Genomic DNA, 72,089 nt, shown 5'->3' with positions numbered 1-72,089 from the left:
TTGAGTCAATCTATCCCTTTTCAAGGGCCCCAAATACTTTGAGATTCCTGAACCTGTTAGGAGATTGCTTTCCTAATTTACTTGATTTTCAAAGTTTCTGGAAACCTAGGAGTTTCCAGTCTCTGGAGGGATCATTGAGAGAGAAAAGATAAACGTTTCAATTCTGCTTAAAAGGTATAATTCACCAAGTTGCTGTAACTCATAATTTACTTGATTTTCAAAGTTTCTGGACACCTAAGAGTTTCCAGTCTCTGGAGGGATCATTGAGAGAGAAAAGATAAATGTTTCAATTCTGCTTAAAAGGTATAATTCACCAAGTTGCTGTAACTCATAATTAGTTTGAGGGGGAGAGTCTTTTCCAGATAAAAGTCTTTTATCTGGAAAAGAAAGATTGAAAGTTAGTAATACTTTAGATAGAAACCATAAATTTATAACCATATTCACTATTTCACACAGTGCTATATAAATAACCCTTTTTGTTACCAGTTTTAAGAAGGCATGGTTAAAGACCTGCTCACTACACAATTGACAAAGAAATTTGGTTACAGCTGTGACATGCAACATTTTAAGATAATGACTTAAATTATGACTGATAACATTTTACCAGAAGATACCATATTCTTAGAAATTACATATAATTTCTAGATTAATAACATTTATTCACACAGTGTAACCTAAGAAGACTTTTTACTTATTTGACAATACTTCCCATGTAATTTAACATACCAAATAAACCTAATTAGTTTATATCTCTCTTTGGGATGTTTCAATGGTCCTTTGAAGTAACCAAAATTTGGCTAGAGGTCAAAGAACTACGTTCGAATTTGATCTGGGAAATTTTTCATCAAAAATATCAAAACGTTTCAAGCTACTTGGTCAAATAGGATCATAGTTCACTGTGAATCAGTGTTTATTCACTTGACCAAAATGACAACCAAAGATTTCAAAGGCAAAATAAGGAAGTTATAACAGATTCCTGGTTAAAGGTAGGAGATCAGTATTTTAAGAAAACTGTCCTCAGCAGAGAAAAAAACAAATCCTGCTTTTATACACATTTACTTTTAAAATTTACTCAAATTAATTCTAAGCCAATCATTCCGATGCACAAAACTCTGTTCTCAGGGTTGTTTTCTCTAATCTTCCATAAATTTCTGTATCCACATTAGTTTGTCTTTTTTTTTTTTTTCAATCAGGACAACCAGCTCTAAGACAAAATTACTTTCTTTTCTTTTTTTAACATAATGCAGTTCCACTCCTATCTTTTTTTTTACTGAAAACACACATCCTACTTTGCTACTATATACTGAAATGTTTCCCTTATTACTTCTACTACCACTACTATTAAGTCACTTCAGTCGTGTCCGACTCTGTGTGACCCCATAGACGGCAGCCCACCAGGCTCCCCTGTCCCTGGGATTCTCCAGGCAAGAACACGGGTGGGTTGCCATTTCCTTCTCCAATGCAGGAAAGTGAAAAGTGAAAGTGAAGTCGCTCAGTCATGTCTGACTCTTCACGACCCCATGGACTGCAGCCCACCAGGCTCCTCCATCCACGGGATTTTCCAGGAAAGAGTTCTGGAGTGGGGTGCCATTGCTTCTAGCAACTTTAATTTCATATTTAAATTCAAATCCTCAATTCTGTAAACCTTAATTATAAGTGAAAACTAAGAAGTGACCAATTATGAACTTTTTACATTAGCATTCTGTAGATTGGCAAGCATAAAACCAGTAATATTTTTTTAAATATGTGCTTTTTCATAGAAAACACCTCAGTGTGGCACCAAATATATTTTTTAAATCATCCTAAATACTTTTAATTTCTTTGCAAAAGGAAGCTCATATCAGATCAGATCAGATCAGATGAATCACTCAGTCATGTCCGACTCTTTGCAATCCCATGAATCACAGCACGCCAGGCCTCCCTATCCAACACCAACTCCCGGAGTTCACCGAGACTCACGTCCATCGAGTCAGTGATACCATCCAGCCATCTCATCCTCTGTCGTCCCCTTCTCCTCTTGCCCTCAATCCCCCCCAGCATCAGAGTCTTTTCCAATGAGTCAACTCTTCGCATGAGGTGGCCAAAGTACTGGAGCTTCAGCTTTAGCATCATTCCTTCCAAAGAAATCCCAGGGCTGATCTCCTTCAGAATGGACTGGTTGGATCTCCTTGCAGTCCAAGGGACTCTCAAGAGTCTTCTCCAACACCACAGTTCAAAAGCATCAATTCTTCGGTGCTTAGCCTTCTTCACAGTCCAAATCTCACATCCATACATGACCACAGGAAAAACCATAGCCTTGACTAGATGGACCTTTGTTGGCAAAGTAATGTCTCTGCTTTTGAATATGCTATCTAGGTTGGTCATAAGTTTCCTTCCAAGGAGTAAGTGTCTTTTAATTTCATGGCTGCAGTCACCATCTGCAGTGATTTTGGAGCCCCCCAAAATAAAGTCTGACACTGTTTCCACTGTTTCCCCATCTATTTCCCATGAAGTGGTGGGACCAGATGCCATGATCTTCGTTTTCTGAATGTTGAGCTTTAAGCCAACTTTTCACTCTCCACTTTCACTTTCATCAAGAGGCTTTTTAGTTCCTCTTCACATTCTGCCATAAGGGTGGTGTCATCTGCATATCTGAGGTTATTGAGATTTCTCCTGGCAATCTTGATTCCAGCTTGTGTTTCTTCCAGTCCAGTGTTTCTCATGATGTACTTTGCATAGAAGTTAAATAAGCACGGTGACAATATACAGCCTTGACATACTCCTTCTCCTATTTGGAACCAGTCTGTTGTTCCATGTCCAGTTCTAACTGTTGCTTCCTGACCTGCATACAGATTTCTCAAGAGGCAGGTCAGGTGGTCTGGTATTCCCATCTCTTTCAGAATTTCCCACAGTTTATTGTGATCCACACAGTCAAAGGCTTTGGCATAGTCAATAAAGCAGAAATAGATGCTTTTCTGGAACTCTCTTGCTTTTTCCATGATCCAGCAGATGTGGGCAATTTGATCTCTGGTTCCTCTGCCTTTTCTAAAACCAGCTTGAACATCAGGAAGTTCATGGTTCACGTATTGCTGAAGCCTGGCTTGGAGAATTTTGAGCATTACTTTACAAGCATGTGAGATGAGTACAACTGTGTGGTAGCCTGAGCATTCTTTGGCATTGCCTTTCTTTGGGATTGGAATGAAAACTGACCTATTCCAGTCCTGTGGCCACTGCTGAGTTTTCCAAATTTGCTGGCATATTGAGTGCAGCACTTTCACAGCAACATCTTTCAGGATTTGGAATAGCTCAACTGGAACTCTATCACCTCCACTAGCTTTGTTCGTAGTGATGCTTTCTAAGGCCCACTTGACTTCACATTCCAGGATGTCTGGCTCCAAGTCAGTGATCACACCATCGTGATTATCTGGGTCGTGAAGATCTTTTTTGTACAGTTCTTCTGTGTATTCTTGCCACCTCTTAATATCTTCTGCTTCTGTTAGGTCCATACCATTTCTGTCCTTTATCGATCCCATCTTTGCATGAAATGTTCCTTTGGTATCTCTGATTTTCTTGAAGAGATCTCTAGTCTTTCCCATTCTGTTGTTTTCGTCTATTTCTTTGCACTGATCGCTGAGGAAGGCTTTCTTATCTCTCCTTGCTATTCTTTGGAACTCTGCATTCAGATGTTTATATCTTTCCTTTTCTCCTTTGCTTTTTGCTTCTCTTCTTTTCATAGCTATTTGTAAGGCCTCCACAGACAGCCATTTTGCTTTTTCCATTTCTTTTCCATGGGGATGGTCTTGATCCCTGTCTCCTGTACAATGTCACAGACCTCATTCCATAGTTCATCAGGCACTCTGTCTATCAGATCTAGGCCCTTAAATCTATTTCTCACTTACACTGTATAATCAAAAGGGATATGATTTAGGTCATACCTGAATGGTCTAGTGGTTTTCCCTACTTTCTTCAATTTCAGTCTGAATTTGGCAATAAGGAGTTCATGGTCTGAGCCATAGTCAGCTCCTGGTCTTGTTTTTGCTCACTATATAGAGCTTCTCCATCTTTGGCTGCAAAGAATATAATCAATCTGATTTCAGTGTTGACCATCTGGTGATGTCCATGTATAGAGTCTTCTCTTGTGTTGTTGGAAGAGGCTGTTTGTTATGACCAGTGCATTTTCTTGGCAAAAGTCTATTAGTCTTTGCCCTGCTTCATTTTGTATTCCAAGGCCAAATTTGCCTGTTACTCCAGGTGTTTCTTGACTTCCCACTTTTGCATTCAGGTCCCCTATAATGAAAAGGACATCTTTTTTGGGTGTTAGTTCTAAAAGGTCTTGTACGTCTTCATAGAACCGTTCAACTTCAGCTTCTTCAGCATTACTGGTTGGGGCATAGACTTGGATTACTGTGATATTGAATGGTTTGCCTTGGAAACGAACAGAGATCATTCTGTCATTTTTGGGATTGCATCCAAGTACTGCATTTCGGACTCTTTTGTTGACCACGATGGCTACTCCATTTCTTCTGTGGGATTCCTGCCCACAGTAGTAGATATAATGGTCATCTGAGTTAAATTCACCCATTCCAGTCCATTTCAGTTCGCTGATTCCTAGAATGTCGACATTCACTCTTGCCATCTCTTGTTTGACCACTTCTAATTTGCCTTGATTCATAGACCTGACATTCCAGGTTCCTATTCAATATTGGTCTTTACAGCATCGGACCTTGCTTCTATCACCAGTCACATCCACAGCTGGGTATTGTTTTTGCTTTGGCTCCATCCCTTCATTCTTTCCTGAGTTATTTCTCCACTGATCTCCAGTAGCATATTGGGCACCTACCGACCTGGGGAGTTTCTCTTTCAGTATCCTATCATTTTGCCTTTTCATATTGTTCATGGGGTTCTCAAGGCAAGAATACTGAAGTGGTTTGCCATTTCCTTCTCCAGTGGACCACATTCTGTCAGATCTCTCCACCATGACCTGCCCATCTTGGGTTGCCCCACAGGCATGGCTTAGTTTCATTGAGTTAGACAAGGCTGTGGTTCTAGTGTGATTAGATCAACTAGTTTTCTGTGAGTATGGTTTCAATGTGTCTGCCCTCTGATGCCCTCTTGCAACACCTACCGTCTTACTTGGGTTTCTCTTACCTTGGGCATGGAGTATCTCTTCACGGCTGCTCCAGCAAAGCACAGCCATTGCTCCTTATCTTGGACGAAGGGTATCTCCTCACCGCCACCCTTCCTGACCTTCAACGTGGGATAGCTCCTCTAGGCCCTCCTGTGCCCGCACAGCCAGGGCTCCTTTGACGTGGGGTTGGTCCTCCCAGCCACCGCCCCTGGCCTGGGGCGTGGGTTGCTCCTCCCGGCCACCGCCTCTAGTGTTCAGTAATTAATGTTTTGGTATTTTTTTAATTTGGAAATGACCCATTTAATAAACTTTCATCATTTAACTTAATTGATCACAATTCCTAATTTCAAGTGCCTAAAATCTGGAGATATTTTTTATTAATTTTTCTGTATAAGTGTAGTTGATTTACAATGTTGTGCTAGTTCAGGTATACAGCTAATTGATTCATATTCTTCCATAGTAGCTTATTGAAAGATATGGAGTATATAGTTCCCTCTACCATATAGTAAGTCCTTGTTGGTTTGAGAGATTATTTTTAACTAGTTATTTCTAAAATGTAATTATTCCTAAGGAGTTTACCCAGAAGCTCTTATTTATATTCAGTTTACTTACAAAAATGTTGTCATATGGTAAGCAATTTTTATTTTCTTTATAAACAAATGTAATTATATTAAGGACTTTTTGTTATTATTTTCCAATAACAGTTAAGATCAAATATTGAGAAAGAGTTTGATATTTCACATGAAGCAACCACAGGCAATAATTTTTTAATTTATTTATTTTTAATTGAAGAATAATTGCTTTACAGTATTGTGTTGGTTTCTCCCAAACATCAACATGAATCAGCCATAGCTTTATGCATGTCCCCTCCCACTTGAACATCCCTCCAATGTTTATTGCAGCTATATTTACAATAGCTAGGACAGAGCCTAAGGTAAATACACAGTTCATTAATATAACTTAAGAAAAACATTTCCATAAGAAAAACACATTGGCTAGCTCAAGGTTTGAGAAAAGTTAAGTTCAGATCGAACTAGGTGTTGTCATGGCAACACAGAATTTTCAAAGAAACCTTCTTTAAGTTTTGTATAGAGAAGGAGAAGAAAACATCTGACACTTGCATTCTATTTCCTCCCACTTGCGGGCCCCTAGCCTTCTTGCCTGGAGAATCCCGTGGATGGAGAAGCCTGGTAGGCTGCAGTTCATGGGGTTGCACAGAGTCTGACATGACTGAAGCGACTTAGCAGCAGCAGCAGCAGCCTTCTTGCCTATTATACTCTCATGTGGAAGCAACCTAGATATCCATCGACAGATGAATGGATAAAGAAACTATGGTACATACTTACAATGAAATATCATCCAGTTATAAAAAGGAACACGTTTGAGTCAGTACTAATGAGGTGGATGAACCTATTACACAGAGTGAAGTAAATCAGAAAGAGAAAAAAAATAATGTATACTAAATCACCACAGATGGTGACTGCAGACATGAAATCAAAAGATGCTTACTCCTTGGAAGGAAAGTTATGACCAACCTAGATAGCATATTATAAAGCAAAGACATTACTTTGCCAACAATGGTCTGTCTAGTCAAGGCTATGGTTTTTTCAGTAGTCATGTATGGGTGTGAGAGTTAGACTGTGAAGAAAGCTGAGTGCTGAAGAATTGATGCTTTTGAACTGTGGTGTTGGAGAAGACTCTTGAGAGTCCCTTGGACTGCAAAGAGATCCAACCAGTCCATCCTAAAGGAGATCAGTCCTGGATGTTCATTGGAAAGACTGATGCTAAAGCTGAAACTCCAGTACTTTGGCCACCTCATGTGAAGAGTTGACTCATTGGAAAAGACCCTGATCCTGGGAGGGACTGGAGGTAGGAGAAAGGGACGACAGAGGATGAGATGGCTGGATGGCATCACTGACTCAATGGACATGAGTTTGAGTAAACTCTGGGAATTGGCGATAGACAGGGAGGCCTGGCATGCTGCGATACATGGGGTTGCAAAGAGTTGGACACAACTGACCGACTGAACGGAACCGAACTGAACACATATATATGGCATCTAGAATGATGGTACTGATGCGTCTATTTGCAGAGCAACAATAGAGACACATAGAGAAAAGATTTATGGACATAGCTGTGGGAGAGGAAGGAGAGTGTGGGATGTATGGAGAGAGTAACATGTAAACATACATTACCACATGTGAAATAGATAGTCAATAGGGCTTTGCTGTATGACTCAGGGAACTCAAACCAGGGCTCAGTAACAACCTAAAGGGGTGGGATGGGGAGGGAGGTGGGAGGGATGTTCAAGTGATAGACTTAAGATTTTTTTTAACTCCTTATTTCAAAAGTAGTCTTTTTTTTTTTTTCTTTCCTTCTGACAACAATCCCCTTGTTTCCTAAAGAAGATTATGTAGAATATTTACATCTCAAAGGCACAAAGAAAGAAGGGAAGTTGAACCAGTTGTTCCTTAAGTCCAGAACTTTTACAATATCTGCAAGACTTCTGAGATCAAAAAAGTACATTTGGGGATTGGTGGAAAGGATAAGAGGGCTTAGAATTATTTCTAGATCCTCATTTCTGTTCTTATAAAGGCTTGATTTATAAGACAAGTAGTGAAGTAGTGAAGTTGCTCAGTCGGGTCCACTTCTTTGCGATCCCACAGACTGTAGCCTACCAGGCTCCTCTGTCCATGAAATTTTCCAGGCAAGAGTACTGGAGTGGGTTGCCATTTAATCCTTGGAGGTAATCTGAATGATATGGAGGTTTCCTTACCCATCCAACTATGTTATCCTGAATTCCCTTTTTAACATCAACAAAAAGATCTTCAACTAAAGTGGAAGTCAATCAAAATTGACAGAGACACATGTTCCCCAATGTTCATTGCAGCACTATTTACAAAAGCTAGGAAATGGAAACAACCTAGATGTCCATCAACTAATGAATGGATACAGAAGTTGTGGTGCATATGTACAATGGAATATTACTCAGCCATAAAAAGGAACACATATGAGCCAATTCTAATGAGGTGGATGATCCTAGAGCCTATTACACTGAGTGAAGTAAGTCAGAAAGTGAAAATGAAAGTGAAAGGCACTTTAGTTCAGTTCAGTCACTCAGTCGTGTCCAACTCTTTGTGACCCCATGAATCGCAGCACACCAGGCCTCCCTGTCTATCACCAACTCCCAGAGTTCACCCAGACTCACGTCCATTGAGTCAGTGATGCCATCCAGCCATCTCATCCTCTGTCGTCCCCTTCTCCTCTTGCCCTCAATCCCTCCCAGCATCAGAGTCTTTTCCAATGAGTCAACTCTTCGCATGAGGTGGCCAAAGTACTGGAGTTTCAGCTTTAGCATCATTCCTTCCAAAGAAATCCCAGGGCTGATCTCCTTCAGAATGGACTGGTTGGATCTCCTTGCAGTCCAAGGGACTCTCAAGAGTCTTCTCCAACACCACAGTTCAAAAGCATCAATTCTTCTGCGCTCAGCCTTCTTCACAGTCCAATTCTCACATCCATACATGACCACAGGAAAAACCATAGCCTTGACTAGACAGACCTTTGTTGGCAAAGTAATGTCTCTGCTTTTGAATATGCTATCTATGTTGGTCATAACTTTCTTTCTTAGTTGTGTCCAACTCTTTGCAATCTCAGAGACTATACAGTCCATAGAATTTTCCAGGCCAGAATACTGGAGTGGGTAGTCTTTCCCTTTTCCAGGGGATCTTCTGAACCTAAATCTCCCTCATTTCATGTGGATTCTTTACCAGCCACAAGGGAAGCCTGTAAATCAGAAAGAGAAAAGCAAATATAGATTATTAATGGATATATATAGAATCCAGAAAGGTGGTACTAATGAAGCTATTTGAAGGGCAGGAATGGAGATGCAGACATAGAGAACAGACTTGTGGGCACAGAGGGGGAAGGAGAGGGAGGGACAAATTGAAAGCATAGCATTGAAATATAAACATTACCATATTTAAAATAGATAGCCAGTGGGAATTTGCTGTATGACACAGGGAGCTTAAACCTGGTACTCTGTGATTCATAGAGAGTTGGACAGGGTGACAACCTAGAGAGATGGAAGGGGTGGGTGGTGGGAGGGGTGTTCAAGAGGGAGGGAGAATATGTATGCCTGTGGCTGATTCATATTAATTTATGGCTAAAACCAACACACTATTGTAAAGCAATTATCCTCCAACTAAAAATAAATTTTAAAATGTGATAGTCAAGGATAAATGCAAAAATTTTTTTAAAAGGCTATTTATTAAGACCTACTTAAAGGATATAATTTGAAGGAATAGTAACAAATTTCTACTCAAGAATAAAGAATAATCAAAATATTGCTTTTTTAAAAAGCCCTATATTCTAGATTTAGAGCTGTGTGTCTGTGAAGTGTTTTAATAAGCTTTTCCACAAAGGCTTCAGAATTTTTCTTTGCCTCTGGCTCAATAGTTTCACTTTAGTTTAGAAGAAAAGGCCTTAAGAAAAGGTTTCCAAACAAGCTCTGAATGTCAACTTCCAATTTGGCCAATTTCCTAACATAGAATTTAAAAAATATATTTTCCTATGAATATCTTACCGTGTTCTGCTGGACAAACAGTACATACTCCTAGGTCATAAATACTGAACAAGCCCATAAGGCGCAAAAGACATTACCCCCACCCCCTCCCCAAGTTCCAGAACTATACCAAAGATAACAAAAAGAAAGAAAGAAAGGCTCAGATAGCTCCCTTGAAAGCTGACAACAGTGGTAGGTCATAGGCTGCACATGGAGTGCAGCCCACATTTCCCCCCAGCTAAAATTTTTGGATCTTTAAATTGGTTACCGCCAAGCCAAGTTATCAGGACAGAAGTTAGACAAACAGGAACACAATGGCTGTGCTTGAGAAAGAAGGAATCCACCACCCTCAGGTACTCAAAAGCCAATTTACAATTCAAAGATCTAATTCTTAAGAATGCTTACTGCCTACCAGTCTGAATTTAGAAAGGAAGGGAGAAAATGAAATTTTACCTCCTCTGTTAGCCATGCACTATTGATGGAGATAGCGATGAGAGAACTGACTTTGGTAAGAATTCTTACCTTTGCTGGCTTCTGGCAGTTTTCCTAGGATCCTTTCTGCAGGCTCTGGAGTGAGTAGGGTCCAGCAAACCACATTCTGGTCATCTAAACTTTTAGAGAAGAAAAAATCATATTCCCCCTACCTTTATAATGAGTTCTTGGCTGAGATCCCCATTTTTTTTTAATTTAAATTTATTTATTTTAATCAGAGGCTAATTACTTTACAATATTGTATTGGTTTTGCCATATATCAACATGAATCTGCCACGGGTGTACATGTGTTCCCAATCCTGAACCCCCTTCCTACCTCCCTCCCTATACCATCCCTCTGGGTCATCCCAGTGCACCAGCCCCAAGCTTCCTATATCTTGCATCGAATCTGGATTGGCGATTAGTTTCTTATATGATATTACACATTTTTCAATGCCATTCTCCCAAATCATCCCCCCCCGCCCCAACCCCTGGCCTGTCCCACAGCGTCCAAAAGACTGTTCTATACATCTGTGTCTCTTTTGCTGTCTCGCATACAGGGTTATCGTTACCATCTTTCTAAATTCCATATATATGCGTTAGTATACTGTATTGGTGTTTTTCTTTCTTGCTTACTTCACTCTGTATAGTAGGCTCCAGTTTCATCCACCTCATTAGACCTGATTCAAATGTATTATTTTTAATGGCTGAGTAATACTCCATTGTGTATATGTACCACAGCTTTCTTATCCATCCATCTGCTGATGGACATCTAGGTTGTTTCCAAGTCCTGGCTATTATAAGCAGTGCTGCAATGAACATTGGGGTACACGTGTCTCTTTCAATTCTGGTTTCCCATTTTATTCTAATGCTGTGCTGTGCTTAGTTGCTCAGTCCTGTTCTACTCTGCAACCCCATGGACTGCAGCCCACAGGCTCCTCTGTCCATGGGGATTCTCCAGGAAAGAATATTGGTTGCCATTCTCTTCTCCAGGGGATCTTCCCAACCCAGGGATCGAACATGCAATCCCATATTGCAGGAGGATTCTTTACCATCTGAGTCACCAGGGAAGCCCAAGAACACTGGAGTGGGTAGCCTATCCCTTCTCCAGGGGAACTTCCTGATCCAGCAGTTGAATCAGGGTCTCCTGCATTACAGGTGGATTCTTTACCAGCTGAGCTACCCAGGAAGCTCTTTTATTCTAGATCATATCATAAATGATAAGATTATCAAGGTTACAATTTCTCCACTGGGGCCACTGTGATTCAAGATTATCTTTGGTAAGGCTATCCTGTTGGTCCAGCCCTAAAACAAAATTTTATTCACCTGAAGTCTCACACCAGTCTCAGTCCAACTTAAGTATGATCCAGACTGACTCTACACTCATTTAAGTTTCTAATCTTGATCCAGTTCAATCCCAGACTCAGTCCAATTTCTAGTGAAGTGCAAGTAACTCAGTTGTGTCTGACTCTTTGAAACCCCATGGACTATACAGTCCATGGAATTCTCCAGGCCAGAATACTGGAGTGGGTAGCTGTTCCCTTCTCCAGCGGATCTTCTCAACCCAAGAATCAAACCAGGTCTCCTGCATTGCAGGCAAATTCCTTACCAAATGAGCTATCAGGGAAGCCCGTCCAATTTTTAAGACAGATCCAATCTGGTTTTAGCCAGTTTCTGGACACAGTCATGAAGAAGATGTGCTCAAGTAAAGTCTGATACCTCAAGGAAAAGCTGCAGAGCTAGAATCTAAGAGGAACTTACCACCTCCAGAAATTCCTGATAAGAAAGCAGAGTTCAGGGGCTCAGTAAGTACCCAAGTCTGGTTGCTTTTGCTCCTGGGGGCCTTCTGGGGGTCTTCTTTGATATCCTCTTTTTATCCCAGAATGTTTCAAAGATAAACTAAGACATATTAAAATTTTTAAGAGCTTCTTTAAGTAAAAATTGAGGGTAGGATGATTTGAGAGAATAGCATTGAAACATGTATATTACCATATGTAAAACAGACGACCTGTTGAAGTTCGATGCAAGAAGCAGGGCACTCAAAGCTGGTGCTCGGAATGGGGAGGGAGGTGGAAGGGGGGTTCAGGATGGGGGGACACATGTACACCCATGGCTGATGCATGTCAGTGTATAGCAAAAAGCATCACAATATTGTAAAGTAATTCGCCTCCAATTAAAATAAATTTAAAATAAAAAAAATAATACATTCAAGGGGGGTAAAAAAGAACCAATGAAATAAAGCATGCAATAAGTTTAGTTCCTAACACATAATAATTGCTCAATAAATGATAGCCATTATTGTTTTAAAAAAAGTCAATTCAATTGGACAGCATCTCTCCTAGGAGACAGTAAGGGGCTTCAAGGGATGAATAAATGAGAGACTTTTGTGAGCAGAAGAGAGCAGAAATAAAGAGGTTATATTAGGAAAAGAGCAGGTTGGTTATTACAAGGTTACTTTCATTTAGGGGAGGGCAGGGGTCTATCCATGTATAAAACCACCTCTTGTGTTGTTGGAAGAGAGGGTTTGCTCTGACCAGTGTGTTCTTTTGACAAAACTCTTTAGCCTTTGCCCTGCTTCATTCTGTACTCCAAGGCCAAACCTGCCTGTTACTCCAGGTGTCTCTTGACTTCCTACTTTTGTATTCTAATCCCCTATGATGCAAAGGACAGCTTTTTTTTTCTTTTTTTCTTTTGGTGTTAGTTCTAGAAGGTCTTGGAGGTGTTCGTAGCACTGTTCAAGTACAGCTACTTTGGCATTAGTGGTTGGGGCATAGACTTGAATTATTGTGATGTTAAATGGTTTGCCTTGGAAATGAACAAAGATCGTTCTGTCACTTTTGAGACTGCACCCAAGTGCTGCATTTCAGACTCTTTTGTTGACTATGAGGGCTACTCCTTTTCTTCTAAGGGGTTCTTGACCACATTAATTGATATAATGGTCATCTGAATTAAATTCACCCTTTTCTGTTCATTCTAGTTCACTGATTCCAAAAATGTCAATTTTCATTCAAGCCATCTCCAGCTTGACTACATACAATTTATCTTGATTCCTGGACTTAACATTCCAGGTTCCTATGCAGTATTGTTCTTTACAACACTGGACTTAACTTTCACCAACAGACACAACCACACCTGAGTGTCACTTCTGCTTTGGCCCAGCTCTCTTTCTGAAGCTATTTCTCCATTCTTCCACAATAGCACACTGGACACCTACCAACCTGGGGGGCTCTTCTTCTGGTGTCATATCTTTTTGCCTTTTCATACTGTTCATGAGATCCTCAAGGCAGTAATACTGGAGTGGTTTGCCATTCCCTTCTCCAGTGGACCATGTTAAAGGAGATCAATCCGAATATTTATTGGAAGAATTGATGCTGAGGCTCTGATACTTTGGCCATCTGATGCAAAGAGCCAACTGGGTGGAAAAGACCCTGATTCTGGGAAAGCTTGAGAGCAGGAGGAGAGGAGGGGCTACAGAAGATGAGATGGTTGGATGGCATCACTGACTCAATGGACATGAGTTTGACGAAACTCTGGGAGATACTGAAGGATAAGGAAGCCTGGCATGCTGCAGTTCTTGGGGTCACAAAGAGCCAGAAACAACTTAGTGACTGAACAACAGCAAGAGGTCTATCAGGCAGATTAACTTGTGCTGATCAAGAATTCTTTATGGACCACATTGTGATTCTATTCCTGGGAGAGCCAAATCTGAAATTAGTCCCCATTTGGAATGGGGGCTTTGCATAAGGCTCCATTTGGGGCCTGTTATCTTTTATTTTTTAATCAATTAACCACAGAATCCCAAAATATCATGTTTTCCTTCTGTATGGTGGTGATCACAGCTTCTCATTATTGTAGACTGTGTGCATGTTCCATATTCTCTGTAGTCTGTTAATTCTCTACCAGAAGAATTAATTAAACTATATGAACTCCACTGCCTAGCACTTAACCTGGCACATCAGGTAGAGAACTTTCAAACTCACTCCCATAACATGCTGCCTCATTGTTGCTCCATTATTTTATCTGAGGAAATGGAACATACATTATATGTATCCAAGCAGACACACAAAACCACATACAAATAGATTAGTGGTACAAATAGCTTTTCTGAAATCCTCCCATTTTGGCGGTTCTAAACTCTGAGAACCTAAACAGATAAAGTGTATTTATATTCTCAAGAAAAAAAAAAAAGTATTCTTCCTTGTAGTTGGAGAGTTGTGTACAAAATTGAACTTTGGTGAAGGTAGCCCTGCTTACATGTTGCATGACTTCCTTTTTTCACCACCACTTCTGGCTCCTGCACTGACTCTGCTCTCATGGGGTGCGTGGTGCACTCACACTGGAAGGCATGTTGACAGCAGCATGGGCCAGGAGCGTCAGGGCGATGGGCATGGATGTTCCCTTTCCCTCCAATTAAGTTTCAGAGCCTGATGCTCTACCTTAGAAATTAGGTTTGGATGTGGACTACTGAGAGTGCGGTCTCACAGTGGGAGGGATACAGAGTGGCAAGGCTTAGAGCATCTTGGAGAGCACCTCCATGACAGTGCTGGAGGGATGCTGGAGATGGTGGAGAACCATGCGGGGAAGTGAGCTGGTGTTAGGAATGACTGTGCTTTATTGGGTCACTGCTCAGCCTAAAATTCTTCAAACTTCACTCGCATTCTGGGTAGAAAGTCCAAATCCTTGCCATAGCTCTCAGGATCTCCTGTAGCCTCACTGCCTCCTTCTTCAGCCACATGTGAGCAATGTCTTCCTCCACTCTGATTGTTCAGATCCTTTGGAAGTTCCTGCAACATGACTGGCTCTTCTGCTTAAGGGATTTTATGGAAATGGTTCTTTAAATGTGGAAGAGTCTTCTTTTCCAACCTTCATCCAGCCAACTCCAACATGTTCTCTGCAACCCCTCAGATTTAGTTAGTGCCCCAAGTTTAGACTCTAACCCACTTTATTTGCCCTTTCTCACAATTTGTCATCCTTCAACAGCTTCTCCACTGTGTCTTCCTCACTAGATCATAAGCTCCTTGAGAGTAGACCCCAAGCACCTACTCATCCAAGGAGCTACCGTGCTGTCCCCTGGCCAGATGGATGCCAGACCATTGAGAAATACCTGTGAAGTGAATATAGATCTCAAAGCATTTAAAGATAATTCTCTGAACTGACTGGGTGGTGCCGGACTGAATGGGCTCTTCTTGCTTTCTCTCTTTCAAACCCAGTTGGGAAGAAGGAGTTTTGAAGGGCAGGCCCTTGAGGTGGGGATCTTTGGTGAGGAATCTCAGCCAGGAGCCAGGCCAGGACCCTCAATGTGACATAGCAACATTTTCATGAAGTGATCATCTACTGGAATTCCTCAGCTCCAAGGTCATCATTAACTTTAAACTGTTATGCAGTATGAATAATTAGACTGTGGAAAAAAATTAGCACTGAGAGTAGTTGCTACTTTAGTCATCAAAATCCTGAAATCCTGACTAATCTCAGCTGGACTGTCTAGACAGTAAGATTTTTGTAACATTGAAGTATAACCTATAGTCACATCAGCAAAGTCATCCTGTTATAAGCAAAGGACCTGAGCACTTTCAAGGAAAGACCCTAGAGATCCTGAGGAATCAAGAACCCCTAAAATGATGATGTGGGAAAAATTGCCTTGGATTAGATTATTAAGTATTAAAATGGTATTTCATGTAATCAAATCTAACCTCTACGTTTTGCCTTCTGGGTGGGTATGGTCAATCTTCTTCAGATCATTAAAGTCCCTCATTAGATACCATTTGAGTGCCTAGAATATACTCGCTTCAGTTCAGTTCAGTTCAGTCGCTCAGTCATGTCCGACTCTTTGTGACCCTATGAATCGTAGCACGCCAGGCCTCCCTGTCCATCACCAACTCCCGGAGTTCACTCAGACTCACGACCATCGAGTCAGTGATGCCATCCAGCCATCTCATCCTCTGTCATCTCCTTCTCCTCCTGCCCCCAATCCCTCCCAGAATCAGTCTTTTCCAGTGAGTCAACTCTTCACGTGAGGTGGCCAAAGTACTGGAGTTTCAGCTTTAACATCATTCCTTCCAAAGAAATCCCAGGGCAGATCTCCTTCAGAATGGACTGGTTGGATCTCCTTGCAGTCCAAGGGACTCTCAAGAGTCTTCTCCAACACCACAGTTCAAAAGTATCAATTCTTCGGCACTCAGCCTTCACAATCCAACTCTCACATCCATACATGACCACTGGAAAAACCATAGCCTTGACTAGATGGACCTTTGTTGGCAAAGTAATGTCTCTGCTTTTGAGTATGCTGTCTAGGTTGGACATAACTTTCCTTCCAAGGAGTAAGCATCTTTTAATTTCATGGCTGCAGTCACCATCTGCAGTCAGTAATCTAAGAGAAAGAAGAGTTTCTACCCACAAAGATCTTATTATCTACTCAGAGGGACAGATGAAATAGGTGAAACAAAGAGTTAGAGGAATGAGAATATAATTACATAATTAAATAATCATGTAATTATATAATTTAATTATAATATTTAATTATATTAAATTATATATATTATATATTATATATAAATATATGATTTATAAATATATTATATATTTATAAATTAATAAATATTAATTTAATAAATTAATATTTATTAATAATATATCATGTAATTATATATTAATTACATAATTAAATAATGATGTAATTATATAATTAAATTCCAAATGATACATTCAATCCCTGCAGCGAGTCACATTGTAAAAGTCTAGCTCAAACTCCAAAGTGCCAGTTCCATGTTTTTTGGTCCTCTGGCATTTACTGTTTGGTCAGGGGTACTATGCTTCCCACTATTTGGTACTATCTTCTCCAATTTAGTAAACTTGAATGCCAAAGGGTTTTAACTCTACTAATTATAGCAAATGGTGATTTTTAAAGCTGCCTTACCTAAAAAGTTGGTGAAGAATCTGCCTGCAATGCATGAAATCTTCCTGCATCGGGAAAATCCCCTGGAGTAGGGAATGGCTACCCACTCTCGTACTTTTGCCTTGAGAATTCCATGGACAGAGGAGACTGGCAGGCTACAGTCCATGGGGTGACAAAGAGTTGTCGACTAATGCTTTCAGATACACTTTCACTTTCACATGTAGAAACTCAGCATTCTTAGTATTCTGTGTTAGCAGATTATCAAACACTGTTAGTTTGCATGATACCATTTCATGTAGATTCTCTGCTGAAAGACTATAATCCTAGTGCTTGTATTTCAATGACTTTATATATAAACAGTCAACTTAACCTCTATTACATGAGATATTCAGATTTACTTTACCTAAAATTAAATTGCAGCTCCTCTGTCCATGGAATTCTCCTGGGAAGAATACTGGAGTGGATAGTCATTCCCTTCTCCAGGAGATCTACCCAACCCAGGGATTGAACCCGGGTCTCCTGCATTGTAGGCAAATTATTTACCATCTGAGCCACAAGATAAGCCCTACATTACTGATAGTGCTATTTTAATGATACATTTCTGAAGTATTCACTTATTTGCAGAATTCTATCCACATGACTAATCACTGGGACAGGGATTGGTACATGGTTTAAAGGGAATCATGGGATGATTCAGGATCTACTGAAGGAATTTTTTTTTTTTTTTTGACTCGGTGTGAACCCGGGAAGATGCAGGTCTTCCATTTTTTATTAGCAGCGATCCTGCCACCAAACATGGCCCCAAATCTAAGAAACCTCAAAGAAGGACAGAGCAGATTTCTGTCAAGCACCTGTATCAACCACTACCTAAAGCCACTCGACACCTGACCTTGTATGTAAGTGAGCCTAAAATTCTCTTTTATGTTCAAGTCCATGAGTTAGGTTGGATTTCACTTGCAAACCAAAGAGACCTAACAGTCTCATTCATAGGGAATAAGGCAGAAAAGAGACTGTACAAGACAAGTATAAATCACTGGGTATTTATTTGATAGTCAACACACTTCCTTTTCCAGAGAGAAAAGACACAGTCTGAGTTATCCCATTTTAATAAATCCCATGCTTCTGGAATTATATCCTGAATTTGTATGTCCAGTAATCAAGATTTGGTACCATCACACAAAGTGATTAAAATTTTTCCCTGAGATTATAAGGCTGTGCCTTTGTCCACAGAATAGCTTTCCTTCCAAAATTCAAAAGAAAAGTAGGAAAAGGGAAGTTTTCTGTTGGTGGGAGAGGCAGATAATTTAGAATTCCTGAGAAAAAAAGGTGTAGGGTCAACCACACCACTAATTCATATTTCCCTGGCTGTGAACACTTATTCTTGCAACATGTCCAAATGTTATAGAAGGAAATTACACATAAAGAAAATTAATCTCAATGCTGTGTGCAGAGCAAGTTGGCTAATTCTAACCACCAGAGTTATCTTAATGCCTCATTGTCCAGTAAAACATGGAACTAGAGAGGTACAGACAGCCTTCCCCAGTGGCATGTGGGAAAGAGAAAAATTCAGGCATGGATGATGAGACGAAAACTGTCTCACACTATATGCATAGTCAGGGCTGTGACATCTTTCAAAATGGTTTGAAATCAAAACAGCTCATGATCCCCCCCAGGTAGGAATGCGTAGAGGTTTAGGGGATTATCATCTCAAATCAGCAAAGCATAAGGCCAATGGACATAGGTCTTCTGGTCTTGGCACACTGAGAGTCAGTTCTGAAGGCAAAGCAACTGCAACAGGAGATCACTCTCCTGAGTTGCAATGACCCAGGTGTGGGAAGGAGCCGGCTCACTGGGTTCAGTCGCCCTGAGGTGGTGGTGTCAGTCCTTCACCCACAATAACCTAGAATGGCATAATGAAATGGCTGTGCTCCCTAGAGGACTCCACTTTTTAAAAATAAACAAACAAAGGTTTCCTTAACATCACCCACATTCAACAGTGGAAGAAGGCAGTGGGTCCCAGGTCGGGAGAGTGGCAAAGGAAGTGGATTTCAGGCAAACGCACTTGAGAACAAGCTGATGGAGAGCGTGTGGGCCTCCGAGGATGGAAAAGAGAGAGGCAGACTGAGTGTCAGTGCTCGTGGCACTTGCAGACATCATTCTATGGACATCACTCCACGGACACAAGGCTCACAAATCTCTCTCTTCGGCTCTGTGGTACTTCAGACAGGCATTCTCCAAGTCTCTCAGGAAGCCAGGAATTTCACTCTGCAAAGGAAAGGAAACTTGTCACTTCTCTGTCCTCACAGTGCTCTCTCTTGATTCTTCAGGAAGTGGCAAAGATAACGAAGATGGCCTTTGGAATAATAAATGTGACAATAGGGCCCCCGAGCAGGTTTCCACAGAATGTGGCCACAGATGATGACACAAGTTAAGACACAAGGCACTGGTAAGGCAAGGTGGCCACTGTTGTAAGACCTTGTGTATTTTGCTAATAAAAAGCTAAGATATTTCTGAGATATCATATTTTGAAAGAAAAAGGAAGATAGGAGATAGGGATGGGCTGTGGGACTCTTCCAAAAAAGTGAGAGAAAGGACTTGCTTTACAGAATTAGAAAATGGTAAGGATGGGGGTGGGCAGGGGAATGAAGCAGGATATGTGATCCTTCAGTTAGCATTGATCATTTCAATTTCCCCAAATGTTGTTTTATTTAATCCTTCTCTATAGAGTGGGGATATCCATCTCTATTTTTTGGAGGGGAGAAACTGATGGCTTGCCTAGATTACACAGTCAGAAACAAGGTCAGGATTCAAAATATCTTGTGCTTGATTCAAAGCCTATGTGCTTTTTCATTCCCCCAGAGAACTGGTGATCCCTCCAGTCAGTAGGTAGGACCTTACAAAGCAGACTGAATGGCAGGCATAATTCCAGGTCCTAAGCAGTCTCTAGTGATCCAGATCAACTGAGGCTCCCACTTCTCAACAGAAAAAGAAAATAAGAACAAAACTGGAAGTTTTCCCAGGCTTGGACATGACTCATTGCCTCCCAAGTCAGCTTGGCCTAACTCCTCCATAAGCAAATACAGGGCCCACAGGCACCATTGTTCCTACGAGAAGCAGGCTATTGTCTGGAGGTTCCAGAGAGTGATCCTAATGAGCTTTTTGTGGGCAAGCAAGGAGGGCTGGCATTCCAGGTAAAGACTCTATGTCTTTTGTCCCGGCTGCTGTCCTGGCTGCAACTCCAGTCCTAACCAGACTCAGTCAAACAAGCTGTGTGAGGCCCGAGACAGCGCATCTCTCCAGACCGACAGCACTACAGGCTAAGTTAACATCTGCCAAACACACCTCCCCTGCTGCCTTCTGGGATCTTACCTTGGTGAAATTGTTAAGGATCCAGAACGGAATTTGGCCACCTGGGTTATTGAAGTAATACATGAAAACTAGAGAGGGAAAGAAAGCACAATTTACAAGAAGGAAAAATAGAGCCAAACCCCTGGAAATGCCCAGGCTTATATTCATTCCAGAAATTAAGGAGGGAAGTAACACTGAATTCAAGTGAACTCTTGCCTCTGCCTTGTCTTGTGGGAGACTTACATATATGCATTTAGGAAAACAGCCCAGGCACATTCTGCTTCTTTTTATTAAAGGCATGATACTTATTATCTATATCTAAATGGGATATATCTCCCATTTAATTTTTTCTCTCATTAACTGTATCAATTATAAAAAGTTGATAAAATTGAATGCCAGTTTATAAATGATAAAATGAAGACTCAGAAGAGTAAATTGACATGTAAAGGTGGCAGATTTAACACATGTCAGAACTAAGTTCAGATTTTGCTGCTGCCTCAAGGTCACATCCATTCCATTCCAGCAGATGGCTGCATTGACTCCTCCCAGACTCTTTCCTAAGGCTGGAACTCAAGGCAGACAGGTTCTGAGTCCCTGGGTTTTTGCTGAGAAGGAGCTGCCTCCCCAGAGGTGGTCCCACCAGCCCTCCTGCCCACCCCTGTCCAGCTTGTGCATGTACAGGACTTTCCTGAAGTGAGTTTCTAAACCTTCTGGTTCACTTGGATGTTTTGATTTCATCTGGACAATGGAGTCAGTAAAGAATGGACTGATCAGATTTAAACATCCATCTCTCATTGTAGCTAAGCTTCTGGGGTGAACTGAGTCTCATTTGATTTATTTGCACCCATGCTCAGTCTCTGACCTCAGGGAAAAAGCATCCTGCATTTGATAGGCCTGCAACCCATGTGGCCTTCACATGGGTGGCCCAGGCAGGTGCACCAACATATGCCCAGTATTTACCTTCACTCCTCCAAGAGTCATAGCTCTGGATTGCCAGGCTCTGCTTGTACTGCTTCACCCGGATCATGCCCGACTTCTCTGAAAACCACGGCACAGAGATGCTCTGGGCCAGGATCACGTGGACCTTCCGCCCTTCAAAGTTCAGCTCTCGCCGCTGCCGCACATAGACACACTACACCACCAGTAAAGGCACAACATCAAGTCCAGCATCTCAGACGAGTCAGAAGCAAAGGGACATGATTCTCTTCCTCCACTTGGTGTTTGCTCCCTTTATTGTTACTTCACTTCCTGTCTTACATACCCTGCAACACCATGGCTCTTCCCACCTGCTGTTCCCATTTGAGAGCATGCATTGAGGGAAGCATCACTACGAACAAAGCTGGTGGAGGTAATGGAATTCCAGTTGAGCTATTTCAAATCCTGAAAGATGATGCTGTGAAAGTGTTGTACTCAATATGCCAGCAAACTTGGAAGACTCAGCAGTGGCCACAGGACTGGAATAGGTCAGTTTTCATTCCAATCCCAAAGAAAGGCAATGACAAAGAATGCTCAAACTACCGCACAATTGCACTCATCTCACATGCTAATAAAGTAAGGCTTAAAATTCTCCAAGCCAGGCTTCAGCAATACGTGAACTGTGAACTTCCAGATGTTCAAGCTGGTTTTAGAAAAGGCAGAGGAACCAGAGATCAAATTGCCAGCATCTGCTGGATCATCAAAAACACAAGAAAGTTCCAGAAAAACATCTATTTCTGCTTTATTGACTATGCCAAAGCCTTTGACTGTGTGGATCACAATAAACTTTGGAAAATTCTGAAAGAGATGGGAATACCAGAGCACCTGACCTGCCTCTTGAGAAACCTGTATGCAGGTCAGGAAGCAACAGTTAGAACTGGACATGGAACAACAGACTGGTTCCAAATAGGAAAAGGAGTACATCAAGGCTGTATATTGTCATCCTGCTTATTTAACTTATATGCAGAGTACATCATGAGAAATGCTGGGCTGGATGAAGCACAAGCTGGAATCAAGATTGCCGGGAGAAATACCAATAACCTCAGATATGCAGATGACACCACCCTTATGGCAGAAAGTGAAGAAGAACTAAAGAGCCTCTTGATGAAAGTGAAAGAGGAGAGTGAAAAGGTGACTTAAAGGTCAACATTCAGAAAACTAAGATCATGGCATCCAGTCCCATCACTTCATGGCAAATAGATAGGGTAACAGTGGAAACAGTGGCTGATTTTATTTTGGGGGGCTCTAAAATCACTGCAGATGGTGATTTCAGCCATGAAATTAAAAGACGCTTACACCTTGGAAGGAAAGTTGTGACCAACCTAGACAGTATATTAAAAAGCAGAGACATTACTTTGCCAACAAAGGTCCATCTAGTCAAGGCTATGGTTTTTCCAGTGGTCATGTATGGATGTGAGAGTTGGACTATAATGAAAGCTGAGCACAGAAGAATTGATGCTTTTGACTGTGGTATTGGAGAAGACTCTTGAGAGTCCCTTGGGCTGCAAGGAGGTCCAACCAGTCCATCCTAAAGGAGATCAGTCCTGGGTGTTCATTGGAAGGACTGATGTTGTAGCTGAAACTCCAGTAATTTGGCCACTTGATGCGAAGAGCTGACTCATTTGAAAAGACCCTGATGCTGAAAAAGATTGAGGGCATGAAGAAAAGGGGATGACAGAGGATGAGATGGTTGGATGGCATCACCACTCAATGGACATGGGTTTGGGTGGACTCCTGGAGTTGGTGATGGACCGGGAGGCCTGGTGCTGCAATCTATGCGGTCTCAAAGAGTCGGACTTGACTGAGCGACTGAACTGAGCTGAACTGATTGCAGTCCCAAGTCAGCTGCTAACCACCTGTCTGTGCACCTCTGTCACCTTAACTCTCTAGGTCCCCGCATCCTCCTCTGCAGACTGAGGGAGTGTATTGAATACTCTTTATGAAAAGTTTTTTCAGGTCCTCAATTCTGACACAAGAATATTTCCTAGAAAAGTTCTCAAGAAACTATTAGCTGCCTCCCACCGTTACTGATGCTACATGTAGTCAGGCTCAGAAGCCACACCCTGAGGTCTCTGAAAGCCACACAAGAAGCAACAGCTTTAGCAGATGCTTACACAAGAGTAAAAGACAGTGTTGTCTACAGCTCCTGGCCATGCCACCATTGGGTGATAGCCACGAGGCACGGAAACACTAAGAAAGCTGATCAATGTTACACCAGGATGGGCTTCCCTGGTAGCTCAGATGATAAAGAATCTGCATGCAATTGGAGTCCCATCCCTAGAACCAGAAGATCCCCTGGAAAAGAGAATTGCTACTTACTCCAGTATTCTTACTTGGAGAATCCCACAGATAGAAGAGAATGGCAGGCTACAGTTCATGGGGTTGCAAAGAGTTGGACACTTTTGAGGGACTAACACTTGACTTTTGGAAAGGATACATCTCTGTTGGACATGGGAAAAGGGTACTTCATTTGCCAATAGACCGCTTCTTCTCCATCGACTTTTATTTCACGGAGTTCTAAAAAAAAAAATCAAATGACGTTATTGCATCTGAAAGTCTCTTTGGCTTCAATTAACAAAAAGTGTTGATATGACAGTCTTGTAGAAGATGATAAACCACTAACTCAGAAGGCACTGACTTCCAGGAAAAGTCATTATCACTGAAAGTTGTTGCCCAGAAACAATGTTTAGTAGACTTAAAAACACATTAAAAATAAATGAATCCAACAAAATTTGTTCATTGGAAGCTACACACATTCTGAGGTAGAATGTGATAATAAAATTAGGCTTCCAAAAAATAAAATTTCAAGTTATTAAATCATGGTAACCATTGGACGGCACTGCAATACCAATAGTTCTACTGTTGTGACCTTACTCCTTACCTTAAATTTATTGACATATTACAACTATCCTGGGACTGAGCAATGCAGTTTAGTGTTTACAGTTGTTTAATGAAGGTTTTAGAGAGGTTAGTCTTCCTCCTAAGCAGGAAGGAGCTTAACTATGCTAACACTATGCTACTTGCCTCTCTCCCGTTTTGCTTTATACTACAGAGACAGGAAGTAAATCTGCATAATGTCCACCATCCTTTTGTATGCAAATAACATCAGTTCAAGGAGGATAGCAAAGGGATACGATGAAGTGCACAGCCTCTGCCCTCAAGCTGGGTGGGAAGCTTCTAACTAACCATGTAGAGGAGTCAAGCTAAGACTGCTGAAAGAGCCAAGAGAGCCCCTTGAGGAGGTGCTGACAGCAGAAATGTGTTATTTAATTCAGCTTCTGAAAGAAATAAAACCTATTAGAAGCAGACTATGCAGTAAAGAACTTATCAGTCCATTACTACAAGAGGCTGAAAATGCCCTTGAAAGGAAGGGAAGGAGGGACCATCCATTGCTTTTGGCTGCTCTGCTATGATTCTCCCCTTCTTGTACCAGAATCTCTTTCTCCTTCAGATCATCACCCTTCCCCTCCTTCTCCACAGTATGGTTTAAGCAGCTCTAACTCAGTGTTAATTTCGGGCATGGGAAAAATGAGTCAAACATGATCACAGCAATTGGTTTAGGGAAGGCATGTGTGGATAGTCTTGGCTTGCCACTCTAGCAAGTTTAGGCCCAAAAGTGGTTTTGTAAAGGCTCTCAGGAAGCTCAGAGAAGATCTAGGAGGAATAGAGTTAGGTTAGGAACCTCAGGATTGCTCCAGAGATGTCAAGCTACTGCAGCCTCTGGACCATACTCCATAGTGCAGACTCTTAATGCCAAGTACCACACATAAGAGGCTCTGCCAGCATCTACAGCACATGACTGAACCATGACTGCTAGGAAGATGAACAGAGAATGTGTGACTTCTCCCTTGAATTAGTGGGCATCACAATGAACCCTAAATAGTAAGAGTATTTGATAACATTAAATGACCCCAAACCATGACAAACATCCCCAGGAAATAAGCGCATGATCCATGCTGAAGCAATAGAAGCCAATCCTGGGAATCTGGATGCCATAAGTAGGAATGTTCCTGTCCTTCTGTGGTTGTGTACGTGGTTAGAATGTAAGCCTACATCTTCTGGTGGTATTTCTGCCAAGACACAAGAATCTGCCTGAGATTGTGGTCAACACAAAAGAAAACAGTCAAACTGGAGAACTGAAGTACCGAATACAGCTGTCCTGGAGGCCAGATACTCTTGGATTTTTAATGCCATGAAACAATAAACTCTTTCCTTTCCTTACAGTGCCATTTGTTAGCTTTTCTTACTTGCAAACAAAATTCTTGACCACAGCAAGGGTCTGTCAGGATTTCTATCCCCATCAGCTAGCTGTGTATCTATTTCACAGTGACTGAGATGGCAGAGGCCATTGCTCACTCTAAGTGGGAAAAAGATACCTTATCTATTCCCTCTATAATTCTCCATCACTTATAGGAAAAATCTAAGAAGTGTAGCCAGGTGGCCAGCCTAGGCCTTTGGGGCTAATTCCAATTCTGCTACCACAACTATGCAAGAACACAAAATTGCTCATAGTTGTCTTCCTTTTTTAACATTTCATGTTGTTTCAGGTCTTTTTCATTTTACTAATGCTGTTATTTGGGCCAAATATCCTTATTCCACTCACCCCCTCATCTCTCACTTCCCCATACACATGTATTCTTGCCATTTATAAAACTTTGATTCCACTTCTAAAGCAAAGTTCAAACATGATCTCTTCCAAAAAGCCTTTCATGAACATCCAGGTATATATATATATCCAGGTACATATACCTGGATATTCAGGTATATATATGTATGAGATGACAACAAACTTGCAGTAAGGGCAAAATACCACATTTAAGCCCAGCACTTCAGATATTTAAGCCAAAATTTTAAATGAAACATAATATAACTAAACTTATTGCATATATAACATAATATAACTAAACCTATTGCATTCTACTGGGTAGAGTAAATAGGAATATATTCTACTTTCTAATAGTGTTTTTAGATCAAGTGTGACTCACCTTGGACATACTGGTCCCACTGTTTTCTATATTCTAAGTCCATATAGACATCTGCAAGTAGATCTGGTGGAGATCTCACAATACCAGAGACCTTATACTCATGAAGTCCAGTCAGCTATAAAATGAGAGCAGACAGAAATAGCCTACTGATTCTCGAGTTGCTATTACACAGCACACGAAAAGTTGTTGTTTGTGCAACGTCATTCCTGAGCACCTCCTCTGTAGACTCGGTGATGCAATGCTGAAAAAGCAGGTGAGGATTCTGCTCTCATTGCCTTTGCCACTGGTGGTGACAGCTACCCAGGTAATGTAAATAGGATAAAAGAGAGTTATGTGATAAATGGTATCTAGTTTTGGTGGGCTGGTGGTCAAGTGTCCGGGAAATGTCTCTATGTTGGACTGATCAGAAGAATTTTTTCTAAATAGTAGAAGGAGCCAGCTATGGGAAGATTAGGAAAGCCCATTCCTGGTTGGGAAAGGGCCTTCAGGTTGATTGATTGTCTTACTCAAAGAACAGAAAGTCAAGGGGTCCAGAGAACCATGATGGGGGACAGTCAGAGAAGCAGCGGGGGCTGGGTCCAAAGGGATTTGTGAACCAAGGTAAAGGGGTAAGAGGTCTTATTCTAATTGCTATGGAAAACGAATTAATTAAAACAAGGAAATAATTTTTAAAAACATGGTTCTTGCTGCTTGAAAATAGATCATAAGGGGGCAAGAAGATGGGTTAGAAGACCAGGACAATGATCCAGAGAAGAGACGTTGGTGACTGGACAAAGGTAGCAGAAATCATGGGGAGAAGTTAGTGATTTAGGGACACATTTTCAAGTAATGTCAACAGGAATTGCTGACAGACTGGCTGTGGGGACAGAGAAAGCAAAGAATTTTTTTAAAGTCTTATAACATTTGCTTAAACAACCAGGTAGACAGGAGATCACTTTTCTGAGATAGCTACAACTTGCGGAGGTGGTGATCTTACGGCTTCAGGGTAACCAAGAGCTCTATGGTGAGAATGTTGAGCTAGAAATGGTTATTAAATATCCATGTGGAGGTATCATATTGGCAGCTAGCATCCAGGCTTCAGACTATTTTAGATAACCACAGAGAATAATGAAATTAAAAATATTGTTTTACCAATTTCAACACAGAATTTTTCACCAACTGCATCCTTTTTTCTGTAAGCAACTCGTGTATAGAAAAGAATGAAAGAGGGGAAGAAATACCAACTTCAAACCATACTAGTCCCTTTTAATCAGAAAAGGGCCATTTCTAGATTCCTAACTAGAAAACATATTCCTTGTTTCTATGTTAAGCCATATTATGTGAGGATGTGGGCTGGAGTGGATACACTCCACTCTCTATACAATGGCAGCTAAGAATTCCTGACCTTCACCTTGACTAGAGACTATATTGTTAAGGTTAAACTAATGACGTAATCTGGAGAAGGCAATGGCAACCCATTCCAGTACTCTTGCCTGGAAAATCCCATGGGCAGAGGAACCTGGTGGGCTGCAGTCCATGGGGTCGCGAAGAGTCGGACATGACTAAGCGACTTCACTTTGACTGTTCACTTTCATGCATTGGACAAGGAAATGGCAACCCACACCAGTGTTCTTGGCTGGAGAATCCCAGGGACAGGGGAGCCTGGTGGGCTGCTGTCTATGGGGTTGCACAGAGTGGGACACGACTGAAGTGACTTAGCAGCAGCAGCAGCAGCAGCAATGACTTAATTAATTTCAGTGCAAAAGCTAATAAACTAAACAAAGTGAACCTTTTAGATGGACTCGTACTTCCAGTTGTTAACGCAATGCTATTGCCTAATCAAACATGAATGAACCCATGTTCTTAAACACTGTCCCAGGAACTTATGTGAAGTCAAGGGGTAAACATGGAAATCTTTCTAGAGATTCTGAGGTTTCAAGGGTCTCCTGACTCAGGGGGCATAACCATAATTCCCAGTTGAGGAATCTCAGATGTATGTGAGGGTACCTGGCAGGAAATGGAAAATAAAATTGAAACTGAATTCAGAAGGAAGTGTCAGCTTTAAAAGTAAATGGCTTTATACCAAGTATTTCCAACCAGCAAATGACATGCTGGTAGGTCTGACCCCTTTACATGCTGTGCCATGGATGCCCCAAAGAAGGGCAGGTCAAGGTGAAAATATCTTCTTCTCCTCCTCCCTCTCCCCTCCTTCTCAAGGATGGGAAGACAGTGAGGGTTTATAGACAACACACATCTACAGTGATACACACTTTAATCAGCTTTGAGAGAGAGAGAATTAGCTGCTCTTCAGGAATAATGTGGCCCCATTTTCTACACAGAGTGAACAAAGGGGATAATTATGTATAGAGATTATGATCTTCCCAACTTCACATGAGTTAGCTTTGATTATTTGGATGAATTAAGGCAAACTGAATCCTCTAAGAGTGTTTCCCTTTCCTCCTAAATGTATTGATAATTTTAGCTCTTAGTGACTTCAGTCCTGTAATATTGCAGAAAAGGAAACAGAAAGCCCTCTAATAAGAGAGAAATATAATGCTGTGATTTGTGTCAATACCCAAGAATGAATTATTATGACAACTTCCTTTAAACATTCCCTTCATGATACGACTGAAAAATGCCAGAACACCGAAGAAACCAAATGCTTAATGACTCCTTTCCTAGTCTATCAGTAAAATGTTTTTTTCAGGCACTTAGCAGCCTCACTCAAATTTGGATCAATGCACTTTTTTAAACCATCATTTCTTTTAAAAGAGAAATTCAGCCAACACAATAATGTTTTGTCATTGAAAAAATAAAGTGAATTTTTATAATTATAAAAATAATTCATAATCTTTAATAAAAATTATAAAATGCCCAAAATAACAAAGTTAAAATGCCATGCAACTCTATAATTCACAAACACCTAATTGCAATATATGACATATTTCTCCTTTTTTCAAAATATTTTATTGAAACAGTTGATTTACAATATTGTGTTAATATCTGCTGTACAGCAAAGTGACTCAGTTGTAATATATACATATATTCTTTTCCATTGTGATTTATCACAGGACATTGAATATAGTTCCCTGAGCTTTACAATAGAACTTTGTTGTTTATCCATCATGTATACAATAGACTGCATCTGCTAATCCTAAACTCCCCAATCCTTCACTCCCTAATCCTTCCTCTCCCTCTTGGCAACCACAAGCCTGTTCTACATTTCTGTTAGTCTGTTTTTGTTCATAAGTACATTCATTTGTTTCATACTATGGATTTAACATAAAAGTGATATCATATGGCATTTGTCTTTCTCTTTCTGACTTTTTCACTTAGTAGGGTAATTTCTAGGTCCAATAATATTGCTGAAAATGGCATTATTTCATTGCCAGCAACAATGTAAGAGGTTCCTTCTCACACCCTCTCCATCAGTCATTATTTGTAGATTTTTAATGATAGCCTTTCTGACTAGTGTGACGTGGGACCTTGTTGTTTGGATTTGCATTTCTCTAATAATATCATTGGAAGGACTGATGCTGAGGCTGAAACTCCAGTACTTTGGCCACCTCATGAGAAGAATTGACTCATTGGAAAAGACCCTGATTCTAGGAGGGATTGGGGGCAGGAGGAGAAGGGGATGACAGAGGATGGGATGGCTGGATGGCATCACCGACTCGATGCACATGAGTTTGGGTGAACTCCAGGAGTTGGTGATGGACAGGGAGGCCTGGCGTGCTGCAATTCATGGGGTCACAAAGAGTTGGACACGACTGAGCAACTGAACTGAACTGAATAATTAGTGATGATGACCATCTTTTCAAATGCCTGTTGGCCATCTGTGTATCTTCTTTGAAGAAATGTCTATTTAGGTCTTCTGCTCATTTTTCTATTGGGTTGTATTTTTTTGTTATTGAATTGTAGGAGAGGTTAAATTAAGCCTTGTTAGTCATATCATTTACAAATATTTTCTCACAGTCCATAAGCTGTCTTTTTGTTTTGTTTATGGTTTCCTTTGCTGTGCAAAACTTATGTCTAATTAGGTCCCATTTGTTTATTTTTACTGATATTTCCATTGCCTTGGGAAACTGACCTAAGAACACATTGGTATGACATGTCAGAAATTTTTTGCCTCTTCTAGGAGTCATCTGGTGTCTTGTCTCATATTTAAATTTTTAAGCCATTTTGAGTTTATTTTTGTGTGGTGCGAGGGTATGTACCTACTTCATTGATTTATATTTGGCTGTCCAACTTTCCCAGCACCACCTGCTGAAGCAATTGTTCTTTACCAATTGTATGTCCTTGCTTCACTTATCAAAGATTAATTGTCCATAAATATGTTGGTGTATTGTTGGACTCTCTATTCTGTGCCATTGATTCATATGTCTGTTTTTGTGCCAATACCGTATGGATTTGACTACTGTGGCTTTGTAGTATTGTCTAAAGTCTGGGATGGTTATGCTTCCTGCTTTGCTCTTTGTCCTCAAGATTGTTTTGGCAATTCTGGGTCTTTTATGGTTCCATATGAATTTAAGGATTATTTTCTATAGTTCTGTGAAAAATGTAATGAATATGTTGATAGGTATTGTATTAAATCTTTATATTGCTTTGGATAGTATGGCCATTTTAACAATATTTATTCTTACAATCCAAGAGCATGGGATATCTTTCTATTCCTTGGAATTTCTTTAATTTTCTTTATTAATGTGTTACAGTTCACAGTGTATGTCTTTCACCTCCTTAGTCAGGTTTTACCTCCTGTTGGGGGCCAGAGTGAGGTACTCCGCCCGTGACAAAGGTCATGAGGAAGGAGGCTCGACATACGCAAAGGCGGGATCGAGCCTCAGGAGTCCCCCTGGAACTCCTCGAGCATCTACCCCCATAACCAGAGCCTGCCTACTTTACTACTTTGTGCTCTTACCTACACCTCTGACTTTACGGGGGGCTGTCCCCCACCACTTCTTTCGGAGAAGGAGTTAACCTAGAGCTCCAGTCAATAAAAACTCTTGGGTATGACAAGAGTGTTTTAACCTACAAACTCCTCTGAAGGTTCTCTAGCCTGCCTGACAGGCTCGTCCAGCCACATGTGATTGCTCACAGCCTCCCAACCGTGAGAGGCACAAGATGCTTTAAACCCTCTAAAAAAGGTTCTTTAGAGAAGTTAGAAAACTATAAGTATAAGTATAGTGGGCTAATTAGAAATTGTGTTGGTGAAGGGTTTTTCATTTGTTGAGCCAATGTTTGTTGCTAAGTCTCCACATCCCCTGCCCTTACACACATTAATGAATATATAGAAGAAATAAGTATTAACCTTTGATATTAATCACGTTAGACCTTAGGCTAAGTAAATTCTTTCCTTAGCTAAAACCCACTACACCCTCACCCTGTAGGAATGTAACTTTACTTGGGTGGCGTCTGTTTTGAGAATAATCAGCCCTGGAGAAATAAGTGTCCTGATTGACTGACTGCTGTCACAAGGAGAGGGTCGTAAATTGTCAGCAGGCCCCCCTGGCCAGAAGATGATGTAACACCCCTAAGACCTCTGTATACATTTGTGTGAAGCACCTGACTTTAATAAAAGTCAGGACTGCTGACCCTGCGTGACTTTTGCATAACATCTCAGTGTATAAAAGTAGACCATGGAAAATAAAGAATTGGGATCAGTTTCTCGAAATACTGGTCTCCCCATGTCGCGCTCTCTCTCACTCTGGTTGAGTCTCCATCTGGAGCGCGGAACCCACCATGCTTACTAATTATGCCTGGGCTTCTAAGATCCGACCGGGGAGGCCTCAGTGTCTCCTCTCCTTCAGGAGAACGGAAGGACGCCTGCGGCCTACGTAAGTGGTGCAAACTTCTTGTCTTGAAGTTTTATTGGTCTCCCACGTAAACCAAGCTACTCAGCCTCTTTTCTCCACTGAATTTTCCTACTGAGCTATCCTTATTCTATTACTCTTTATATCTTTAATTAATATTTAATTAAGCTATTGTATCCTGATCCTCGCCTATGCCGTCTCTCCTTCGAATACCCTGGATCAGCCGGGGCTGGTCCCCGGCAACCTCCTAGATACTTTACTTTTTTGCTGCGATTTTTGCATTCTCTTTCTGATAGTTCAAGTTAGCATAAAGAAATGTAACAGATGTATGTATGTTAATCTTGTATTCTGCTACTTTGCTGAATTCATTTATCAGTTCTAGCAGTTTGTGAAGTGAGTCTTTATGGTTTTCTACATGCAGTATCAAATCATATCATATCATTATATATGAACATCAGTTCAGTTCAGTTCAATCTCTCAGTTGTGTCCGACTCTTTGAGATCCCATGAATCGCAGCACACCAGGCCTCCCTGTCCATCACCAACTCCCGGAGTTCACTCAGACTCACGTCCATCGAGTCAGTGATGCCATCCAGCCATCCCATCCTCTGTCATCCCCTTCTCCTTCTGCCCCCAATCCCTCCCAGCATCAGAGTCTTTTCCAGTGAGTCAACTCTTCGCATGAGGTGGCCAAAGTACTGGAGCTTCAGCTTTAGCATCATTCCTTCCAAAGAAATCCCAGGGCTAATTTCCTTCAGAATGGACTGGTTGGATCTCCTTGCAGCCCAAGGGACTCTCAAGAGTCTTCTCCAACACCACAGTGCAAAAGCATCAATTCTTCAGGGCTCAGCTTTCTTCACAGTCCAACTCTCACATCCATACATGACCACTGGAGAAACCATAGCCTTGACTAGATGGACCTTAACAAAGGCAAAGTAATGTCTCTGCTTTTCAATATGCTATCTAGGTTGGTCATAACTTTTCTTCCAAGGAGCAAGCGTCTTTTAATTTCATGGCTGCAGTCACCATCTGCAGTGATTTTGGAGCCCAAAAAAAGAAAGTCTGACACTGTTTCTACTGTTTCCCCATATATTTCCCATGAAGTGATGGGACAAGATGCCATGATCTTCATTTTCTGAATGTTGAGCTTTAAGTCAACTATTATATATAATGACAATTTTACCTCCTCCTTATCATTTTGAATAGGTTTTATTTCTTTTTATTGTCTGGTTTATGTGTCTAAGACTTCCAATACTATGTTGAAGAGAAATCGTGAAAGTGGTTATCTTTGTGTTGTTCCAGATTTTAATGGAAAGACTTCCAACTTCTCACCCTTGGTTATTATATTGGCTGTGACTTTGTCATAAATAACTTATATTATGCTGAGATATTTTCCCTCTATACTGACTTTCATAAGAGTTTTATCATAAATGGATATGAAATTTTACCAAATTATTTTCTTGCATCTATTGAGATGATCCTGCGGGCTTTGTCACTTTTGCTGATATGATGTACATACTTATTGATTTGCATGTTGAAACGTTATGGTGGCCTGAGAGGATTTCAACTTGGTTGTGGTGTATGACTTTTTTATTGCTGTTGGAATTGATTTATTAATATTTTGTTGAGATTTTTTGTATCTATATTTACCAAAAATATTGGCCTGTAATTTTCTTTTTCTATAATATCTTTCTCTGGTTTTAGTATCAGAGTGATGGCTTAATAGAATGTTTTCGGGCATGTTCATTCCTCTTCAAACTTTTGGAACAGTTTGAGGAAGATTGGTACAAGTTCTTCTCTGTGTGTTTGGTAGAATTTAACTGTGAGGCCATCTTGTTCTGGACTTTTGTTTGTAGGGATTTTTTAAATTATAAATCCAATTTCACTTTTAGTGATTGATCTGATCATGCAATTTATTTCTTCTTGATTCAATTTTGATGGGGTGTGTGTTTCTAGAAAGTTGTCTCTTTTTTCTAGCTTGTCAAATTTGTTGGTATATAATGGCTTATAGTCTAATATGTGTGTGTGTGTGTGTGTATATATATATATATATATATATTTTTTTTTTTTTTTATGGTTGTTATTGTTGTTAAGTTGCTCAGTCATGTCTGCATGCTATCCTTCACCATCTCCCAGAACTTGCTTAAACTCATGCCCATTGATTTGGTGATACCATTCAACCATCTCATCCTTTATCATCTCCTTCTCCTCTTGTCTTCAACCTTTCCCAATATCAGGGTCTTTTCTAGTGAGTCAGCTTTTTGCCTCAGGTGGCCAAAGTATTGGAGCTTCAGTTTCAGCATCAGTCCTTCCAGTGAGTTTTCAGGGTTGACTACCTTTAGGATTGACTGGTTTGAACTTTTGTTGTCCAAGGGATTCTCAAGGGTCTTCTCCAGCATCACAGTTCGAAGGGATCAATTCTTTGGTGCTCAGCCATTTTTACTGTCCAGCTTTCCCATCTGTACATGACTACTGGAAAAACCATAGCTTTGACTAGACAGACCTTTGTTGACATAGTAATGTCTCTGATTTTCAATATGATGTCTAGGTTTGTCACTGCTTTTTCTTCCAAGGAGAAAGTGTCTTTTAATTTCATGGCTGCAGTCACTGTCCACAGTGATTTTGGAGCACAAGAAATCCAATTTTCTATGGTATTGATTGCTATTTCTAGCAATCTATGGTATTGATTGTTATCTCTCCTCTTTCAGTTCTTATTTTGTTTTTGGTCTTGTTTTCCATCTTATCTTCTTGGTGGGTATGGCCAGAGGTTTGTCTTTTTTTTTTTTTTTTACCCTTTCAAAGCACCAGGTCCTGGTTATATTGATTTTTCCTGTTTCATAATCTCTATTTTATTGTTTCCTTTCTGATCATTATTATCTCCTTCCTTCTGCTGCCTTTAAGTTTTGTTTGTTCTTTTGCTTTTCTAACTCTTCTAGGTTAATGTTAGATTGTTTAACTGAGATTTCTTATTTCTTAAAGAAGACCTGTATCACTATGAACTTCCTTCTAAGAACTGGTTTTCCTGCATCCCATAGATTTTATATCACTGGGTTTTCATTATCATTTGTCTCAAGGTATTTTTAGTTTATTCTCTGACTTCATCATAACATATTTAAGATGCTTGAAATAATTTCTATACTCTTAAATTTGTTGAGGCCTTTCTTGTGACCTAGTATGTCATCAATCCTAGAGAATTTCCCAAGTGCTCTTGAAAATAATGTGTATTTTGCTTTTTGGGAATGTAGACATATTTCTTTTAAGTAAATAGATAGTTGTAATTGTTACAAAATGGAAGTAATATAAACAAGTTATGCTATTTTAAAGAATATTACTTTGAAGCTTGGAGAGATAACACCTAATTTATTAATTACCATGAATTATTTCTGTTTCCATATACTTCTACAAATGTGAAATATTTTTGAAACAACTATTCTATATAAACATGGACAATAATGACAATTTTTCCTTCAGAAAGCAGGAAATTTTAGTAGAGATATATTTTTAGGGTAAATGATACTAACACTTTGTCTGTTTATAGTTTTTATAAATGTTTACAAATGTTTAAGGAAACTGTTTTCCATTTTTGTATTCTCACCAGTAGCACAGGAGCATCTTATCAGTATTGGGTACCACTGTTTCTACAAAAACATTTAATAGGAAAAGAGCATAAACCTTAGTTTTATTTGGTCAATGTTTTTAGTATTGATGTGTAAGTCTCTTGCAAAGTATTGATATGTAAGCTCTGCAACACCTGTTGAAGATACTTTTCCAAGCATACTAACATTTCAATGACTCCAAACAAGCTTATTCAAGGGGTTCTTGGCTTGTCCTAAGGCTCCTCCAAAAGACCAGTTCTAAGAATGACTCAATTTCTTTATCTAAAGTAAAACACATCGCATGATTTTCTAATACTCTATTTATAGGGTATTTAATTCCCTATACTTCAAATAGTTAATGAATTATTCAATAGTAGAGAATTAGTATGAAGTGTATAACACAATTAGCAGAAGAAACAGAATATTTGTTAGAGTATATACTATCTTTCTTGCTAGAGAATCCCTATGGCCATGTGCATAGTTAATAACTATCCTGTCTCCTATGCCGGTGAAGGCAAAAATGAAAGTCACTCAGTCGTGTTCAACTCTTTGCGGCCCCATGGACTATACAGTCCATGGAATTCTCCAGGCCAAAATACTGGAGTGGGTAGCTGTTCCCTTTTCCAGAGGATCTTTCCAACCCAGGGATCAAACCCAGGTCTCCTGCATTGCAGATGGATTCTTTACCAGCTGAGCCACCAGGGAAGCCCATATGACACCTCCTTCCTGTTTGGAATACATACAGGACATTAACAACTACAACAGCTATTCTGTGGCTAAGAGACAGCAAAGAGGATGTGGACTAAAAAGATTCAAAGAGTTTTACTAGCCATACTGGTCAGGTGATCCAATGCTAGCAACTGGTGACCTCTAACTACTTATTAGGTGAAAAAAATAAACCTCATTTTATAAAGTCATTGTTAATCCAGTTTTCCTTTACTTGTAACTAAAAAGCAATCCTAATTATTTTGAGTAGTCCTACTGACAATGAATTTTACTTCAGTTCTGTGATCCTGGAAAAGAGTAGAGGTATGAAACACTCACTATCTTTGTGTTCCAGAAAACAGCTTACCACAAAAAAGCCACCTTTCTCCCCATGATTTAGATGAGACTCATACACACACACATGTCTTATTCACCTATCACAAGGCCAGACACAGCACCTCTAAATTTCCTTTCATTGTCCCATAAATGATCACCGAAACAGTTTACTCCAATGATCAATCAGAACAAAATGCTTGATAACCAAACTGGTTAAACATATTTCCTTCCTTCAGATCCCTAAACTTGATCAAGCTCAGCCTGAGCAGCATCTAGATACTTCTAAAAATAAACTGGTTCCAGGCAACAAAAATCTCTTTTCTATTCTCCAGTCAGGCCACCTTCATATCACTTCCCCACACATGACTTCAGTTTTGTTGACTCCTGTCTGTAAAAAATACCTTTCTGCCTCACTCCTGAGACACCTACAGATTTTATGGTCAAAGTATTCTGCCTCAATGGACATGAGTTTGAGCAAGTTCCAGGAGATGGTGAAGGACAGGGAAGCCTGGCATGCTGCAGTCCAAGGGGTCACAAAGAGTCGGACATGACTGAGTGACTGAACAGCAACAACAATTCTACCTACTATAATAACCCCCCCCACCCCCGGCTTCTTGCCCGCCCCTCCCCCCCAGCGAACCGGCTCTCACGGGCCAGCCGGCCGGCCTGGCTCCCCTCCCCGGCCCCGACGGGCGGGCGGGCTGCCCTGAGGAGGCGGGGAGGGGAGGGCTGGGTCGGCCGGCTGGCAGACAACGATGCCGAACTTCTGCGCGGCCCCCAACTGCACGCGGAAGAGCACGCAGTCGGACCTGGCCTTCTTCAGGTTCCCGCGGGATCCGACCAGATGCCAGAAGTGGGTGGAGAACTGTAGGAGAGCAGACTTAGAAGATAAAACACCTGATCAACTAAATAAACATTATCGACTGTGTGCCAAATACTTTGAAACTTCTTTGATCTGCAGAACTAGTCCTTACAGGACAGTTCTCCGAGATAATGCCATACGAACAATATTCGATCTTACCAGCCATTTGAATAATCCACATAGTAGACACAGAAAACGAATAAAAGAATTGAGTGAAGATGAAATCAGGACACTGAAACAGAAAAAAATTGATGAAACTTCTGAACAGGAACCAAAACATAAGGAAATAAACAACAGCAATGCTCAGAATCCCAGTGCAGAAGAAGTGGGTGAAGAGCAGGATGAAGACATTTTACCTTTAACTCTTGAAGAGAAGGAAAACAAGGAATATTTAAAATCTTTATTTGAAATTTTGATTCTTATGGGAAAACAAAACATACCTCTGGATGGACATGAAACTGATGAAATCCCAGAAGGTCTTTTTACTCCTGATAACTTTCAAGCACTGCTAGAGTGCCGGATCAATTCTGGTGAAGAGGTTCTGAGAAAGCGCTTTGAGACAACAGCAGTTAACACATTGTTCTGTTCCAAAACACAGCAGAAACAGATGCTGGAGATCTGTGAGAGCTGCATTCGGGAAGAAACCCTCAGGGAAGTGAGATATTCTCACTTCTTTTCCATCATTACTGATGATGTGGTGGACATAGCAGGGGAAGAGCACCTGCTGGTGTTGGTGAGGTTTGTCGACGAAGCTCATAACCTGAGAGAGGAATTTGTAGGCTTCCTGCCTTAACAAGCTGATGCAGAAATTTTGGCTGTGAAATTTCACACTACAATAACTGAGAAATGGGGATTAAACATGGAGTACTGTCGTGGCCAGGCTTACATTGTATCTAGTGGATTTTCATCCAAAATGAAAGTTGTTGCTTCTAGACTTTTAGAGAAATATCCCCAAGCTATCTACACACTCTGCTCTTCCTGTGCCTTAAATATGTGGTTGGCAAAATCAGTGCCTGTTATGGGAGTATCTGTTGCATTAGGAACAATTGAGGAAGTTTGTTCTTTTTTTCATCGATCACCACAACTGCTTTTAGAGCTTGAAAATGTAATTTCTCTCCTCTTTCAGAACAATGAAGAAAGGGGCAAAGAACTGAAGGAAATTTGCCATTCTCAGTGGACAGGCAGGCATGATGCTTTTGAAATCTTAGTGGACCTCCTACAAGCACTTGTTTTATGTTTAGATGGTATAAATAGTGACACAAATGTTAGATGGAATAACTGTATAGCTGGCCGAGCATTTGTGCTCTGTAGTGTGGTAACAGATTTTGATTTCATCGTTACCATTGTTGTTCTTAAAAATGTTTTATCTCTTACAAGAGCTTTTGGGAAAAATCTTCAGGGGCAAACCTCTGATGTCTTTTTTGCAGCCAGTAGCTTGACTGCAGTGTTACATTCACTAAATGAAGTGATGGAAAATATTGAAGTTTATCATGAATTTTGGTTTGAGGAAGCCACAAATTTGGCAACCAAACTTGATATTCAGATGAAACTCCCAGGGAAATTTCGCAGAGCTCAGCACAGTAACCTGGAATCTCAGCTAACCTCTGAGAGTTACTACAAAGAAACTCTAAGTGTTCCAACTGTGGAACACATTATTCAGGAACTGAAAGATATATTCTCAGAACAGCACCTCAAAGCGCTTAAATGCTTATCCCTGGTACCCTCTGTCATGGGACAGCTCAAATTCAATACATCAGAGGAGCACCATGCTGACATGTACCGAAGTGACTTACCTAATCCTGACACACTCTCTGCTGAGCTGCATTGTTGGAGAATTAAATGGAAACACAGAGGGAAAGATATAGAACTTCCATCCACTATTTATGAAGCCCTTCATCTACCAGACATCAAGTTTTTTCCTAATGTTTATGCATTGCTGAAGGTCCTATGTATTCTTCCTGTGATGAAAGTTGAGAATGAACGCTATGAAAATGGGCGAAAGCGTCTCAAAGCATACCTGAGGAACACTTTAACAGATCAAAGATCAAGTAACTTGGCTTTGCTTAACATAAATTTTGATATAAAACACGATTTTGATTTAATGGTGGATACATATATCAAACTGTATACAAGTAAGTCAGAGCTTCCTACAGAGAATTCAGAAACCATTGAAAATACCTAAGAGACTTTTAACCTAGACTTTCTCTTATATTTGATATTTGAAAAAAAAATGTAAGAAATTTTAAAATATCTTACAGAAAAGTTGTAAGGGTAGGCCACTTAATCACTGAATATCTTGATCTGTAGGCCTCCCATTGAGTATATTAGTCATTGATAATCTGCCTGTTTAAATGGCCTGTTCAAATGCCCATGCTTTGGAGACCTAACTGTTCTTCCAGAAGATAGCATTGAAAGTACCATATTACAGTTTTATGTGATCTCTGCTAATGGCACTTTGGAATTGTTTTAGTTAAGTGATTTTAGACATTACGTTTATCACTGTGGATCAAATTGTCAGGTATTAAGTTATCGGATCTTTGAAAAAATAAATTTAGAGGAGGTATGGGAGGAAGGAATGCATTTTGTAAAATGTTACAGTGAAGCTCATGACTGACTTTTGAATAATAGGAGTTATAAGTATGCTATTAAAAATCTGTAAAGGACAGTTAAGAAAATTATCAGACTCTAAGAGAAATGTGTAAGCTTGTCCAACAAGGATTTCAGTGTAGATTTTCTCTTTATCAAATGAAGTTAAAATTTGAATGGAAGAGCCTGCCATTGTTGTTCCACATCTGGTATTGCTGTTTACATTCCTTTATTGAGCCTACGTCTTCATAAGCTTTTTGGCAGGTATATGTTGAACACTTCAATTTCATGGTCAAGAAAGGATCAGAGGCCATGGATACTGACAGCTGATGTGTCTGTTTTCTTCTGGCTTTTTCCATGACTGTATCTACTGCCTCATCTTGATTTACAAGCAAAGCCTAGAAAGCCTACAAAAATAAGTGTTTTGTAGTTTATCTAGGAATAATACAGAAAATATTGCTGTTATTTTTGGTGAAGAAAATCAATTTTGTATAGTTTATTTCAACCTAAATAAAATGTGAATTTTGTGTAAAAAAAAATAAATAAATAACCCCCCCAACCCTTGGCAATAATCCTTTGAATGAAAGTCTTTCCTTGTTAAGTCCAGGTTTGTTTTTTATCTGATATTACACTAAAGTACTGTTAAAAAGTACTGTTAAAAACTTTATAGATAAATACCCTAAATATTAACATACTAGAGTTAATATTAACTCTAATATTAACATTAGTGAAACACTACTGACAATTGTACAGTTACTTGTCCTAAAGCAGAATAAAGTCTATAAGAGCCAATGCATTTACATATGACAAATATCCAAATAGCATAACACTTGTATATGACATTTGCAATTCCCACATGACAGTACTTCATACAGAGGAGTAACCCCCACTGCCCCTATACCCTGCCACTTGACCTGGAGAAAGTCATCTCTCATTTGCTTTAATTTTGGTATTTATCCGCATTTATATCACTAACCATAAGACAGCCCTGATGAATCACATCTTTCTAATCCTATCAGTACACATCAAGTGTGCACTGAATTTTCTTTGCCTTTAACAGAAGAGTTCATTTCCATTCTTCAGGGGCCAGGAAGTCTCCTCAACCCACTACTTTGGGAGATTTCCAACACTAGCCCTCTGGGGCAAGAGTAACAGGCTCAGAAGGTATGAAAATCAAACATTTTTTCATCAAGGGGAAACACTCCTAATTGCAGGTGTCAAAGCTGTAGCTGCCACTGGGAAGTGTGTACCATGACTGTAAGAAGAAAGACAGGTGACTAAATCTGATTCAGTGTTTGATATCTCTTCAAAACACACAGCAAGTTTAATACTGAAGGACTGTAGAGAGCTGGCAAAGATAACACTAATAGCAAATGCTTATTGAGTGCTTACTGAATACCAGAGCCTGGGCTGAATGCTTTACAAGGGTCACCCTACTTAATCTGCACAATGAAAACATGAGATGTGGACCATTAGTAAACCCATTTAAAGACAACAAAATTGAGGTTTAAGGAAGTTCTGAGAAATTCCTAGAAAAGTTAATTTGTAAACACAGGAAGTAGCTTGGTGTTTGTCTGAGATTAGGAATGGGAACAAAAAGAGATTGAAAATGAGCAAGACATTTATTTGGAGGTTACACAAATGTTCCAAAATTAAACTCTGGTGAATGTTGCATAACTCCATAAATTTACTAAAAACCATTGAATCGCAACACTTTAAATTAATGTATTTTACGGTAGTTAATAAATCTTCAAAGCTTTTAAATATATATATATATATGTTATGAAACTTACCCAAGTTTCATAACACACTTGGCTTGAAGTTCATTAGTTACAACAGAACTTGAACCTGAAGCCAGTGATGTGACAGTAGAGTTCAAAGTTTATTATCCTGCCTCCAAAAGTCACTAACTTCTCCCAACATATTATTAGATAAATATTAGGTTGAGACAAAAGTAATTGCTGTTTTGCATTGTTGAAAATTTCCCTTTGTATTGGAATACATTCTTATATAAATGTGGTTATATTATACATCATTTTAATGTGCATTTCTCACTTTATGTTTTTTGCTAATGACTTATTACTTGCTGTTTATTTTATATTTATTTTAGACTAGCAAAATGATGTTAGATCAAAACCAAATTAGAGTAATTTTCTTATTCAAGTTCAAAATGGGTCATAAAGCATCAGAGACAACTCACAACATTAACAAAGCATTTGGACTAGGAACTGCTAACGAATGTACAGTGCAGTGGTGGTTCAAGAAGTTTTGAAAAGGAGACAAGAGCCTTGAAGATGAGGAGTGCAATGACTGGCCATCAGAAGTTGACAGTGACCAATTGGGAGAATCATCAAAGCTGATCCTGTTACAACTACACAAGAAGTTCCCCAAGAACTTGATATTGACCATTTATGGTTATTCAACATTTGAAACAAATTGGAAAGGTGAAAAACCTTGGTGCCTCATGAGCTGATTACAAAAAAATTGTCATTTTGAAGAGTCATTTTCTCTAATTCTATGCAACAACAATGAACCATCTCTCAATCAGATTGTGATGTACAATGAAAAGTGGACTTTATAGGGCAACCGGCAACAACTAGCTCAGTGGTTGAAATGAGAAGAAGCTCCAAAGCATTTTCCAAAGCCAAACTTGCACCAAAAAAAGGTCATGGTTACTGTTTGGAGGTCTGCTGCTGGTCTGATCCACTGTAGCTTTCTGAATCCTGGAAAAAACACTGCATCTGAGCAGTATGCTCAGCAAATAGATGAGATGCACCAAAAACTGCAATGCCTGCAGCCAGCATTGGTCTACAGAAAGGGTCTAATTCTTCTCCATGACAACTCCTGACTGTATGTCACACAACCAATGCTTCAAAAGCTGAATGAATTTGTCTACAAAGTTTTGCCTCATCTGCCATATTTATCTGACCTCTTGCCAACCAGCTACCACTTCTTCAAGCATCTCAACAACTTTTTGCAGGGAAAATGCTTTCACAACCAGCAAGAGGCAGAAAATGCTTTCTAGAGTTCTTTAAAATCCAAAGCTTGGATTTTTATTTTTATTTTTTTATTTTATTTTTCTAAATTTTATTTTATTTTTAAACTTTACAATATTGTATTAGTTTTGCCAAATATCGAAATGAATCTGCCACAGGTATACCTGTCTTTTCTCTTGTTGGCAAAAATGTGTTGATTGCAATGATTCCTGTTTTGATTAATAAGGATGTGTTTGAACCTAGTTATAAAGATTTAAAATACATGGTATGAAACCACAATTATGTTTGCACCAACCTAATAATAATCCACTGAAATGCACACAGTTATAGCAAGGGTAATTTATATTTTGTCATTCCAACCATAACTCATTTTAGTGAGAGAGGTGTTATAATTTTTTTTTTCCCACCAAGGCAAGGGTAAACTAAACCTGTAATGGATATACTGGGATATAGATCACCCTATCTACAGCTCACAGACAAAGGCCATTTAATTAATTAGGTGCTTCAAAACATCTCATTAGATCTCTGGACAAATTTGGAAGAGCAAGATTTATCTCCAGTGTATAGATGGGGAAGCTGAGACTCAGCTAGGGTTTTAGGTTCATAAATCTTAAAATCCTAGAACAATTAAGCGTCAAAATTATACTTTAGACCAGAGGTTACTAAATCTGTCATGCTGATTATTTTTAAACAGTCCACAAGCTAAGAATGTTTTCTATATTTCTAAGCAGTTATATAAGTCAATACAAAATAACTTCCATTTTGCCTTATAGCCTGTAAAGCCCAAAATATTTTCTATGTGGCTTTTACAGAAAAAAAGTTGGCAATCTCTGCTTTAGACCATTGCCACCATTACTTTTAAAACATATAACCTGAGAAAGATGTGAATTACTAGTCACATTGCATTTCCACCTGTAAGAAAAGAATCTTTGTGGCATAAGTTCTAAATATATTGTATTGTATTCTGAATCACATGGGACTTTATGATTTAAGTTCAGACCACCCTTCAAACTAAATCTGTCAATCTTTAGAACACCATAGAAAATAAATACCAAAAAAAAAAAAAAAAAAACCCCCACAAAACTTAAATATTTCATATACAAATTCAGAAAACCAAAAAGAAAAAGAAAATCTTTAAAGAAGCTAGATAGGGGAGGAGGATGGGGGAGCACTTTATCAATAGAGGAATACAGATGAGGATTATAGCAGACATCCTATCAGAAACCACCCTGCTAAAAGAGTGTGGGGTGGAATACAGAACATTTTGAAAGAAATAAGCCACTGACCTAGAACTCTATATCCAATGAAACTGTCCTTTAAAAGTGAAGAAATAAAAACTGAGGGAGTCCATCAGCAGCAGACTACTCTGGAAGAAATGTTAAAAGACATTTCTGAATGAGAAAAAAGTATAGGTCAGGAACTCAGATCTACATAACATTGAAAGTGTCTCTTGTCTTAAAGCTTGTGAAAGACAGGAGCTTTGTCTTATTCATCAGGGCTTAGGAAAACACAGGCAAACAATAAATTCTGAAAGATTGCCAAATGGGTCATGAAGCAATATTCTTGTGTATTCTTCTTATGAAGGTATATTCAGAAAATCCAAAGGCAGCTATAGAAGGATCTGCTTCCTACATTAAATGGTAGCTATTATATTTGTATAAGATGTATATATTTATATAAGATGAGGTAGCTATGTTATATTTCTAAGCCTTTTTGTGTATTAGCAACACATTAAAAGTCCCAAGGTAAAATGTAAAAGTTCATATTCACAGGGATTCTCCCTTTCTTACAAAACAATAACCATTTGCATGGTTTCCATGAAGAGTAAAATAGTTTTCCAAAATAGTGTCAGGGAGTGGTGAGCTTGTCAGGTAACAAAGTACTCACACTGAGAGCCTGTTAGAATTCTCCTTCTGCCCACAGGTGTTGATTCTGATGTTAAAGACCAGTTGGAAGACCAGGCAAGAATTGACTTCTACTTGGCATTGCCCTGGTTCAGCTCATGATTCACACAGGTATTGGTATGGTGTTACGTCCAAGGATCTGGAATGTCCAAAATCTTCCTAAAAGTCACCTTGCCTGTCAAGGTTTTCCAAGGCCCAATGATAATAAAAGCTTTGGTTGATTAATAGCCACCTGGTGTGATCCTCATGCAAGGATGGGGTTCAAGACAGGGTGGCAGCACAAATATATATATATATTTTTTAATTTATTTATTTTTTATTGAAGGATAATTGCTTTACAGAATTTTGCTGTTTTCTGTCAAATCTCAACATGAATCAGCCATCGCTATACATATATGGCCTCCCTTTTGAACCTCCCTCCCATATCCCTCCCCATCCCACCCCTCTAGGTTGATACAGAGCCCCTGTTTGAGTTTCCTGAGCCATACAGCAAATTCCATTGGCTGTCTAGTTTACATATGGTAATGTAAGTTTCCATGTTACTCTCTCCATACATCTCAACTCCTCCTCCCCTCTCCCCAGGTCCATAAGTCTGTTCTCTATGTCTGTTTCTCCATTGTTGCCCTGTAAATAAATTTTTCAGAACCATTTTTTAGATTCCGTGTATATGTGTTAGAATACAGTATTTAACTTTCGTTTTCTGACTCACTTCACTCTGTATAACAGGTTATAGATTCATCCACTTCATTAGAACTGATTCAAATGTGTTCCTTTTTATGGCTGAGTAATATTCCATTGTGTATATGTATCACAACTTCTTTACCCATTCATCTGTTGAGACATCTAGGTTGCTTCCATGTTCTAGCTATTGTAAATAGTGCTGCAATGAACAATGGGATACATGTGTCTCTTTCAATTTTGGTTTCCTCAGGGTTTATGCCTAGGAGTGGGACTGCTGGGTCATATGGTGGTTTTAATCCCAGTTTTTTAAGGAATCTCCATACCGTCTTCCATAGTGGCTGTATCAATTTACATTCCCACCAACAGTGAAAGAGCATTCCCTTTACTCCACACCCTCTCCAGCACTTATTGTTTTTAGACATTTTGATGATGGCCATTCTGACCAGTGTGAGGTGATATCTCATTCTAGTTTTGATTTGCATTTCTCTAATAATGAGTGATGTTGAGCATCTTTTCATGTGTTTGTTATCCATCTGTATGTCTTCTTTGGAGAAATGTCCGTTTAGGTCTTTTTCTCACTTTTTGATTGGGTTGTTTGTTTTTCAGGCATTGAGTTGTATGAGCTCCTTGTATATTTTGAAAATTAATCCTTTGTCAGTTGTTTCATTTTCTGTTATGTTCCCCCATCCTGAGGGCTGTCTTTTCACCTTGCTTTTAGTTTACTTTGCTGTGCAAAAGCTTTTAAGCTTAATCAGGTCCCACTTGTTTACTTTTGTTCTTATTTCCATTACTGTAGGAAGTAGGTCATAGAGGATCTTGCTTTCATTTATGTCATTGAGTGTTCTGCCTATGTTTTCCTCTAAGAGTTTATAGTTTCTAGTCTTACATTTAGGTCTTTAATCCATTTTGAGTTTATCTTTGTGTATGGTGTTAGGAAGTGTTCTAATTTCATTCTTTTACATGTAGCTGTCCAGTTTTCCCAATACCATTTATTGAAGAGGTTTTCTTTGCCCCATTGTATATTCTTGCCTCCTTTGCCAAAAATAAGGTACCCATAGGTGCATGGGTTTATTTCTGGGCTTTCTATCTAGTTCCATTGGTCCATATGTCTGTTTTTGTTCCAGTACCATACTGTCTTGATGACTGTAGCTTTGCAGAATAATCTGAAGTCAGGAAAGTTGATTCCTCCAACTCCATTCTTCTTTCTCAAGACTGCTTTGGCTATTCAGGATCTTTTGTGTTTCCATAAGAATTGTGAACTTTTTTGTTCTGTTTCTGTGAAAAATGCCTTTGGTAATTTGGTGGGGGTCACATTAAATCTGTAGATTGCATTTGACAGTATTGCCATTTTCACAATATTGATTCTTTCTACCAAGGAACATGGAATATCACTCCATCTGTTTATTTAGTCTTTGATTTCTTTCATTAGTGTTTTATAGTTTTCTGTGTATAGTTCTTTTCTCTGCTTATGTAAGTTTATTCCTAGATATTTAATTCTTTTTGTTGCAATGGTGAATGGGATTGATTCCTTAATTTCGCTTTCTGATATTTCATTGTTAGTATATAGAAATGCAAGTGATTTCTGAGTACTGATTTTGGATCCTGCCACTTTGTGAAATTAACTGATTAGCTCTGGTAATTTTCTGATACTCTCTTTAGGGTTTTCTATGCACTATGTCATGTCTTGTGCAAACAGTGAGACCTTTACTTCTTCTTTTCCAGTCTAGATTCCTTTTACTTCTGTTCCTCCTCTGATTGCTGTAGCTAGGACTTCCAGAACTATGTTGAATAATAGTGGTAAAAGTGGACACCCTTGTTTTGTTCCTGATCTTAGGGGGATGCTTTCAGTTTTTCATCACTGAGAATAATGTTTGCTGTCAGCTTATCATATACTGCCTTTACTAAGTTGAGGTAGTTTCCTTTTATGTCCATTTTTTGAAGAGTTTTAATCATAAATGGGTGCTGAATTTTGTCAAAGGCTTTTCCTGCATCTATTAAGATGATCATATGGTTTTTAATCTTTCAATTTGTTAACATAGTGTATCACATTGATTGATTTGCATATATTGAAGAATGCTTGCATTCCTGGAGTAAACCCAACTTGATCATGCTGTATGAACTTTTTGACGTATTGCTGAATTCTGTTTGCTAAAATTTTGTAGAGGATTTTTGCATCTATGTTCATCAGTGATATTGGCTTGTAGTTCTCTTTTTTTTGTGTTGTCTTTGTCTGATTTTGGTATCAGGGTGATGGTGGCCTTGTAGAATGAATTTGGAAGCGTTCTTTCCTCTGCAATTTAATGAAAGAGTTTTAAAAGGATAGGCACAAGCTCTTCTCTGAATGTTTGATAGAATTCTCCTTTGAAGCCATCTGGTCCTGGGCTTTTGATTTTGGGGAGATTTTTGATCACAGCTTCAATTTCAGTGTTTGTAATTGGGCTGTTCATAATTTCTATTTCTTCCTGGTTCAGTCTTGGAAGATAGAATTTTTCTAAGAATTTGTCCATTTCTTCCAGGTTATCTATTTTATTGCCATATAGTTGTTCATAATAGTCTCTTATAATCCTTTGTATTTCTGTACTGTCTGCTGTAACCTCTCCTTTTTCATTTCTAACTTTGTTGATTTGATTCTTCTCTCTTTTTTTCTTGATGAGTCTGGCTAAGGGTTTGTCAATTTTGTTTATCTTTTCAAAGAACCAGCATTTAGTTTTAGTAATCTTTACTATTGTTTCTTTCATTTCCTTTTCATTTATTTCTGCTTGGATCTTTATTATTTCTTTCCTTTTACTAATTTTTTTTCCTTCTTCTTTCTCCAGTTGCTTTAGGTGTAATGTTAGGTTGTCTATTTTATGTTTTTCTTATTTCTTGAGGTAGGATTGTATTGCTATAAACTTCCCTCTTAGGACTGCTTTTGCTGTATCCCATAGGTTTTGAGTTGTGTTTTCATTATCATTTGTTACTAGAAATTTTTTGATTTCCCTTTTCATTTCTTCAGTAACCTGTTGGTTATTTAGAAACATATTGTTTAATCTCCATGTGTTTGTATTTCTTACAGTTCTTTTCTTCTAATTGATATCTAGTCTCATAGCATTGTGGTTGGAGAAGATACTTGATATGATTTTTTTTGTTGTTAAATTTATTTATTTTAATTGGAGGTTAATTACTTTAAAATATTGTATTGGTTTTGGCATACATCAACATGAATCCGCCATGGGTGTACACATGCTCCCCATCCTGAACCCCTCTCCCACCTCCCTCCCCATACCATCCCTCTGGGTCATCCCAGTACACCAGCCCCAAGCATCCTGAATCCTGCATTGAACCTGGACTGGTGATTCATTTCTTATATGATATTATACATGTTTCAATGCCATTCTCCCAAATCATCCCACCCTCTCCCTCTCCCACATGCAAATCAAAACCATAATGTTGATATGATTTTAATTTTCTTAAATTTACTGAGGTTTGATTTGTGACCCAAGATGTGGTCTATCCTGGAGAATGTTCCATGTGCACTTGGGAAGAAGGTGTACTCTTCTGCATTTGTATGGAATGTCCTGAAGATATCAATGAGATCCATCTCATCTAAAGTATCATTTAAGACTTGTATTTTCTTATTAATTTTCTGTTTTGATGGTCTGTCCATTGGTGTGAGTGGGGTGCTAAAGTCCCCTACTATTTTTGTGTTATTGTCAGTTTATCTTTATATGTCTGTTACTGTTTGTCTTATGTATTGAGGCGTCCCTATGTTGGATGCATAGATATTTACAATTGTTATGTCTTCCTCTTGGATTGATCCTTCGATTATTATGTAGTGTCCTTCCTTATCTCTTGTAATCTTCTTTATTTTAAGGTCTATTTTGTCTGATATGAGGATTGCTACTCCAGCTTTCTTTGCTTCCCATTTGCATGGAATATATTTTTCCATCCTCTCACTTTCAATCTATATGTGTCTTGAAGTCTGAAGTGGGTTTCTTGTAGACAACATATATATGGGTCTTGTTTTTGTATCCATTCAGCCAGTCTGTGTCTTTTCGTTGGAGCATTTAATCCATTTACATTTAAAGTAATTATTGATATATATGTTCCTATTGCCATTTTCTAATTGTTTGGGGTTGATTTTGTAGATCTTTTTTCTTCTATTGTATTTCTTGACCATATAAATCTGTTTAACATTTGTTGTAAAGCTGATTTGGTGTACTCTGTTCTCTTAACTTTTACTTGTCTGAAAAGCTTTTCATTTCTCCATCAGTTTTGAACAAGATCCTTGCTGAATATAGTAATCTTGGTTGTATATTTTTCTCTTTCAGTACTTTAAATATATCCTGCCATTCCCTTCTGGCCTACAGAGTTTCTGCTGAAAGATCAGCTGTTAAGAGTATGCGGTTTCCATTGCATGTTACATGTGGCTTCTCCTTGCTGCTTTTAATATTTCTTCTTTGTGTTTAATATTTGTTAGTTTGATTAGTATGTTTCTCTTTGGGTTTATCCTGTATGGGACTCTTTGTGCCTCTTGGACATGATTGAGTATTTCCTTTTCCACGCTGAGGATATTTTCAACTATAATCTCTTCAAAAATTTTTATCATATCCTTTCTTTTTCTTTTCTTCTTCTGGGACTCCTATAAATGTTGGTGTGTTTGAAATGGTCTCAGAAGTCTCTGAGACTATCCTCAGCTCTTTTCATTCATTTTACTTTATTATCCTCTTCAGAAGTTTTTTCCACCATTTTATCTTCCAGCTCACTGATTCTTTCTTCTGCTTCAGATATTCTGCTACTGATTCCTTCTAGAGTATTCTTAATTTCAGTAATTGTGTTGTTCATCTCTGTATGCTTATTTTTAATTCTTCTAGGTCTTTGTTAATTGATTCTTAATTTTCTCCATTTTGTTTTCAAGGTTTTTGATCATCTTTACTATCATTATTCTGAATTCATTTTCAGACAATTTTCCTATTTCCTCTTCATTTATTTGGACTTCTGTGTGTCTCGTTTGTTCCTTCATTTGTGCAGTATTTCTCTGCCTTTTCATTTGTTTTTTTAGGTTATTGTGTTTGAGGTTTCTTTTTCCCAGGCTTCAAGGAAGGTTGAATTTTTTTCCTTGAAGAAGGTTGAATTCTTTATTCCTTTTGATTTCTGCCCTCCTAAGGTTGGTCCAGTAGTTTTTGTGAGCTTCAAATAGGGTGAGATTTATGCTGAGTTTTTGTTTGTTTATTTGTTTTTCCTCTGACGGGCAAGGCTGAGTGAGGTGAAAGTTATACTTTTATCTGCAGACAGAAGTAGGGAATCCTCTTCATTCCCTCTCCCTTCATTCCCTCAAAGCTACATCTTGGAACCAGCATCTTCATACTGCCTGATACCACACCCTCCTCCTGAAAGAGAACTGAGGCTCTGACATGTCTCTCTATCCAATTGTATGCTCAGGGATCTCCAGGATGAAGGAATAGGGATGAGAGACAGAGAGTGAGAGGTGGTCTTGATCAGTGGCAGGAAATAGAAGGAGGCCACACCAGGTGCTCAGCTTTAAGCTGTGGTGGTTTCACCCATGAATGAATAGGCTCCATTAAGTGTCCTGGGTACAGTAACTGTTCCAACAATCATGCTGGTACATAGAAGGGTGGGAGAAAGTAGAATAGTCCTGTCATCCAGAAGTAAAAAATCCCATGATGCCATCAGATTGTGATCCCACCTTGAGAATGGGAGTGGAAGCTTCTCTTTCATGGAGGTAAGTATGTTTTCATGGCAATTAAATATCTGCTTCCCTCTGAAAAGTTAAACTTTCTCTCAGCCCTGCCTGGTGAGCCACAGAGTTTTACTCAAGAGGCCAGGCTCTCAACAATTTAGTAGATTGTCAGCATAGGAAAGAACAAACAGTCCCTGGGAAAATACGGTCTGCCCCTCACCAAACTCACTGATTAGAAGACCTATGAAAGAACAAACACAGGCCCCTCTCACAGTGCCAGACAGTGGGCTTAAAAAACATAAGACGTCCAACCATCAACCAGATCTTGGTATTTTGCCAAGTTGGCTTGTGGGGTCTTAGTTCCCTGCCCAGGGATCAAATCCGTGACTTCAACAGTGAAAGCACAGAGTCCTATCCCCTGGACCTCCAGGGAATTCCTAGATCTTTCTTTATACCAACATTTTCTTGGTCTGAGTCAATGATGTGAGCCTCTGCAAACCATTGACTGTCATGCCACTGTGTCTACTGACATAGCTCCATCTAGACCTGACTGTAGTTCCCTGGAAAACTTTTGTGAGTGATCTATGGCCTTATCCTGCCAGGAGAACTTCTAAGCACTGTTCAGGAAACCACATTCACTCCCAAGTGGCCACTAAGTTAAAAATCATGGAAAGTGAATCTTAAAGTAGATGTTGCTTTCATCTTAAGACACTCTTTTACTTTCACTCTTACCTTTCAGTTCCCACAGTTTCTCATCTCTAGGGCCCTCTCCTGACTCCAAAGTCAGAACCTCCTTGAGCACCATGCAAGATGCTCTGCATACATCAATGGTTATCAAAGTCTGGTCCCTGGACCAATAATTTCTATGTAACCAGAGAACTGGTTAAAAAGAAAATGAAAAAGAGGAAGGAGGAAGAGGAGGAAGGGAAGAAGGAGGAGAAAGAGAGAAAGGGGAAGTGGAAGGAAAAAAGAAGTTAAAAGCGAACTTCGAATCCAGATGCACTGGGTCAAAATTGGGATTTGGGTTCCTACTGTGAATTTTAACAGGCCCTGCAGGTGATTCTGGCACACTAGCATTTCAACATACACAAAAGTAGGGAGGACAGAATAATCAACCTCTATGTGAGAGGGGAGTTTTTCCAAAGGACCATCCCTTCAAGTTCCACCACAGCTCAATTAAATTTGGGCTCTAAGTAAATCTTGCTAATGTCTTTAGAGCTCCCCAAACAATTTTAATGTGCTTGAGCTTTGAGAAACAGTCTCCGGTCCATTTCTCCTCCAGATATTTTCAGGACACAATCTCTCATTTTATTTCTATTTCCACTTGATTGTTACTTCTGAAAGAGAGACTTTCCATATTCTATTTATCTAAAGTTCATCACATCACCCCTGGATGCCCTCCACCATAACATCTCTGTATTCCTTCATCCCACTTTACTTTCTTTGTAGAGATCTTAAGCCATCATTTCATTATATACTATGAGTTTATTATCATAAGTGAATATAGTTTATTGTTCAAGAAGTTCATTTATTGAACCAGCAGCTCCAAATTCCCATTCCCTGCATATCTGCAGTGCCTACAGAGCAGTACCACATGGTAGGCATTTGATGGATATCTCCTAAATCAATGAATGAGAGTGGGGAGGAGCAGAGATTTTAAACCAAGACTATCTGCCTCCAAAATCCATGTTCTTCCCGAAGTAGTGCATGGAATAGCACACAGCGGTTTTGCACTGGTTTTGCTTAGTTTGGGGAAAGAAAAGTTACTTCTGAATTGAAGCAAGCTGCATATTTTGGTACTGAGTTCATCAAAGTCGACTGGTTCATATCCGGTTACTAGTTGTGTGGTCTTGTACGGCTCACCTAATAACTCTGGGTCTTATGCCATCCATAAAATAGGAAAATAAGCCTGTATCTATCTTCTAATTCTTGAGAGGGATAAATGAAAACTATTATGTAGAAGCATTTTGTATATTAAAGCACCATGTAAAGATAAATTACTACCATTATTACCTGGGCAAAAAAAGAGAAGGTGAGAATAGGGAAATAGAAAAGAAAAAGAAAATTTTTTAAAAATTGAAAGGAAAATGTGACAGTGTGGGACAGAATGATTTTGAAGAGAAGTTCTAAGTTTGAAATTCTGTGATTAAATAGGAAAAGAGAAAATTAAAATCTATCAAAAGTAACAATTTGTCCAAGATTCAGAATTATTTGTGTCTACTAAAATCACAATCTGTTTTAAATACAATCTATTTGTTACATTGTAAACTCTCTCAAGTGCTTCTACACTTAAATCTTTTCCAAACATATAATAATAGCTTTGTATTCTTGAATGGATATTCTTTGTATTCAGCTTTGTATTCTGAATCTTGGAAAAATTGTTACTTTTGATAGATTTTAATTTTCTCTTTTCCTATTTAATCACAGAAAATGAAGTGGGTGAAACTGGAGCTTATTATACAGAGTGAAGTAAGCCCAAAAGAAAAACACCAATACAGTATACTAACGTATATATATGGAATTTAGAAAGATGGTAACGACAACCCTGTATGCGAGACAGCAAAAGAGACACAGATGTATGGAACAGTCTTTTGGACTCTGTTTGGGGTGGGGGGGGGGATGCTTTGGGAGAATGGCATTAAAACATGTATAATATCATATAAGAAACGACTCACCAGTCCAGGTTCGATGCAGGATACAGGAAGCTTGGGGCTGGTGCAGTGGGATGACCCAGAGGGATGGTATGGGGAGGGAAGAGGGAGTGGGGGTCAGGATGGGGAACACGTGTACACCTGTGGTGGATGCATGTTGATGTATGGCAAAACCAATACAATATTGTAAAGTAAAATAAATAAATAAATAAATAATTATAATAATAAAACTAAAAAAAAAAAAATAATAGCTTTGTTATAGCATCATTTAAATCATAGTCACAGCTCACTGCAGTTTCTTAACCAATTGTCCACAATCCTAGAACCTTATGTTAGGGCTGATATGAGGACTGAATAAGGCAATGCCTTCAAAGCATTTAAACAGTGCCCAGACCCTAAGACAACATGCAATGCATTCGCTATTACTGTAGCTATTATTATTAATTCGGCAATCAACAGTACCACTGGAGGGAATTGATGGATCACAGCCTCTCTTTCAGGTGCTTGACTGAGCTGTAGTGTGTAAGATGGAAGGGGTAGAGGGTGGCTTAAGGCCAAGAAGCTAGTTAGGAGCTCATTGGATTTCTTCACACACATTACCCTGAACACCCACTCTCTGGAAACTCCAGTCTCTTATTTACCTATATTCAAACCTAAGATATGCCCTGCCACACAAATACCACTGGCATCAACCAAGGAGGGGGACTCCATATCCTGTGCAGGCAAGTGCATGGGGCTAATAATCAGGCAGACCCACATTATAACACTATCACTAACTTCTAACAAACCACATTCTCTGTTGGGTAGATCTCAGACCTGAGAGTAATTTCAGTTTACCTCTTCACCTCCTGCTTCCACAGTGGCAAAGTTAGCTGGAGGCACTACCCCAGGACCACTTGTTCCTCCTAGATCTGGAAGACTCCTGGGGTCTGGACAGGCTGCAGCCTCCCAGGGGTCCCCTTCATGCTGCTACCTTACCTTTTTCAGTGGCCGCTGGTAGACCTTAACGACTGAGGTGACCACTGGCAGCTCCCAGCCTGATACCTGGAGATGCTGGAGTTCTGCACAGGCCTTCTGGAACTCCTCTTCAGAGAACCTGCTGGCAGAGGCCATTCTTCCACAGCCACAGCTCTTCTGCTTTCAAGGGAGGCCACACACAGGCTTAGTATGTGTTAAAGATTAGGGCAAGAGTGTGGCCCAAGGTGATTGGCAGGAATTCAAAAAGAGAGGGTAGAAGGCAGGACTTATCAATGTACTTGGTGGCAATATAGCCCACTTTCTTGTTAAGAGCCATCTGGTTCTCTTTTTAATTTCACTTTCACTTTTCTCCAAGATTCCTTCCTCCCATGCTCAAATTCATTTGTACACCAAAAGTTGTTATTGTTGTGTGTGTGTTTTTTTTTTAAAAAGACCCTTAAAATACAGATAAAAGAAAAAGCAGGAAACATTAAAAGAGACTGATGATGATATGAAATCCATCCCACATTCTGGGTGCCCCCAAAAATCTAGAGCTGTGAATCCCAGGAAGTTCCCAAAGGAAGACTGAAGGAGTCTTGAATTAGCACAGAGAAGGCCACTCCTGTTTTCAAAAGACTTGACCTTCTTCAGGAAACTGGGATAAATGTAAAACCCATATCTGTTTATTTCTGTGACCAGGGGGAATGTCTAACAGCTAACATATGTTAACACCAAAAGTATCCCTCACTATCATGAGGTAGCTCCAGTTATAAATTATTCTTGCCTGAGATTTGGGCCTTAGGCCTTTTTCACTGATGCCTACAGTATTATCAGGTGAGCTGGCATAGGAGCAGGAATTAGCCTGAACATGAACACTGAGGTGAGACAAAGGACAGTTCTAGAGGTGCTAGAAGTCAGATTATGCGCAGTGTTGCTGGGACTGTACCTGTCTTCATCTTCACTTTTTGAAGAGGCTTTTCCAATAAATTGCACCCAGTCAATGGAACAAGAATTAGACTGGTGGAAACTGACCAATCTAACAAGAAAGATGGACACAGTCTCCAAGGTCTTTTTCAAAGCAAGAATATCCAGATCATTAATTAGATCACCAGAGCTAGAATCTGAACTAGTAAACTAGAGATGTAAACAGATTAGATAAAGGAGAGGACATCAGGGCTGCAGCTCTAAATTGTGGACTTGGTAAATGCAGGGTAAGAAGGCAGAAGAAGTGAACTGCAACCCAAATGTACCCAATCTCTCCTGGTAACCAATCCTGCCAGTACATCTCAGCTCTGATTAGTGGCAAGCAGTATGGGAGCTCTTCAGTTATCCAGGGTTCTTGAATCTATGATCTCAAATAACAATACAAACCTGGAGGAGGAGTATTGTTTCATTATTCGTCTTTATCAAGAACAGGGACATGGAAGCAACCTAGATGTCCATCAGCAGATGAATGGATAAGAAAGCTGTGGTACATATACACAATGGAGTATTACTCAGCCATTAAAAAGAATACATTTGAATCAGTTCTAATGAGGTGGATGAAACTGGAGCCTATTATACAGAGTGAAGTAAGCCAGAAGGAAAAACATAAATACAGTATACTAACGCATATATATGGAATTTAGAAAGATGGTAACAATAACCCGGTGTACGAGACAGCAAAAGAGACACTGATGTATAGAACAGTCTTATGGACTCAGTGGGAGAGGGAGAGGGTGGGAAGATTTGGGAGAATGACATTGAAACATGTGTAATATCATGCAAGAAACGAGTTGCCAGTCCAGGTTCGATGCACGATACTGGATGCTTGGGGCTAGTGCACTGGGACGATCCAGAGGGATGGTATGGGGAGGGAGGAGGGAGGAGGGTTCAGGATGGGGAACGCATGTATACCTGTGGCGGATTCATTTTGATATTTGGCAAAACTAATACAATTATGTAAAGTTTAAAAATAAAATAAAATTAAAAAAAAAAAAGAAAGAACAGGGAAGGGAGCTCAGCCTCTAGCTAGGGAACATCAGCAAAAGCAGCTGTGACAAGCTGGAGGCTCAGAAGCAGTGAAAGCAAGGCTGGGCTAATGCAGCACTGAAAAAGTTGTAGGTGTTAATATATTCAAAACAGTACCATACAGGAGCTCTGTTGATTATTGCCTAGACTGGAATCCACTTAAAACAAGATTTCCTGCCACAAAGAATTGTATGACATTGATATGCAGAAATGGAAGGAAGGGGAGACTGGGAACCATCCTGTCACCTTAAAGCAAAATGCAAATCTGATTGTTACTTTTTTCATAAAATTCTCTTTAATATCTTTACGTTCAAATTTTACTTTCTCACTGCATTTCCCAATCTCCATTTTTTTAGTTATTTTGGGGAAAAATTTTTAAAGGATGCATCTACATGCTTTTTCACTCAAAAATTTAGCTTTGTGCATAAGATGCTATGTTAGTGGTAAAGACAATGTATTTCATTCAATGGAGGTCAGTGTTAAAATTTATCAGCAAAATAGAAAAAATATTTGTATTACTAGGGCAAAAAGTCTAATAGGGGTTTACAGCTGCATATAGGAGACAAAAATAAATTCTAACCCTCTTTGACCAACTCATCAACTTTCTTTTAAAAACTAGCTATTAATATTATGGGTTTTCCAAGTGGTTTAGTGGTAAAGAATTCACCTGCAAATGCAGAAAATGCAAGTTCAATCCCTGGGTTGGGAAGGCCCCCTAGAAAATAAAATGGAAGCCCACTCCAGTACCCTTGCCTGGGAAATCCCATGGACAGAGGAGCCTGGTGGGCATCAGTCCATGGGGTCACAAAAGTGTTGGACATGACTTAGTGACTGAAACAAAAACAATTTAATATCTCCCAAATGATAATGATAATTATTTTTTTAACCATATGAATGTGAACCCCAGTAGGGCAAGGGATTTTGTCTGTTTTATTTACTGTAGTATTTCTAATACATTTCTTTTTCTTGGGGATGATCTTGATCACTGCCTTCTGTACAAGGTCATGAACCTCCATCCATACTTCTTCAGGCACTCTGTCTATCAGATCTAACCCCTTGAATCTATTTCTCACCTCCACTGTATAATCGTAAGGGATTTCATTTAGGTCATATCTGAATGGTCTAGTGCTTTTCCCTACTTTCTTCAATTTAAGACTGAATTTGCCAATAAGTAGCTCATGATGGCAACACACTCCAGTACTCTTGCCTGGAAAATCCCATGGACGGAGGAGCCTCATAGGCTGCAGTCCATAGGGTCGCTAAGAGTCGACACGACTGAGTGACTTCACTTTCACTTTTCACTTTCACGCATTGGAGAAGGAAATGGCAACCCACTCCAGTGCTCTTGCCTGGAGAATCCCAGGGACGGCGGAGCCTGGTGGGCTGCTATCTATGGGGTCGCACAAAGTCAGACACACCTGAAGCGACTTAGCAGCAGCAGCAGCAGCAGCTCATGATTGGAGCCACAGTCAGCTCCCGGTCTTGTTTTTGCTGACTCTATAGAGCTTCTCCATCTTCGGCCACAAAGAATATAACCAATCTGATTTCAGTATTGGCCATCTGGTGATGGACATGTGTAGAGTCTTCTCTTGTTGGAAAGGGGAGTTTGCCATGACCAGGGCGTTCTATTGGCAAAACTCTGTTAACCTTTGCCCTGCTTCATTTTGTACTTCAAGGCCAAACTTGCCTGTTATTCCAGGTATCTCTTGATTTCCTACTTTTACATTCCAGTCCCCTATGATGAAAAGGACTTTTTTGGGGAATATTAGTTCTAGAAGGTCTCATAGGTCTTCATAGGACCATTCAATTTCAGCTTCTTCAGCATTACTAGTTGGGGCGTAGACTTGGATTACTGTGATATTGAATGATTTGCCTTGGAAATGAACAGAGATCATTTTTTCATTTTTGATACTGCACCTGAACTGCATTTCGGACACTTTTGTTGACTAGGAGAGAGGGCTACTCCATTTCTTCTAAGGGATTCTTGACCACAATGGTAGATATAATGGTCATCTGAGTCAAATTCCCTCATTCCGGTCCATTTTAGTTCACTGATTCCTAAAATGTAAATGTTCACTCTTGCCATCTCCTGTTTGACCACTTCCAATTTACATTGATTCATGGACCTAACATCCCAGGTTCCTATGCAATATTGTTCTTACAGCATTGGACTTTACTTCCATCACCAGTCACATCCACATCTGGGCATTATTTCCACTTTGGCTCTGTTTCTTCATTCTTTCTGGAGTTATTTCTCCACTCTTCTCCAGTAGTATATTGGGCACCTACCAAATTGGAGAGTTTGTCTTTCAGTAGCATATATTTTTGCCTTTTCATACTGTTCGTGGGGTTCTCAAGCAAGAATACTGAAGTGGTTTGCCATTCCCTTCTCGAGTGGACTATTTTTTGTCAGAACTCTCTACCATTACCTATCTGTCTTGAGTGGCCCTACACAGCATGGCTCATAGTTTCATTGAGTTAAACAAGGCTATGGTCCTTGTCATTATTAGTTTAATTAGTTTGATTAGGTTTCTGTGATTGTGGTTTTCAGTCTGTCTGCCCTCTGATTAATAAGGATAAGAGGCTCATGGAAGCTTCCTGGTGGGAGAGACTGACTGTGGGAGAAACTGGGTCTTGTTCTCATGGATGAAGCCATGCTCAGTAAATCTTTAATCCAATATTCTGTTGATGGGTGGGGCTGTGTTCTCTCCCTGTTGTTTGACCTGAGACCAACATTCAGTGCCCCTGACCCTGAAGCAGGTCATCCTGACCCACACCTCTGCCAGAGACTCCTGAACACTCACAGGCAAGTCTGGGTCAGTCTCCTGTGGGGTCACTGCTCCTTTCTCCTGGGTCCTGGTGTGCACAAGGTTTTGTTTGTGCCCTCCAAGAATCTGTTTCCCCAGTCCTGTGTAAGTTCTGTAATCAAATCCCACTGGCCTCCAAAATCAAATTCTCTGGGGGTTCTCAGACCCCTTGTCAGATCTCCAGGTTGGGAAATCTGCTAAAGGTCCTAGAACTTTCTTAACAGTGCAAGAATTTCTTTGGTATAATTGTTCTGAGGTTTGTGGGTCATCTGCTTGGTGGCCCTGTGCTGGGGTTAATGGTGAACTCCTCCCAAGAGGGCTTATGTCACAGGCTGTGTGGCCCAGGTAGCTGCACCCAGAGCCCCCGCCCCTGCAGCAGGCCACTGATGACTCATGCCTCCACAGGAGACTCAAACACAGGTCTGGCTCAGTCTCTGTGGGGTCTCTGGGTCCTGGTGCAAACAAGATTTTGTTTTAGCCCTCCAAGCATTTCTGGCAGGTATAGGATTTGATTCTAAACACAATTTCACACCTCCTACCATCTTGCTGGGGCTTCTCCTTTGCCCTCGGACATGGGGTATCTTTTTTTGGTGGGATCCAACACTCTCCCATTGATGGTTGTTCAGCAGTGAGTTGTAATTTTGGAGTTCTCACAGGAGAAGATGAGTACACGTCCTTCTACTCCACCATCTTGCCAGTTAATCACTTGCCAGTGATCAAGGCCATGCCCTAGAGAAACAAATGGAAAAAGGAAAACTGGTTGCTTGAGGAAGACCTACAAATAGCTGAAAAAAGAAGAGAAGCTAAAGTCAAAGGAGAAAATGAAAGATATACCCATTTGATGCAAATCTTCAAAGAATAGCAAGGAGAGATAAGAAAGCCATCCTCAGTGACCACTGCAAAGAAATAGAGGAAAATAATAGAATGGGAAAGACTAGAGATCTCTTCAAGAAAATTAGACATACCAAGGGAACATTTCATGCAAAGATGGGCTCAATAAAGGACAGAAATGGTAGGGACCTAACCAAAGCAGAAAATATTAAGAAGAGGTGGCAAGAATACACATAAGAACTATACAAAAAAGATCTTCATCACCCAGATAATCATGATGGTGTGATCACTCACCTAAAGCCAGACATCCTGGAATGTGAAGTCAAGTGGGCCGTAGGAGGCATCACTATGAACAAAGCTAGTGGATGTGATGGAATTCTAGTTGAGCTATTTCAAATCCTAAAAGATGATGCTCTTAAAGTGCTGCACTCAATATACCAGAAAATTTGGAAAACTCAGCAGTGGTCACAGGACTGGAAAAGTTCAGTTTTCATTTCAATGCCTAAGAAGGACATGCCAAAGAATGTTCAAACTACCCCACAATTGTACCTATCTCACACGCTATCAAATTAATGCTCAAAGTTCTCCCAGCCAGGCCTCAACAGTACATGAACCGTGAACTTCCAGATGTTCAACCTGGGTTTAGAAAAGGCAGAGGAACCAGAGATCAACTTGCCAATATCTGTTGGATCATAGAAAAAGCAAGAGATTCCAGAACTTCTGCTTTATTGATTATACCAAAGCCTTTGACTGTGTGGACCACAATAAACTGTGGAAAATTATTCAAGAGATGGGAATACCAGACCACCTTACCTGCCTCCTGAGAAATATATATGCAGGTCAAGAAGCCAAAGTTAGAACCAGACATGGAAAAACAGACTGGTTCCAAATTGGGAAAGGAGTACATCAAGGCTGTATGTCATCACCCTGCTTATTTAACTTATATGCAGAGTACATTATGAGAAATGCTGGACCGGATGAAGCACAAACTGGAATCAAGATTGCTGGGAGAAATATAAATAACCTCAGATATGCAGATGACACCACCATTATGGCAGAATGTGGAAAAGAACTAAAGACCCTCCTGATGAAAGTGAAAGAGGAGAGTGTAAAAGTTGGCTTAAAACTCAACATTCAGAAAACAAAGATCATGGCATCTGGTCCCATCACTTCAAGGCAAATATATGGGGAAACAATGGACATAGTGAGAGACTTTATTTTCTTGGGCTCCAAAATCACTGTAGATGGTGACTGCAGCCATGAAATTAAAAGATGCTTGCTCCTTGGAAGGAAAGCTATGCCCAGCCTAGACAGCGTATTAAAAAGCAGAGGCATTACTTTGCTGACAAAGGTCCATCTGATCAAAGATATGTATGTATGTGAGAGTTGGACTGAAGAAAGTTGAGTGCTGAAGAATTGATGCTTTTGAACTTTGATGTTGGAGAGGATTTTTGAGAGCCCCTTGGACTGCAAGGAGATCCAAGATTTAAGTAAATCTTAAAAGAAATCAGTCCTGAATATTCATTGGAAGGACTGATGTTGAAGCTAAAACTCCAATACTTTGGCCACCTGATACGAAGAACTGACTCCTTGGAAAAGACCCTAATGCTGGGAAAGATTGAAGGCAGGAAGAGAAGGGGACAATGGAGGATGAGATGGTTGGATGGTATCACCAACTCGGTTGACATGAGTTTGAGCAAGCTATGGGAGTTGGTGCTGGACAAGGAAGCCTGGTGCACTGCAGTTCATGGAGTTGCTATGAATCAGACATGACTGAGCCACTGAATTCTTTGTTTTGTTTTGTTTTTCTAATGCATAGAATGTAGCTAACACTCAGTAAATACTGTGAAATAATGAGAGAAACCATTTTGAAATCATTATACCTGCTTATGAACAGCCTCAAACAACTTCAGTGTTTCAACAAGGACTCAGCTTCTCCCATGGCTTTATTCTTGCCCTCCTGTTACCTATGCAATCTATCAAAAAGAGTTTGGATTTACTGACAACTAGGGAATGGCTCTCTGATCCTGAGCACTGCAGTATGTTCTGCTCTGATTGCTAAGAACCCAGTGGAAAAACCACAGGATGAAATGGGGCCACAAAAATTCCTGGGAATATTTTAGAATGCACAGAAAGCAGAGAGGACAGTCTTTGGCAGACAATTTCCTTTCCAGCCTCTGCTCTTTATCACAGATAGTGTAATGGAAGAATACATTTCTTCCCTTTAGAATTTGCATTCTGTTACTTAAATTGGTTTTCACTCTCTAATAAATTCTTACTGTAACCATGTTTTTAGTTAATACCTGCAATGAAATTTCCATTGATGGGGGTGCCATTGTACCACCTCCCACAAAAAAGTGATCATGCCTGTGGCTTCTTTTGTACTTGAATCATTTTAAGCTATTCACAATAACCTTTGTCTGGAAGAGGCACAGTCAAGGTATTGATTTTTCCAAGCTCAGTCAAATATCCTGGAATGTTTTCCAAGATTTCCATCAATGGGGATTTGAAACGATCCTAAGCATAACTGGTTTGGGTTACCATTTTCTTCTTAATTGCTGAGCCCCAAAAGAACATTGAATCCATGTGCTTCATAGTTATATCTACAAAACTCATCTGAGTTTTCCTTGGTAAAATTATGCGATATATTTTTCTTCATGAGCCTAACACCTTCCTTCTCACATTTTATTTCTTGGAAATAGGAAGTGGACAAAGGTAAAAGTAACAGGAATCCATTTCACACACAAGAATGAATCTGTAAACTCAGATGCCAAAGGGGGAGGGTCAACAGTCTCACTTCTAGAATTACAGCTGTGACACATCTGAGGGAGGAGTTGAGGGCATCTCTAGAACAAATGTCCTTAGAAAGCCAGAAAACAGAGCTAATGGGGGGACAGAGTCCTCTCCACCTCTTATCCAGCAGCACCTGGGACCCAACACCTCACCACAGTACCCTGCTGAGAAAGTTGGAAGCAGACTTTTCACTAACTCCTGCAGTTTGGTGGTTAGTTATATTGTAAACACAGGACTTGGAGCACAAGAAGACTCACAAGATCCAAGCTATGACCTTTTAATAAGACCCTAACACTCAAAGGGAGACAAAAATGGGTCAATCCTAACTCCTGACTCCTATGGTACTTATTGGTTTTGTGACCATGGGCAAGATAGTTGTCTCTGAACTTAGATGGCTTTTTGCTCTAAATAAATACAATAAAACCCTCCTGACCCTAAGATTAGAAATTAGAACTTACCACAGTGCCTGGCATTAGCATAACAGGCAGTTAATTGTGCATTATTGTTTTTTTTAATAACAGCATTATTGAAATATCATTCATATATTGTACAATTAATGCACCTAAAGTTTATACTTCCGTGACTTTGGATGTATTCACAGAGTTGTGCAATCATTAGCACATTCAATTTTAGGGCATCTTATCACCCCAAAAGAAACTTCATATCTGTTAACTCCCAATTCTGGCTGACCACTAGCCTATACTGTGTGGATTTGCCTATTCTGGACATTTCACCTTTTTCTTCTTTCAAGCTTTTTTCTAATTACAAGTCATATGCAGATACAGATAGTTTTACATCTTCCTTTCCTATCTAAATGTCTTTTCTCTCTTTTTCTTGACTAATTGCCCTGGTCACATCCTCTAGCACAATTTTTAATAGAAATGGGAAGAGCAGACAACCTTTTCTTGCTTCTGATCTTAAGGGGAAAAAATCCTTCATCATTAAGAATAAGATTAGCTGCTGGTTGTTCATGGATGGTCTTTCACAGGTTAAGTTCCTTCCCACTGAGAGTATCATGACAGAATGATACTGTTACTATACAAAAACACAGCTGTTCTGTTTTCCCTTTTTTCTACCTCTCTCTATACTCCCTTTTGTGATTTCTTTCCAGTCTGGCGGGACACCAGGACTACCACAGGAAAGAGGAAGCCACGGGCTGCTGTGCATCCACTCCCTGAAGTGCGGTGAGCAGCATCTGCCACCCGTCCCTCCTGTCTGCACTCCTGACCTGTGGTGCCCTTGTTGTCTGACACAAGCTGCATCCCTCCACTTTTATCCACTCTTCTGGCCCACTGTCTCCTGGCTCTGGGGCCCCTGGCTTCCTGTCACTTCAGAGTTCAGATCCCCTTTCTGTCTCTTCCCAGGTCTCCTAGACTGCTTTGGCAGCTACTGGTGTCTGGGCAGCTAAAGGCTACTTTCCAGATGGCAAAGTTTCCTTTTCACTCGTGTACCAGTATGATTCCACAAATATTTTATGAAAACTTTTTAATGCCCGTCATTGTGCTTGTTTGATACTGATAACACTCACAATAGTCTCATGATTTTGTTCCTAGTTTGGTCCATTTTTCAAAACACAAAACAAAGGCTCTATGTGGCTAATTTGTCTGAGACTATACAGTAAGTGGCAGAACCAAAACTGGAGTACAGTTTTGTCCATTTAGAGCAAAAGAGAGGTACATACATTCAGTAGTAATCAGTAAGATAAATCAGAAAGTAATCAGTAAGATAAAACTCCAACAGGCATCATTTGCATGTTGGAAGAGCAAGAAAGAGCTAGAAAAAAGTTCTGTCTCATTTCAATGCAAGGCTTCTATTTCTCTGGCTTTTCCTGACTTGTACAGCGCCATTTTCTGAAAAACATATATCCACCACGCAAGGCAAGCCAGACCACATCAATCTATTTCTAGTCCTGTGCCTTTTCATAGGCTTATAACTCTGCCTGTCTCTTCTCCTCAACTGCTAACTTGTAGATGCCCGGTCAATTCCTATTCCTACTTCAAGGCCCAATAAAGAAATCACTTCCCCTGGGAAGTCTTTCTAACCTACAGCAGGCTGTGCTTCATCATACACCACACCACTTACATCACAATGCTCACCACTTTAATGTTCTCCCCCTTCCCCCCCACAACAATAAACATGAGTTTATAAACAACACCAATAAAACATGAGTATCTTGAAGGTCTTCTCCATGGTTAGTTCTACTCTGTCATCCTGGACTCAAGAAATTCCTAGCCCAGTGCTTTCTAAATGACTGATTTAATCTTTAAGATGAGCTCTTATGGACAGATGCCCTTCCTGGGAGAAGGTATAAACTACATCCCTACCCAAAGAGAGAAATGATTGGGACAGTTTCATGTTTCCTTTAATTGTGAAGAAGAATCTGTGTCTAATGCAAGGGGCTCAAGTGTGTGAAATCTGAACTTAAAGCAGTAAAACCACCTTTCCACTCTGAAAAGCACTATTCACAGTCACCAGGTCACCATGAGGCAGACCTTAGGAAAAGTGATGATGCAAAGGAAGAATCCAAAGGCCTCACTTCAAACACAAGGCAAGAGCACCCTAGCCTTCTTAGATACTTCTCAACATCCAGGGGTCCAGAGTCATTGCCAGAGACCATCTTTAGGTTGAAAAGCCACTCTTGTCTTCAATTATTAAACAAAATGATCATTTCACTTATGACTCAGTGCCATCTCAGTGAAAAGAAGCCAGCTGCATGAGGAAGTATTTCTGGATCCTTTGTCACAGCTCTGAGAGCTAAACCTTAATCCAGTCAGTCTCATTTTGCTTTCTCTTCAAAGAGAAGGCCTTGAGGTCAGACCTAGGATGACGGTGCCTAACAGCCCCTGAAAGGCTCTTGGTATTAGCCCTCCCCAATTTCCCTCCAAGCCCTGGCACATCTTGGGCTTCAGGCACATGTGTTATCTTCATTTAAGCATGAATGCTGAACCACTGTGGGGTGTTTTTTTTTTTTTTTTTTTTTTCTGGGTTTTCTGATAACTTTGTTTATAAAATGTGGTTTTAAAAAATAGTACTCCTGGTTATTTATCTAACAGACCATACTGTGATCTGTAAGCTCCATTTTTCTTAAAAACTTTCACATTCCATTAAAAGGAAATTCTTACCATAAAGTTTACTCAGGCAGAGGAATTCATCTGAGGTTGAAAGTGTAAAGAGATAATTGGACACTTATCCAATTATCTCTCAACTATTGGTTGCATATGATCTTTACCTCAATCCTTGTAAATAAAGGCAACATACAGCAAATGTTCTACAAATGTTCACTTAGTAAGTGTTTTGGAAAGAATAACAGCATGTTGGGAATGAATTACATGGTTTTCAGTGCATTTTGGTGTTATTGCCTGATAACAGGTGTGCCAGCTCATGAGAGAATACCCATATTCTAAGGGATTGATAGATTTCTAAATTGTTGAACTTATGGTTTACCTGTTGTAAAGTTGAAGGGGCTGTCAGAACAGGATGCCATGTCTGGGAGAGCTGACTTAAGGGAAGCTGTGATCATAGGTTGTCTTTCCATTCTGATAATATCCAGGCCATGAGCCCACTCTAAGTAATGGTATTTGAGGCTTTTCATATAAGACTATCTAGTTTCCCACTTAGTGGGTTATATTAATTCTAAAACCAAGTAATCTAATTTAACCTTACTCAAACACTACTAGATTCAAGGTCTTTTGCCAAACTCTGTGGAAAAATAGAGGGATGCTTTAGAAGCTCATTCATTCCATTTCTGTGAAATATCCAAGATAGGCAAATCCATAGAGACAAAAGTTAGATTAGTGGTTTTCTAGATCTGGGAGGATGGGGTAATTGGAGAAGGACTGGCTTAAAGGATGTGGAGTTTCTCTGGGGAGGGTAATAAAATGTTCTTAATTGTGGTGAGGGTTGCACAACTCTGTATATATAGTAAAGCCCTGAACTGTACACTTTAGGTGGACAAATTGTATGGTATGTGAATTATTTTCAATAAAACTTTTAAAAAACACAAAAAAACTTGCTCTTGCAAACAGAGAAAAGATGTTAATACTTTCAGGTGCAAACATGAGAACTAAGTTCAGGCTCCACGGGGGCTGAGGGAGATCCACACAGCCCAGCTCCCTTCTGGCTTTCGACTTTCCTTTCCTCTGAAGCAGTCATCTTTTCTTGTAAGCCTTGTTTAGGTCTGGGAGGGTGGGAGAGAGGGACATACAGTAGGGAGAAGAGAGAATCTAATAACTGACTAGAGATGAAACCCATGGGGAGTTGGTGAAAGATGTCCTGAGAGCAAAAGCACCAGACCTGAGCCTCTTGGTGGGGTCCCGGTGCTGGTCCTACCTCCTGAACAACTGGTCACAAGCACAGTGTCTTTTCCAAAGGGGAGAGGAGGGAGAGTGATGGTCCATCAGCTGAGACGTTTCTCCCATCACCTTAGCATCTCCAGTCTAAAGACAGTTTCTCCAGAAAAGAACCATTCCCCTCACCCCCAACACACAGTCCCCCATGATTCTGGGGCAAAGGGCTCTGCAGTCAGGGCTGTCCACAAAATAAACAAACAAGGCTACCCTTGAAGCTATTTATAAACCTAAATATTGCCCAATACACAAAAAGCACAAAACTTTTTTTTTTTTTTTTTTTCAGGCTAGGCAGGCTGCCATAGAAATTGTTCAGGTAGAATAATAAATTACATTGCATGCCTAAAGATTTAATTTTTATTCAGGGGGACTTATTTTATTTTAAAGATTCATCATCATCTTCACTCTCTCCAAACCCCCTCTCTGCCACCATTTTGTTAGTTCTCCAGTTTCCAATATTAAATCAAAAGCAAACTTAACAGGTGTATTTAATATAAATGATTCCAAATAAGTTCTAATGTGATCATACTTTCCAAACTTTTATAAGTATACAAGTGATAAATTGCCTTTGTAATATTAGACAGTCAAGAAGTGTTGTGTATAAGCATTTTGGAGAAAAAGTTCATCAAGAGAATATTTTGCACAAGTGTGACCCTGAGTTCCATGTTTAGTGTTCTATACCTGTGGACCTCTGCTTCCTCACTCTGGCAATGCAGACCTATCACCGTTTTGTGCCATTCTTGCCTGCATTCTTGTGGTGGAAACAAAGTCTGAGCTGAGTGCCGATTTAAGGAGATGGTGGAGCATGAGGGCAGGGAGCTCAATTTTTCCTTTCTTCTTAGAAGTGCCTGCAATTGGGTGACAGTTCTGCCAGTTTCATATTGGGGTTCTTTGGAGTTTCTGGATCAAACTAAGATGAGTCATATGGTGTCATTCCTGCTCCTCTGCTCCCCATTTCCCTGAGAGAACCAAAGAGAAAAAGGTCTCTTTTCCACTGCATGCAATTATCCGTCTTCCATGACAAGGCAAGCATTGCCTTTGGGGAGCTGCCAAGCTCCTGGGGTGGAACTTGAACCCTTGGCCTCCCAGGAAAAATGTAGTGAAGCTATCAGCTGAGTAATACAGACTGATTTCCTGAGTCAGTGACTGAGCAGAGACAGAGGAATGTGAAGCATTTTCCCCTCCCCTCACCCAGTCTTGGAAAGGCTGCTGGCACAGCCAGAGATGCCCTCCTCTGGGTGTAGCTGCTGGGCACTGCCAAGCCTGCCGAGTGCAGAGCTGCTTGTCAGCTTGTTGCTGAGTGCCCTCACCATCAGCTTTCCTAACTTGAAAATAACTAGAATGAAGACTCATTTAAAAAACCAGTTTCCCCTCTTCTTTTCCTTTTCCCGTCTTCTTACTAACAGCTGTCTTATTTTCCATTGAAGTCATGACTACATGACAGAATAGAAAATTTTACTCTTTCTTGGATTTTCATGCTCTGCACTCCCTGGAATGGATGTGAATAAGCTTACACTCAAGCCTGGAGATGCAAACATCAGAAAGGTCAATGAAAAAAATATGGAAAAAAGAGTGGCTCAGACAGTAAAGAATCTGCCTTCAATGCAGGAGACTCGTTTGTTTTTTGTTTTTTTTTTTTTTAATATATTTTATTTTATATTTTTAACTTTACATTGAAACATGTATAATATATATGATACGAGTCGCCAGTCCAGGTTCGATGCATGATACTGGATGCTTAGGGCTGGTGCACTGAGACTCGGGTTTGATTCTTGGGTCGGGAAGATTCCCTAAAGAAGGGAATGGCAAGCTACTCCAGTAACACGCATGTTAGTCACTTGGTCGTGTCTGACTCTCTGCTACCGCATGGTCTGTAGCTCCACCAGTTTCCTGTGTCCATGGAATTCTCCAGGCAAGGATACTGGAGTGGCTTGCCATTCCTACTGACTCAGTCTATGTGGTACAACAGGTGGTTCAGTGGTAGAATTCTTACCTACCACACTGGTTCGATTTCCAGCCAATGCAGCCACAGTTTTCCCTTGGGGCTTCCCTCATAGCTCAGTTGGTAAAGAGTCCACCTGCCATGCAGGCGACCCTGCTTCAATCCCTGGGTTGGGAAGATCCCCTGGAGAAGCAAATGGCCACCCACTCCAGTATTCTGACCTGGAGAATCCCATACTGTATAGTCCATGAAGTCTCAAAGATTTGGACATGACTGAACAACCTTCCCTTTCACTTTTCTAGTCTATGATCGCAGTCGCATAAAAATGGACAGTATATGAGCAAAGAGTAGCAAGGATCATAAAGAACCAAAACAGAATGTGAATATTTTCTTTGTTAAACTGTTTCTAATGTTTCTATAATAATGTTTAAAAGTTGTCTCTTTTTAATGAGAAGGGAAAGGGAAATGTATTACAAATAATGCACCCACACAAAACAGCCCTGCTTCTGTTAGTATCTTAATAACTGGATATAAAACTAATCTTCAATCTGCCATTCCTTCTATTTCCCTCCATGTCTTGCCAGGCATGACTCTGACTCAAACATTCTGTAAGGAGTTTCCACTGCTCTCGTGGGGCAGGGTGACAACTCCCAAGACTGCAGAGGGCACATCACTGGTTATCTTCCAGAAGGGGTGTCAGAACCAAAGGGTCCTTCTTATATCTCAGTGACAGGGTTCTGAACCTTCAAAAGTTGGGCCACGAACCCACATGTCCCCTTCAGTTGACTCACCATCAGATGGGATAAGAAGGACTTCCTGACACAGGTAAATGCCTCCCTGGACATCCTGACCTCCAGAGCAGGTGAAGTTCCATCTCAATAACTCCATCACCTGCCCCAATGTCTACCTGCAGTTTACTTAAGTCACATTTAGAGCACAGAGTTTAGGGCTGAGAACTGTGACTTTGGTTTAGTGAGTTCTGTTGAAAATGTTGGCAGTCTGACTTACTTTTCTGAAATTGCTTTTCTCACTCCTTTCTTGGTGCTCAGGCTCAAGACCCAGGGAAGGAGAGAATCCAATCCAGAACCCACACAATGTATGTGCAGGTATAGCTGCTATTGTTAATGTTATACATAGCTGTTATTGTTAGTGTTATATATAGCTGCTATTGTTAATATTATATATAGCAACCATGACAAAATGCTTGGGCTCGGCTCTTGGTGCTTTCATTTATTATCTTTGATTAATGACCTATCTCTGAGCAATCACTTTCCCTCTTTATAATATGAGGGAAGTACTAGAGCCTTCTTCACATGATTGATGTGAGGATGAAATGAAATATCCTTGGAAAGTGTTCCCATGGTGCCCAGCACATGGTGAGAACTCAGTGGATGTTAGTAGTGATGTTGCTATCATCATCATCTTTATTACTTCACTCAGCATGACACCCTCTAAGTCTGTTCATGTCACTGCAAATGGCTTTATGTCATTATTTTCAATGGCTGAGTAATACTGTATTGTATGTGTGTATGTAAAAGAAGTTGCAGTATATATATATATACATACACACATATATATACAAGGAATGTTATCGAACATTCCTTAAACAGCATTCCTTAAACAACATGTAGGTTGTTTCCATGTCTGGCTACTGTAAACAGTGCTTCAGTGAGCACTGGGGTGCATGTATATTTTCAGGCCATGTTTTTCTCTGGATATATGCCCAGGAGTGGGATTGCAGGATCATATGGTAGCTCTATTTTTAACTTTTTAAGGAACCGCCATACTGTTCTCCATTAGTGGCTGTACTAATTTACATTCCCACCAACAGTGCAGGAGGGTTCCTTCTCTTCACACCCTCTCCTGCATTTGCTGTTTGTAGATTTTTTGATAAGAGCCATTCTGACCAGTGTGATGTGATATCTCGTTGTAGAGTTGATTTGCATTTTTCTAATAACTAAGCTATTTTGAATATTTTTTCATGTGCCAATTGGCCATCTGTAAGTCCTCTTTAGAGAAATGTCTATTTGGGCCTTCTGACCATTCTTTGAATGGGTTTCTTGCTTTGATTATATTAAGTATCATAAGCTGTTTGTAAGTTTTGGAGACTAATCCTTTATCAGTCACATCATTTGCAAATATTTTCTCCTAATCTGTGGGTTGTCTTTTCATTTTGATTATTTTTCCTTTGCTGTGCAAAAGCTTTTGAGTTTAAGTAGGTTCCATTTGTTTATTTTTTCTTTTATTTCCATTACTCGGGGAGATGGAGTACAAAAATG

The 72,089-nt window shown here is 39.9% G+C and overlaps 1 protein-coding gene and 1 pseudogene across 1 annotated transcript; one reads left to right on the top strand and one right to left on the bottom strand.

Annotated features, from left to right (window-relative positions):
• Window positions 1-18,055: 18,055 nt before the first annotated feature.
• Window positions 18,056-29,914, bottom strand: LOC109573832 (phosphatidylcholine transfer protein-like). The gene is made up of 5 exons (XM_019981308.2): window positions 26,340-29,914; window positions 23,792-23,871; window positions 21,340-21,511; window positions 20,401-20,468; window positions 18,056-19,296 (listed from the first exon to the last, which is right to left on the bottom strand). The coding sequence occupies exons 1-5, from the start codon at window positions 26,380-26,382 to the stop codon at window positions 19,219-19,221; spliced, it is 441 nt and encodes a 146-aa protein (XP_019836867.1). The 5' UTR covers window positions 26,383-29,914; the 3' UTR covers window positions 18,056-19,218.
• A 7,477-nt stretch (window positions 29,915-37,391) lies between these two features.
• LOC139177496 (52 kDa repressor of the inhibitor of the protein kinase pseudogene) lies at window positions 37,392-40,768 on the top strand (annotated as a pseudogene).
• Window positions 40,769-72,089: the final 31,321 nt, after the last annotated feature.

This window comes from Bos indicus, chromosome 19 (assembly GCF_029378745.1).
Source record: "Bos indicus isolate NIAB-ARS_2022 breed Sahiwal x Tharparkar chromosome 19, NIAB-ARS_B.indTharparkar_mat_pri_1.0, whole genome shotgun sequence".
Classification (NCBI taxonomy): Eukaryota; Metazoa; Chordata; class Mammalia; order Artiodactyla; family Bovidae; genus Bos; species Bos indicus.
The sequence above is the reverse complement of the archived record's forward strand: the minus strand, read 5'-3'. Positions and strand labels throughout refer to the sequence as shown.

Bases quoted from the DNA above. Each gene is read 5' to 3' on its own strand.
- LOC109573832 (XM_019981308.2), bottom strand. From the start codon at position 26,382: ATGGACTTAGAATATAGAAAACAGTGGGACCAGTATGTCCAAG. The intron at 23,872-26,339 runs GTGAGTCACACT...TTTTTTTTTTAG, and splicing joins GTGGGACCAGTATGTCCAAG to AACTCCGTGAAATAAAAGTC. The intron at 21,512-23,791 runs GTATCCTTTCCA...CTGGTGGTGTAG, and splicing joins TTCCCATGTCCAACAGAGAT to TGTGTCTATGTGCGGCAGCG.